The sequence below is a fragment of the Lutra lutra genome, chromosome 17, assembly GCF_902655055.1.
Source record: "Lutra lutra chromosome 17, mLutLut1.2, whole genome shotgun sequence".
Taxonomy (NCBI): Eukaryota; Metazoa; Chordata; class Mammalia; order Carnivora; family Mustelidae; genus Lutra; species Lutra lutra.
In genome coordinates, this window is record NC_062294.1 from 6,050,793 (window position 1) to 6,111,740 (window position 60,948).

Below are 60,948 nucleotides of genomic sequence, written 5' to 3' on the forward strand. Positions count from 1 at the left end.
GTAACATATAAAACTAAATTGTCTTTTTTTTTTTTTCCTGGCTATGCACAGGTCCGCTTTCCTACGCAGTATTATTCTTTTCTTCTGGACTTGGCAGCACACTGTCCCTCTGTCCATTGCCTCAGCATTCAGAACATTTCACAATACCCATTCCATTCACCTAGAGCCCCCCTTAATGCCGTTTTTAATGGCTCCATCCCTTACACCCCAGTGTAAGGGACAGACACCAAGGGACCTTCTCTACCTTGTGACCTTGCTAAGGCCCATTTTCATTTTTTCTTCAGACTCAAACTTCAGACAAAGTGATTACCTACAGAAAAAGTACATGGGGTGTGTTATCAACACAATTGTAGGTTTCTGAATGCCTGATTCTTTCTTGCCTATCCCCCATGCCCTATCCAGTCCTACTCATTTTGCTTGAAATGTTCTTCCTTGATTGCCTAACTCTGACTTGTCCTTCAGGTCTCAACTTAGAAGGAACTTTCTCCATAAAGATTTCCCAAACCTATCTCCCAGCTCCTAAGTCAGGTACAGCCTCTGTGTTCCCATGGTACCCTGTACCACGCATAGCACTTGCAACCCTTTTTTTTTTTTTTTTTTAATTGGCTCTACACCCCACCCCCTAATGGGTTGTAAGTCCCATGTGAGCAAGAGTAGGTCATATTGGCTCACCATTTATTCACCAGTGCCCGGTACAATGTTAGGCATATAGCAGTTGATCAATAAGGATTTCATGAATTTTGGATTTAGATTCTACTCTGGTATTTGTCCCCTATGAAAACCAATCTTCCATCTGAATCCCAAATATGGGATATGGATGCTGAGAACTGAAAAAAGCTACACCAGGTTTAGAAACTAATGAGCCTGGGGTGCCTAGGTGTCTCAGTCTGTTGGGCGCCTGCCTTAGGCTCAGGTCATGATCCTGGGACCCTGGGATTGAGGTCCACATTCTCCCTCCCCACCCCCCCCACCATGCTCTCTCTCACTGTCTCTCTCTCTCTCAAACAAATAAAATCTTTAAAAAGACCAAACAGGGACGCCTGGGTGGCTCAGTTGGTTAAGCAGCTGCCTTCGGCTCAGGTCATGATCCCAGCGTCCTGGGATCGAGTCCCACATCGGGCTCCTTGCTTGGCAGGGAGCCTGCTTCTCCCTCTGCCTCTGCCTGCCACTCTGCCTGTGCTCACTCTCGCTTCTCTCTCTATGACAAATAAATAAATAAAATCTTAAAAAAAAAAAATAAATAAAAAATAAAAAGACCAAACAACAACAACAACAAACAAAAACTAATGAGCATGATTGAAACAGACTGACCAGGAGAGAAGACCCTGGATGTGCTAGGCAGAACCTTCCTTCCAGGAGTAGAAGGAAATGAGCAGAGGAGAAATTACAGTTTCCTTTTTTAAAAAAATCTTTTATTTATTTATTTATTTGACAGAGATCACAAGTAGACAGAGAGGCAGGCAGAGAGAGGTTGGGGGGAGGCAGGCGCCCCGCTGAGTAGACAGCCCGATGTGGGGCTTGATCCCAGGACCCTGGGATCATGACCTGAGCCAAAGGCAGAGGCTTAACCCACTGAGCTACCCCAGCGCCCCAAAATTAGAGTTTTCAAGGCGAAGAACCAAGAAGAACTCTAGTGAACCACAAAGTTAATGCCAGGAATGCTTGAAGAATTTTAACTCGTTTACTCTCAAATTCTACAAGGTAAGTATCATCATTTTCTAAAAACAACTCCTATGTGGACAGGTAAACTGATCTGCCCATGGTCTTCCTGCTAGAGAAAGTGGAACAGCCAGGATTTGCTCCTGGTTGTACGGTTCCAGAGCCCTCACTCATAACTGCACACTCAAACAAGATAAAATGTGCACAGGAATATTGAACTGAAAGAAAATGATAGGAGGGTTAATCCCTCAATGCGCCATTGTGAAATATGCTTAACCCTTTCACCCACAAACTCAGATACACACCCACCCCTTACCAGCTACAAAGTAAAAAAGATGAACCTCAGAAACACACTTCACTGCTTGGGGCAGATGATACAACATTAACAAGCAACAAAGAGAAAGGCGTATATCACAACTTCTATTGTATTTCCATCTTCTATATCAAGGAGAATGATCTTTAGACTCAGGAGGGCTGAATAAATGTAGTTTAGAAGAAACGGAAGTATGAGATAAGTAAGGTGATAGCAGGAGACCATCTCGCTGTTTTAAATGAGTTCGAATCTCCAGGCCTAAACAAATTACATCCCGGAGTATGGAGAGACTTTGTAGATGTAATCTAAGAGCCCCTGTCAGTAATCTTTAAGGAATCAGAGAGAATAGAAAAGGTACTGGGGCAATGCAGCTAGAAAAACAGTATTCCAGTTTCCCAGCACGGGGGGAAACGTGCATCCCATGATCTACGGATGTGCAAGCTTGGTTTTGAAACACAGTAATACTCTAAAGTGGTGACACAGATGATTTGCGAGTCCTCAGAAAAGGACATGGTGAGCACTAGGAACCAGGACAGATGCATCAGAGGAAACATAAAGATCCTACCTGCCTCTTTTTCACAGGTCTAAGGACAGGTAAGGGTGGGGTGCCATGCCCACAGGAGGGGATGTGAGAGCAGATGGCTGGGGTTCCTAGCACCCTGTGCCTCACCAGCGTTAATGTAGAGGACTGGGCTGGCTAAGGGGTCCTTTTACTTTACACTCATGAAGGCACACATTTACTCAGAGAGAAACACCAGAGGGAGAAAGGCCTTCATATGGACAAGGAAATACAAATTCTGTGCCTCCCTGTACCCCAATGTTAACAGCAGCAATGTCCACAATAGCCAACTACAGAAAGAGCCCAAATGTCCACAGACAGTTGAATGGATAAAGATATGCTTTATATATAAAATGGAATACCTTTCAGCCACCAAAAAAATGAAATCTTGCCTATTTGCAATGATGTGGATGGAAGTAGAATTATTTAAGCAAAATAAGTCAATTAGAGGAAGACAATTATATGATTTCACTCATATGTGGAATTTAAGAAACAAAATAGAAGAGCATAGGGGAAGGTAGAGAAAAATAAAACAAGACAGAATCAGACAGGGAGACAAAGCATAAGAGACTCTTAATCATAGGAAACAAACTGAAGGTTATTGGAGGGGTGGGGGGTGGGGTAACTGGGTGATGCGATGAGCATTGGGTGTTTGGGTTTTCTTAAAGTTTGTGTTTATCTATTTGAGATATAGAAAGTGAGAGCTGTGGAGGCCGAGAAATATCAAGGCCATCCCACCTCAGGTTTAGCCTTAGCATAAGTACAGCCATCCCAGACCCCTGTGCCCAAGGGCTGAACTTTTCTTACTTAACTTTAGTTCCAGGAAGCCCCACCCTGCTTTAGTAACAGGAACCCAGAAATACCCCTGCCTTAACTAAGCCCGGGGTTCAAGTCCCTACTCCGCTGCGAAGGTTATACTTGGGTCCAAGCTTAAGCATGTCACCTCGGGGTCCAAGTCCCTACTCCGCTGTGCCGGGTATACTTGGGCCCAAGCTTAAGCTTGTCAAATAAACCCTCGTGTGATTGCATCGGTGCTTGGCTCCTTGGTGGTCTCTCAGACGCGAAAACTCAGGCACAACAAGAGCAAGCATGAGCAATGGGGGGGGTGGGGGATCAGAGGAGGAAGGGGGGGTTAGTGTCAAGGGAGAGGGGCAGAGGGAGAGAAAGAGGCAGCTCTTCACTGAGCAGGGAGCCTGGGCTTGATCCCAGACGTGAGCCAAAGGCAGATACTTAACCCCTGAGTGACCCAGGTGCCCCTGAGTACTGGGTGTTATATAAGACTGATAAATCACTGAACTCTACTTCTGAAACTAACAATACACCATATGTTAATTAATTGAATTTAAGTTTTTTAAAAATAGTAAAAAAAAAAAAAACCCCACTAAAAACAAAAAACAAAAAGACAAATTCCATGCCTCCGCAAATCCCCAAACAAGCTCACATCCATCTGTGGTTTATACTAATTGGGGCAAGCATATTTAGAAAGTCTTCATTTTCTTGGGACCTGATAGAGAAGACTACTTTTAAGGAAATAAATACCTCGTTGACCATTCATACCAAAAATGCTTGAATTTATGAATCAATGCCCCTCGAACTAGAACCTTTCCCTGCATGCATAGATCACTTCCTCCCTCCATCAGGACTCTCCCCAGTGTCGCTTCCTTAGAGAGGTTTTCTCCAACCTACCTGTTGTAAGATAATATTTGCCCCCTCTCACACTCTGAGTGTCTTGTTTTATCTTTCTGCATAGTCCTTGACATTAGGATATCATACGATATACTCTAGCTCTTACCACTATCTAATATTATATATACTATGATACGTGTGTATGTGTGTCTGCTGCTGTATGTATGTCTTGCAGAGCCAACAAATTCTATGTGAATGATGTCCCTATATTGTGTGGTAGCCTTGTCCTTTCGAATGTCAGGTCCATGAGGGTGTGGTGAAGCTCAGCCTGGGAGAGCACTGACTTAAGGGAAAGAGGGAGGCTGGACAAGGTAGCCCTGTGCATAACTGAAGTACCATCACAACAAAATAAGAGGACTTTCTCTGTTGCCCCTGATGAGTGAAGCTATAGGAAACAGGTCTGACAACAGATGCAAAGCTTAGTCATAATTAGATGCCCTCTGAGCTATGGGCTCCCAGTCTGCCAGCAGAGAGATTTAAGCAGAGGCTACAAGGCAACCTGGCCCAGATACTTTAGGCTCTACCGAAAGGGGTGAGAACCTAGGTTGATCTGAAGATTGTTTTTCAGTCCAACCTCATTCTACATACAGTGACCTTATTTTCTGAACCACAAACCAAGATCTGTGGTCCTATAAAAAGACTATGATGCTTCTGGACTTGAAAAACCATCTAGCAGATTTAGTGCTATTAGTCACCAAAGTATTGAGTTTCCAGGAGATGTCAATGATTGAAATAATGAGAAAACATTTGAAATTGGCACTTCCTGAAAAAGGGAAGATGTAAAATCACTCCAGGACAGGAATTTTCCTCTCTTTGGGTACTCCTGTTTTGTTTTGTTTTTTTTTTAATTTTATTTATTTATTTGACAGAGAGATCATAAGCAGGCAGAGAGGCAGGCAGAGAGAGAGGAGGAAGCAGGCTCCCTGCTGAGCAGAGAGCCCGATGTGGGGCTTGATCCCAGGACCCTGAGATCATGACCTGAGCCGAAGGCAGCGGCTTAACCCACTGAGCCACCCAGGCGCCCCTGGGTACTCCTGTTTTAACTAAATAGGCAGAAACTCTTGGTTGGAGTTCACTCTTTTTTTTTTTTTAAGATTTTATTTATTTATTTGACAGAGATCACAATTAGGCAGAGAGGCAGGCAGAGAGAGAGGAGGAAACAGGCTCCCTGCTGAGCAGAGAGCCCCATGTGGGGCTCGATCCCAGGACCCTGAGATCATGACCTGAGCCAAAGGCAGAGCCTTCAACCCACTAAGCCACCCAGGCACTCCTCTTTTTTTTTTTTTTTTTTAATAGCACAGGTTTTTATGTTTTGAAAGATTCTTAATTTTCTTAAGTAATCTCTACATCCAGCATGGAGCTCAAATTCACAACCCCAAGATCAAGAGTTGCATGCTCTAGGGACTAAGCTAGCAAGCTCCTCACCCCCCAGGGTTAAGTTTTCTTGAACCATGGTGTCTTCTTCCAAAAGCTCAGTACCAAAATGTAACTATTTATTTTTGTTCATTCAGATTTAGAAAATCAAGAAGCCCTTGGAAAAGCTTCTGGGAGCACAGTAAAATTCCAGGCCCTCCCAGAGAAGCTATGTAACCCTTCCCTCACAATGTCACTTCACCCCCTCTGGGGAAACTGCAGTCTGGAGTTTATCAAGGCCCCAGCTACCCTAGTTCCTACAGCAGAGCGCCTTCCCATCAACGCCCCATTTTAGGGTTCTTGCACCAAGAGGTGGGTGGGGTGAAAGACTCCCTCCCTGCCCTCACTTTTGCCACCCTTGGCCAAATCTGGACTCTCCTTTATCCACAGGAATCAATCAGACTGATTGAGCTCTTGCAATTCCAGATAGCAAACACCGGGCAGGTATCAGCTGTTCCGTTAGACACAACTAGACACAATGTTCTTTTCAATAGACTACTTTGTTTCACACTGACAGTCATTTTTCACCCTGCATGGCAGAATTTCAAAGCCAAGAATCCTGCATTACACGGTAAACAAACAAAATTAGGCTCAAAATTGCCTTTTTTGATTTTGATATATTAATCAACTCTTCAGGAAAGCTTCTAAACATTTTCAATTACATAAAAAACAGGCTGGCAACATTTTCCAACTTCAAAAAAAACCAGGCTGAGTTAAAGGTTTATTTTCTATGGCACTGGTACTCGGTATTAGATATTTGCAACTGTTTCTGTTTTAGGACAGATTGATTAATAGCATCAGTTCTAAAGAATCCCACATGTCCACAAGGGGGAGGGGATATTTCCATCTGTGATATTCATTAACCAAGGCAGATCCATCTATTTTGGTGTGTTTCCTTCTTGCTTCAGGGGCAGCCTTGGGTCTCTGTGCATCTCTGGAACTATGGGCCCCATGGTGGCCATGAAGTGCTGACTGTAGGTCAGCTGGGTACAATAGAGATAGAAGGCAACTAATGGGTCACATGAGTCAAGGGAAATCTTGATACCCCAGAGTCCCAACCTCCCCCATGTACTTAACATCTTACTTGATTAGACAGGAAAAGTAACAATGAAACTAACAAAGAAAAGATGCTGAAAAAGGAAACAACAAGGAGGATATGGTCAAAGGGAATGTATACCAAAAAAAAGTATACTGGACAATTACGTGCTTAACAGATTCGACATGAAAGTAGCCAAAGTATTTCATTATATCTACTGTTACTTTCTTTAAGAAGTAGAAATCAGGGGCGCCTGGGTGGCTCAGTGGGTTAAGCCTCTGCCTTCCGGCTCAGGTCATGATCTCAGGGTCCTGGGATATAGCCCTGCATCGGGCTCTCTGCTCAGCAGGGAGCCTGCTTCCTCCTCTCTCTCTGCCTGCCTCTTTGCCTACTTGTGATCTCTGTCAAATAAATAAATAAAAATCTTGAAATTAAAAAAAAAGGAAATAGAAATCATAGAAAGAATGCTACTGAGGGAACTAAAATGTTTACATGTCCTTCCCTAAATGTATTCTTCAGGAGCTTAAATGGTGACTAAAGTTCATACTGTATTACATATTTGAAACTGCTAAAAGAGTGAATCTTAAAAGTTCCCATAACCAAAAACAAAACTAAGCCAAACCAAAAAAACCATAACTACATATGGTGATAGATGTTAACTAGTCTTATGGTGATGGTCATTTTGCAATATATACAAATATCAAATCATTATGTTAAATGCCTAAAACTAATATAATGTTGTTTGTCTGTAATACCCCTATAAAATTTCTTCATTAAAATGGGAAAGAAAAAGCTTAAGACAACTCCTGCTGTTAATTGCTGAAGTTTTCTGCAACCTTTAAAGCACTACCTTATCTATTAGATAAAACCGGCAAGTTATCAGGATTTACTTAATCCCTGTACTTCTCAGTGGGTGTCACCTATAAGAACATAAAAGAATTGGAATACCGAAAATCTGGTCACGGAAAGGGCTTACAATATATGGTAGAAACTGGACAAAAATGCTTGCAAAACATGTTTAGAATACCTGACATGTGAAAACAAATGTGATCTTTATATAATTAGATAAGGCTGTGTGTATTTACTACAGGGGAATTTCACCACCCTTATTAAAATGAAACAGGACTTAAAAGCTTTCTGCACTTGAAGGAGCTGCTCCTGAAGGACTGGCAGGCTGAGCAAGTGATCGTAGCTCTGCCCTGTGATTTTACACACACACACACACACACACACACGTACATACACACAATTTTCTTGGTACTCCTTACTACAAATGAGACATATTAAAATCTTCAAGACTTTATTATTTCACTTTTCATAAGATGCATAAAAGCAATCAAGCTTATAGAGTCTGGCACAATAACTACATGACCCTCTTGGCCCCCACAAATATTCATTCTTATTCACGAAAGGAGCTAGTGATTCAACGCTAATCTGAGGCTGTGGGCCTCATGCATGCCATTAAAGACAGAATTTGTAGGTCTTGTCCTAGGATTCTCCAAAATTAGGGATGTCTGTCAGCTTCAACATAAACTGTACTTTAATTCTTTATATTATGATGGGCAGGAAATTTCAGGATGCCAGAAGATAAAGACTCCTAAAAGAATATTAAGCACTTGTTATCGCCTATCAAATGCAATGCCAACCAATATTTCAGTATAACTCACAATACTTCCAGAATTCTGCCTAAAGGAGAAAATTTTTATCAACCAAAGCTAGCACTGCTCAACTAGGGAGTGGAGAGTAGAAAGGAGTTTCACCCCCTACTGGTGAGTTTCTGTAGAAATGAGTTAGAGGAAGATTTCCCAGTAAGTAGATAGAATCCTGAGAAAGGTTTTACTTGTTTATGGGCAGAAATCAGAAATACATAGTACCATCAAGTTACATCTTTGTTCTGCCTTATATGGGACAGAAAAGAACAAGTTTCTTCCCAATCTCTCTCTGTAGACATACCCATTAAAAAGGCAGGCAGGTATTCTAAATTAATAGGCTTTAAACAGGTATTTTTAAAGTTTTCTGTAGATATTTCTTATTTTCCTCCTCACTATAGATGTACTGTAGCCTGTCTGCCAGAAAAGGGAATAGGACTTTGTTCTTTGATTAAGAACAATGATCACAGTCTATTAGTTTATTTACTACCAAGAGAAGAAGAAATCACTGTATGGGGATGCCAAAGGCTCAGGCCCCAGCTGGCGACTTTCCTAAGAGTCTCTCTGAACTCTCATTCACAGTTTGCTTTGCCTAGATAGGAATACTTGACTGCACAGTGTCACCCTTAACTGAGTCCCCACTCTCTGTTTTCATGGTTTGGTCCCCTGATGGGTCCATTGACAAATCTCCTGATGAAACCACAACATTCAAAGAAGAGTTACTCACATGCTAAAGGGAGATACTATAGTGTCAGTGACTACATGGTAAAGGCATGTCAAGGGATAATAGCAAAAATGGAGCAACTTATTAAAGAGTGAAATTAATTGAGGAAGATTTTCTAAAGGTGGTAAGACCTCCCTGTAGGCTTGATCATTATCCAAATGCATTCATTTTATAAGGTGACTATAAACCATAACCCTGGTGATTTATACGAATTAATTAACATCCATGTCTAGTAATCACCCAGCAGAAAAATTAAATATATCTGAAATACATATTAAATTAACTTTTTGTTTCATTTATCACAACACTAATCCCAATTCACATATGTTCGGTCTTCTAAAGTTCAGCTGCTATTACATGATTCGGTCAGACTCATGACTAAAAAAAAGGAGGAAACTTAATTTTCAAGACATCTAAATTAAGCATTTTTATTAGGAAAACAGTATGTCAGCTCAAAGGAGATGGCTATGCTAAAGTAACGAAAGGTCTACAGCACTCCTTGTGCTAACTGAGGTGGTTCCCCATTCGTGTTGGCCTCCTTCAGTGTACTGGGTCCCAGAATGAAGATAACCAAAGAACTTTAAGGAGGAAAAAGAAACTGCAACAAAAATGGAACCCTGTGAGATTAATAAACTGCATCATTTAATACTTATATGATTATACCTAAAACACTAATTTAAGGTATAAAGAAATTTTCCTGGTTAAGAGAAGTTTAAGTACTTACATTTATCAATAGAGTGGTCATTGGCAAGTGAAACCACGTGAGGAGGCCCATGTCTGGTCCTACTGAGCAGTTGTCAGACTTCAGCTTATTTTGGCAACTACAATCAAAGAATACAAAGAGACCAGCATTATAATTGCATGATTTTACATTGCATCAGCTAGCACATTTCTATTGAAAATATGAAAGCTAAATAAAATTAGTTTAAATAATGTCTTTTGTTCTATTACAAAATAAGAGGCCCAGAGGTAGAGTAGCTTCAGGGTGAGTCACCTGGTAATTCACAGACATCATGAAGGATGTCTTTTCCATCTGTCTACTCTGCAAATATAAGCATGTTGGCTTCTCCCCTGAGCCTAGCATCTCTTAAGGTGCTAAGACTGGCTTCTGCAATTCCAGGCAACATATAAAGATGACAACAGTCAGAGACAGAAGTGTTTCCTTACACATATAAATTTTACATGAAAGCACCTTCCTCCTCAAAAACTATCTCTCAGTTCTCATTGGCCAAAAATATGGCACCTACCCATGTCTAGAGCAATCACTGGAAGGGGAATAATTAGCATTAGAATGTTTGGACTACTCGAGATTCACTTCACCTCAAAGCTAAGTGAAACTCCAACTTCCCTTAAAGCACACCGGCCATGATTATGTGAGAAAAATTAGGGTTCTGCTAGCAAGAAACAAGGCTCGGGAGAATGGCAGGGGAGCAGGAAGCCCAGAGTGTCTGCCACATATACATAATAAGAATAGAAATAGAGCTCAACTCACTGCACACAACTCAATGCACAGAACTAGCACTAATGGCTGAACCAGTAGTATTATGCATATAAGATTAGCCATTGTTTCTATAACAGCATGTCTTCACAGAAAGCTGCAAAGACATGAATCTCTCTTTAAAAGGCACTAAGTGATTATAATCAAAGAACAAATCATTGCTAAATCCATATCATCTACATGAACCCAGAATAGATATTTCCTCTTTTATTGAAAAATCAAGGGTTCCCTTTACTGGAAATTTCAGTTCCGATGAGTTTCCAGTAACAGTTTCACATTCCAGATACGGATTTGTAATACATTTGTATCGGTTAGTTGGGCTCAATTTATCTAAAGAGCCACTAAAGGGGCCAATTGTTTATGCAAATTAGGAATCATGGCTGTATTAAAAAGTAATTTATTATATAATGTGCTACCTGAATATACTCAGACATACATCATTTTTCATTTCATTCCAAATTCTTCATTTATTACATGTTCATGTCTCACATGGAAAAAAATGGTTAAGATGATATTTGTTAAGTATGTGTTCATTTCTGAAAAGAAAAGAATACTTAATCAACTGAAATACTTTTTTATTAACATATAATGTACTATTTGCCCCAGGGATACAGGTCTGTGAATCACCGGGTTTACACACTTCACAGCACTCGCCATAGCACACACCCTCCCCAATGTCCATAACCCAACCACCCTCTCCCTACTCCCCTCCCCCAGGCAACCCTCAGTTTGTTTTGTGAGATTAAGAGTCTCTTATGGTTTATCTCCCTCCCAATCCCATCTTGTTTCATTTTTTCCTTCTCTACCTCCCAAACCCTCCATATTGCCTCTTAAATTCCTCATATCAGGGAGATCATATGATAGTTGTCTTCCTTTGATCGACTTATTTCACTCAGCATAATATCCTCTAGTTCCATCCATGTCGTTGCAAATGACAAGATTTCATTTCTTTTGATGGCTGCATAGTATTCCATTGTATAGATATACCACATCTTCTTTATCCATTCATCTGTTGATGGACATCTAGGTTCTTTCCATAGTTTGGCTATTGTGGACACTGCTGCTATAAACATTCGGGTGCATGTGCCCCTTCGGATCACTACATTTGTATCTTTAAGGTAAATACCCAGTAGTGCGATTGCTGGGTCATAGGGCAGCTCTATTTTCAATTTCTTGAGGAACCTCCATGCTGTTTTCCAGAGTGGCTGCACCAGCTTGCATTCCCACCAACAGTGCAGGAGGTTCCCCTTTCTCCACATCCTCACCAACACCAAAGTCGTTTCCTGACTTTTTAATTTTAGCCATTCTCACTGGTGTGAGGTAATTAGACTAAATACACTGTGGTTTTGATTTGTATTTCTCTGATGCCGAGTAAGGTTGAACTCTTTTTCATGTGTCTGTTGGCCATCTGGATGTCTTCTTTGCAGAAATGTCTGTTCATGTCCTCTGTCCATTTTTTGATTGGATTATTTGTTCTTTGGGTTCAACTGAAATACTTAATGAGAAATAACACTATTAAAATATTTTACTATCTTGGGGTGCCTGGGTGGCTCAGTGGTTAAGCCTCTGCCTTCAGCTCAGGTCATGATCTCAGGGTCCTGGGATCGAGTCCTGCATTGGGCTCTCTACCTGGCAGGGAGCCTGCTTCCTTCCTCCTCTCTTGCTCTGCCTGCCTTTCTGCCTTCTTGTGATCTCTGTCAAATAAATAAATAAAATCTTAAAAAAAAAAATTTACTATCTTTAAGGGATATCAGGAGAAGCAATGTGGTACAACTATAAAGCAATCAACTGAGAGGTAGGAGACGTGAGTTCTAAATCTAATAGCATTTATTCAGTACTCACTATATACCAGGCACTAAGCTATGTGTTGAATTCACGTTCATTTATTTAATCCTCATAGTAGCCCTATAAACTATGTATTATGATCATCCCATTTTCAGATGTGGAAACTGAGGCACAGAGAGGTGATATAAATTGCACAAGGTCACACAGCTCACAAGTGGCAGGAGGAGGATTCAAACCCAGACCTTGTGACATCAGAGCCAAAACACTTAACCGTAGTGCACTACAACCTCTCTAGTCCTAGAATTGTCATGATTGTTTCACCTTGCCAGAGCCAATTTCCTAATGAGTTAAACAGAAATTGGGTAGAAAATTTCCAAATCTAGCACTTAAAATGTCAAGAAAGTCTTGACCTTACAGACATCCTCCTTTGCCAAATTATCTATATTAAAGTTATATGTATCATACATGACCAAACACGTGTGTCTGGACCCTCTACTAACTGCAAGATGATCCAGAGGAAGAAATAACTAAAAAGCCAACAATGGTATATAAGTCACAGGAAAAATAAAACTCCTTGGAGGAATAAGATTGCAGTTTATTAGACTAAATTCATCAATTGCCCCAGACACTGGTGTAAGATCAATTTAGGAGGCCGCCTACGCAGTAGGGTTTCCTACAACATGACCTCTAAATTGACTAAAGGTCTCCCAAAGTATGCTACAATATTTCCGGACATTAGGCAGTAGAAATTTCTGCCCACTTCAGAGCAAAAAGTCTCTCCTCTGTCTAAGCCTTCTAAAAGAGTTAGAATTGAATTACTTTAAACCATCTCACCAAACATAATTATGAGTATTTTTGAGATTGCACAAATATCCTCTTTGGGGACTTGAGACACAGAGTAGAGCTATATATTTACAGAATATGCAATATTAAATTTATTTCTCTAAACAGTGTGAACTATCCATCAAAGTGACCTACCATTCAGCTTGTCTGAAGGGCAAAATTTTAAACCTAAGTGATTAAAAGCTGAAATCTTATTTTAATAATACAAGCAGCATTGGACAGTATCTTCTCATGGTCAGTGAAATTCCTACATGCTACACTGTTTCACTGTGAGTAAAGAGGGACATCAAGTGGTCTAAGTTCTGGAAGACTCCTGTCTTGTCAGTGGCATTTTCTCAACCCAGCCTGTGGAGCAACTATGATCCTTGATGGAATGGTAGAGCAAAGCAATGCAAAGGAGAGAAAACTTCAAACTACTCATCTTCTTAAATAATCACTTGAATAATTTCAGCAGAATTTTGTAAGGATCAAATTTCATTGTGTTAGAGACTTTGCTTTTGGGCACACAGTAATATCTCAATCATCTGCAACAGATAAGGGATATAATAACGTGAATACAAAAATAATTCATGTATCATGGTGTTTGTATGTATGGAGGTATTTGTTTTGTAGACAAATTTGCTTTCCTATTGCATTCTTTTTATGTTAAATAATGAATTTGTTATTACTAAGCAAAAAAAAAAAAAAAGACCAAAAACAATCCCAAAGCACTGTTGGTCAAATTGTGAAAAATAAATTTGCTACTATAGTATGCAAGAACTTATCCATAACTTTTTAAAAAGGATAGTTACAGCTTGTTTACATCTATCATTTGGAATATATCGCAAATAAAAGTGTTGGGCACTTCTATTCTTACACACTTCTAATCTCTTTGTCCTATGTTTATGGAATAGATAAGTTAAGAAGAGTTTTATGACATTTTTTCACTGAAAGCAAAGGTAGGCAGCTGGAGAACTGCATAGAAAGCCACTAGTGACAAGAACCATTTGCCTGCTATTTAAATGTTTCTTTACTCAGGAAAGCATGATGTTCCTTTCAAATCCTTTCCCCCCTTAGTCCTTCAGGCCAGTCAGAGTCTACAGATGAGAGGAGAAATGAGAGAATTACCCTTCTGTCTTGTCTGAGCCATTGAAGTCATAGTAAAATAGAGTAGTTGAGGCTGATACGGAAATTTCAAAATGAAAGAGTCAAACCAGTACACACTGAAATAACAAAATTCATTCTTAGAAGAGTGAGAACTTCAGAACCAAGGGAATTTTAATCACTGAAGTGATTCAAGTGTGGGCAAGGAGCCCCAGGACCTCAGTTCCAAGCCTGCTCAGCCTCTTCCAAACTTCTGGGTTATTTAACCACTCTACATTGTGTTTCCTTATCTGCGAAACAGAAAGACTCACCTCAAAGGGTTATGGTGAAAAATAAGTAATCAGACCAGAGGTGCCGGTCGACAGTGCCTGGCACAGAGCCAGGCACACTATACATGCATTATAACAACTCCTCTTATTAATCCAGGAGTAAGATTACTCCACTGAGAGTATCTGGACAGGACATCCTGACCTAAGAATGTCTCTCATTTTACATATTGGCATTATTTATTTTTAAATTCTTCCTTTCATAAATTCTTTTTTGAAAATTTAGTTCCAGAAGTAATATGCATTTTTTAAAAAAATAAAAACTACTGAACAGGTTAGAAGTGAGAGTCCTTTTCCCATCCCCAATGCTAACTCTGATTATTCTTACTTTAAAAAAGTAGCAACAGTTCTTGGCTTGAGGTATGTTTCTAATCCTTTTACAAGTTTAAACAAAAATATAGTTATCTATAATTTTTAAAGTACAAATTGAGCCATGTCACAAAAATTATTCTATGACTTGCTTTTTCACTTGGCAACATATCCTGGATATCTTTCATGATATGTTAATAGATTTAGATATATACTGTTGACATAAATTTAAAATTAAATTTTATGAAAAATAAGATAAATGATGAGAATTAGAATAAAGTGTTCTTTCATCGCTGTTTAACTTGTAAGTGTGATGATGGCACTGTGATTATGCTGTGGGTTTTTTTTGTTTTTTTTTTTTTTACCATTTAGGGATACCTACTGAAATTTTTACAGATAAATTATATGACACCTAGGATTTGCTTCAAAATAATTGGAAGAGGGATGGAGAGAAGGAAATCTGGGAAACATATTTAAAAGAAGATTGGGCAAGAGTTGATAATAAAGCTGGTTGGTGAGTTTATGAATGTTAGACTCCTTATTGTACTTTTGAGGATTTATGAAGTTTTCCATAACAAAAAAATTTTAATTATTTTTTATCCTTAAAATATATCTACTAAATTCCAAACAGCCATATATTCAATTTAAAGCAATTAATTTTGTTAAAGATTTATTTTGTTTTTTTAAAGATTATTTATTTACCTGACAAGTAGGCAGAGAGGCAGGCAGAGAGAGAGGGGGAAGCAGGCTCCCCACCAAGTAGACAGCCCGATGCAGGCCTCGATTCCAGGACCCTGAGATCATGACCTGAGCTGAAGGCAGAGGCTTAACCCACTGAGCCACCTAGGCACCCATTTTTAACGATTTTATTCATTTACTCCAGAGAGAGAGAGACAGAGATGGGGGAGAAGCAAAGGGAGGGACAGGCAGACTCCACGCTCAGCTCAGAGCCCAATGCTCAGCTCAGAGCCCAACATGGGGCCCAATCTCAGGAGCCTGAGATCATGACCCAATCAAAACCAAGAGTCAGTTGCTTAACTGACCTCGCCAACCAGGTGCCCGAATTCATTCATTCCTTCCTTCCTTCCTTCCTTTCTTTCTCTTTCTTCCTTTCCTTTCCCTCTTTCCTTTCCTTTCCTTCCTTCCATCCTTCCTTCCTTCCTTTCATTCTTTCTTTCTTTTTTAAGATTTATTCATTTATCTTAGAGAAAGAACAAGAGTGAGAGAGAGAGAGCATGGTGGAGAGGAATGGAGGGAAGTAGAGAATCTCAAGCAGACTCCCTGCTAAGTTCAGAGCCCCATGTGAGGCTTGATCTAATACCCTGAAATCATGACCCCAGCCAAAATCTAGAGTCAGAGGCTTAACTGACTGAGCCACCTGGGTGTCCCTATAGCAATTGATTTCTGATTAGATTAATCAATAAACTTAATCATTCCTAATGCCTATCCCATAAGCAGCACAAATGAAAGCAACTTGGCTTCCTTGTAGGTTGAATGTTACTATTAAAAAATCCAAATATGGGGGCACCTGCGTGGCTCAGTGGGTTAAAGCCTCTGCCTTCGGCTCAGGTAGTGATCCCAGGGTCCTGGGATCCAGCCCCACATCGGGCTCTCTGCCCAGCAGGGAGCCTGCTTCCCCCCACCCCGCCTGCCTCTCTGCCTACTTGTGATCTCTGTCTGTCAAATAAATAAAATATTTTTTAAAAATCCAAATATGATAACCAACCTAGAGAAGCATGCTCACTAATGATATGGGAGGTATTTATCAACAAGTGTAAATTATAAACTTTTAAAATTATTGCTTTTTAGAGTTAATGAGGAAGTGTTTTCCTTTTTCTGTTATACTGGTATTATTGCAGCTGGATGAAAAAAGGAAAACATTTCTCTAATCTACGTAGAATCAAGAAATCAAGAAGATAATGTGTGCTCTGTTCACCCAGACAGGACACATTCGATCAGGAATGCACTCACCAAAATTCTGCCCTGCTGAAGCCAAAAGAAAGCCTTTATTTTGCTAGAGGAGCCAAACAATTTTTTGAGTTTTTGGTTTCTATTTTGCTCTACACACACCTCAGTAGTTCCAAGAAGGCATCTAAGCCCTTACTATCTCATATGGCACAGAGCAGAAGTTGTGTGTTTTCTACAGCTCTTCCTGACTTTTGTCAAAGCCTACACTGACTGAAAAGGTATACCTATGTGCCCTATAGGCAGACTGGGTAGCCAGAGTACCTTCTAGGACAGCAATGGGAAGAGTTAAAAGTTTTCTCAATATTGGAATGAGGTCAGGATTCAGAAGGCCCAGTGAGATGCAGTATCTGGAAAGGCAAGGAAGGACCTGTGAGGTACACCCAAAGAGGTTGACACTTGACCCCCAGTCCTTTCAAAGATTCTTGAACACCGAGAATGGACTATATAAACAGTTGAGGAGCAGAATCTAAAATGACCAAGCTGGCTGAACAATGGCCATCTCCAAATTATCCAGTGAGATCTAATGATCAGTGACCAGAGGAAGTTTTACTTATGCTTCAGCGGATTTAAGACCCTGAACCTTTGCACGAAAGTTTGGGCCAGGAGAGCACTAATAAATATTTAGTTAATTCCTGCCAGCCCAGAAGTATGAGGCGATCTTAGATTCAGGTTTAAGTGAACTTTAAAGATGTGCAATATTTTTTATCAATTTGGGTTTGTGTTTGCTAATTCATAGAGTCTACTCCATTTAAAAAGCAACCATGCCAATAGAAGTGCTAGAAAAGCAACCTTCCTTCATGCTGTAATAACCATCTTTCACAACTACACAGATTTTTACATTTGGCAAGGTGTTTTGACACGTTATCTCATTTGATCCTCTCAGAGTTAAGAGGGTTCGGTGGCTATTGAGCTGTTGAGAGTAGATGTGCAGGAGCAAAAATGGCTTAATGGAATAGAGGGTTTTCTTCCAGACATCTGGTTACAAGATATTTTCTTAGCTTTGTTGTATTCTCTTGCTCTCTGTCTCACACACATCCTTGTCAGAAAGAAGAAGAAAATTTCACTCAACACTTCATTTAAAAATATCTGTGCAAAGTTGTCATTTGTAAGGTGAAATTCACAGAACCCAATGCCAAGGATGACTTCACTTCCTAAGGGGTTGCAATTTAGGCTGCCACCCAATGGTGGTAGTAGGTAATGGTCAAACCTTCTTGAGAACTGGAGAAAAACAAAACAAAGAAAGGGGCAGGCATTCCCACAAAGGAAAGAGATTATAACACTTTGTAATGCCTTCTTACTATCAAAAACACATATCTTTCCTAAAAACAATTCAAAAAATATAAAGTTTATTTAAGAAGGGTTGTTTTTTGTTTGTTTGTTTTTCCTAGCGCAAATGGTTTGGTTCAAATTCTCAACAGCCTTCTTTTCAACTACTGGCTTTGACTTCTATAACCTGAGCTCTCCTTTTTTATGAGTAAAAAGAACTTACCAGGGGTAAAAAAGAAGACTATTTAGTCTCTACAGCTCTCTGCTTTAAGACTTTTCTTTTGTTTCTCCTCATTATTAGCACACAATTTCCCCTTGGGGAAAATAAGCATCCATGCATCTCAGCTGTAGCTTGACTTCCACAATCATACATGTTCCCTTAATACTCGATTTCCGCATTCTTTTTCTTTCTAAGGACTTCCTCCATCCTTCAAAAGGGTCTTTCAGGTTTGGACAAAGTGGCTTCACTTGTATAAGCTGGTCATTTTTAAAATTTTTTTTCCTTTTCATAATCCCCATGGCAACTGGCTTCTTTGGAAACTTCCATGGAAAGTCCAAAGATATATCTTTTAACTAAATAGAGTATTTTGAATAGACTAAGTAGAGGAAAATAAACTGGTTTCATTACCACATCTTTGGCCTTTCATTATTGTTTTGTTTTGTAAAATGAAAAAAAAATTTAAATATCAATTCAGCTAGATAGAACTGATTAGGTGTTCTGGGGCTTACATGTTATTAAAGAATGTGAATAATTTTAAAGATGTTGTGTCACCCATTTTAAACAGCAGTTTTCACATATCCACTCAGTAAGAATTAAGTATTTAACTGCCTGAAGCTATGAAAGATTCAGATAACTATAAAACTCAGAACTGTCCTCCTGCACCTGCAGTCATGTTAGGTAACAATAAAAGGTAGTATAAAACTAAACCCTGAAACTATACAACAGCCCTATCAGCATTTGGAATGAAAACGGAAATGATCATTTTCAGTTGATGTAAGAGGAAGGCGAAATCAGAATTGGGTTCTGAGTGATGTTGAAAGACAACATTATTCTAGACATCGTTCCAGAAATAGAAGACAGTAGGAATGTTTACATGGGGGCACGGGTACATGTGGAATATTTGGAGGCACACCGTCTAGATCAGTTTAGCTAAAGGACAGTAAATTAAGGTATACAAGACAGGGTTGGGAAATAAGGCTAGAGGACAGGTATTGGAAGCCGTGACTATTAGCCTGGATTTTATCTCGTAATAGGATTAACTAGTTTTAAAAAAATTAATCTAAAAGAAGTAAGAGTATCTAAAAGAATTTTTGAGATGACTTTTGTTTTTCCTTTCTCCATTTCCCTACTCCACTTTCAACCAGAGTGACCTCAAAAATGACATAACTCTATTGTACAATTTTAAAGTGTCTTTCTCCTCTTTAAAACAATTCAGTAGCTTCAGTGTCTTTGGAAATCCTACTGACTTAACATGCGGCATTTAGAGATCTGGCCCTACCTTGCCTCTCCAGACTTGTCACTTATACCATAGGTATCTTTCAAACCGCTTTCTACCTCACTGAAACACTCCTTTGTCCTCTCAGTCCTTTCCCTTTCTGGTCTCAGCTTAAATGTCACTTCCCCAAGGAAGGCTCTCCAGGCTCCTCAAATCCAGATTAGGTTTCCTGCCATAACTCTTTATCTCTTAGTCTTTAGGGCCTGTATCTTGTCTGTGGCATATCTTCAGGGGAGGAGCAGTTCCCCTAGCACCTATCAAAGGGCCAAGAACAAAGCAGATGCTCAAAAATATTTGTTAAAGAATGAAAAAGACGGGGTGTAAAAAAAACAGGAGTCTATGGCTATCACACAATCATTAGTAAGACTCAGTCATTAAATTCAAGGATAGGCTTGCGACAATGGAAAAGAAAAGATGAGTAGGGGCACAATAAAAAAGCTAAATGGAGAGTTCACAGACCTGGAATTCTGAGTTGATGCAATTTGGTATACACAATTAGGAGATTGACCTAATTCAGCAGTGTCCAAACCCTGACTGATCTCACAATCATCCAGGAATAAGGATGATTTGGGGTTTTGATGTGTTTTAATTTTTCCTGATAATTCTGTCATAACCACATCTAACCAATGTTTAGGAACTATTTACCTAGATGTCCTGCAAGGCAACTTTCAGCACTAAGTTCTAATTTAACCAAGATAACCACAAACAAGTAAGTGGTAAGAGGACTTGGTAAGTAACTAAATCTAAGAGCAGAAAGGATGTATTATACTAACTAGATTTTTTAGGGAACTGACCTAGTCACAATTTGCATAGAAAAGGCAGCCAATAAACACTAGCTTATCAAATGAGCCAGGTGAGCAGTAAGAGGAAGGGTAGAGTTGATGCTGGACGTGAGCTTCCCAACTGAGGCTCTACCAGTTATATGTCCTTCAGGGCTATGTCAACTGAACTCCCTTCCTTCTTGCCACAAATGGGTATTTGTACTTGACACTGCTATTTTGGCCATTACAGACATTATCTCTTCTTTGGTTTACAGCACCCAGTTTCCTTTTAAAGAATTACCCTCCCCCATTTTGTTTAGTCCTACAAGAACCATAATTAGGTCTTGACTCGCTCTTAGACTTTGAAAATCTCAGTGTTCTTAGAGCAGAGAAATCAGTTGGTGTTTATCATTATTGCAGGGGCACTAAGTTAACTCCTGCTTCTGAGATCCTTGGGTTGCCCTGGTTTCTGACCTTTCAACTTGGCCTTGTTCTTAGACCATTACTTCTAGAAACTACCCAGTATCCTTCTAATAAATCCCCATTTAATAAACCATTACCAGTTTTTGATAGTTGCAAAAGAAAAACTAATAGAGAGGAAGAAATGTGAGCCATGTATGTAATTTTAAGTTTTACCACAGCCTCATTTAAGAAAGATAAAATTTTCATGCTAGATTTAAACTAATACATCTGAGCCATTATTTCACCATGTCTTCGATATGAAAAAACATTGAGATATTTTGCTTTCTGTTGTTCCAAGTCTTTGAAATGTACCATGTATTTTTTAAAACTTTTTAAAGATTTTATTTATTTGACAGACAGAGATCACAAGGAGGCAGAGAGGCAGGCAGAGAGAAAGGAAAGGAAGCAGGCTCACTGCCAAGCAGAGAGCCCAATGCGGGGCTCGATCCCAGGACCCAGGGATCATGACCTGAGCTGAAGGCAGAGGCTTTAACCCACTGAGCCACCCAGGTGCCCCCGTACCATGTATTTTACACATATAGCTCACTTCACCTTGGACTCTAAATTTTCAAAGGTTAAAGTGAAATGCAGTCCTTCCAAAACTAAAATGTGTATGAGAAAATATTTTACACTGCTCGTTCTTAAATTTAACTAAAATTAAATATTCAGTCACAATAGCCATATTTCGAGTGCTCAGCAGCTATATGTAACTAGGATTACTGTATTGGGCTGCACAGCCTTAGATAAGATCTGCTTCAAGAGTGAAGGGACTCAGGGGACCTTTTCTTGATGTAACTGGAAGAACTGAAAAGTTTTTCACACTTCCAACAAATTCCATTATGAACAGATCCAGAATTGTGTGGAGACCTACAGAAGTATTTCTTCCCCCAAAATGCCATTTCCTTGACTTTGTAAATAAAACAGGTCAACACATTGAGTGTGAGACTTATTCTCTGTATTCTATAATCTAGTAGCATAGAGCATTCAAGTTTTCCAGTCAGGTGGTTTAATCCAAAGTTAAAATTACATTATTACTCTTAAGTCACTTCTCATTTATTACATTTTGATGGGTGGGAAGAGTCTTTGGTGACCAGTTTTAATTACAAGTAATTTCATTGTCAAATAAAAATGTATAAGTTTGAGGGTCAGGTTGAAGAAATTTGACCTTTATCTCTCGGACAGTAAGTTAATATAAATTTTGGAGTTGGAGAGTGACATGAGGAAGGCAATGTCTCAAAAAATGAATCCAAATCCAGTCTGTGAGTAGACTGGTAACGAGGGGACCATGGGGCGCATCCTTAGCTGATGTACGGATGCTCTTATTTCTGCCAGGAACTGTTTTCCTCTTAAGTTGACAAGACATGTGCTCACCCTTCAAGATCTAGTTCATAGTCAGGCACTGTTTCCTAGACGCAGAGAGCAGACTGGATCACGTCTTCACATCTGCTCCCACAGAACATCTTTCAAAATTCTAAACAGAAGTCAAATTCAGAGATAAAAAACAGAATGGTAGTTACAGAGGAGGAGGAAATGGGGAATTATTGTTTAGTAGGTACAAAATTTCAGTTTTGTAGGTTGAAATGTTAGAAGGTGGAGCAGAGACAATAAAGTATCCCCCACCTTGAGAAGGCACTTTGAGACTGGAAAATGAAGCAGGTCACTCCACACAGTTTACAAAGTTTTATTCAGGGTAACTTACTGACAACGGGGATTGGGCAGAGAACAATTCACAGCAGCTGCACAGTTACTCTCTGAAAAACCCAGACCTTAATGTACAGATTTTATAAAGGTAAGAAACATGCAAAAGGGCACTGTACTGAGATCAAAGGGTTCAAACACACCTCAAAGGGGTCACACACACCTGACAGCTAAACTTCAGTTATCTTATGGCAGCACCTGTGTCAAGAAGGGGAAACTACATTATCTCTAACAAAGTCATGGGAGGACAAAACAAGCCTCTCCTCATCCCAGCTTTTGTGGGCATTTCCAAGGCACGTATATTCATCTCCAGGGGTCCTGGAACATATAACCCCAAGAGAGGCCACTAAGGAAACATGGACAAGATGGAGTCAGAATTGTCAGAACTCCTACAAATGCATCCCATGTATGTATGGGAGTGATGGTAGCACAAAACGAAGATTGATTGGAAGGCTATTCCCCAGGCTAAATCGTCCCCTTTCAGATCTCAACTACAATGTCAACACTTTTAAGAGTCCTTCCATTTTCCAAGCCAGAAAGGTTTGGGTGCCTTTGCTATATCCTCTCATGAACCCCATACTTTTCTTACAGGATTCTTATCACTATAATTGCTATCCATCACTAATGACGTGGTATGCTAGCTCGCTCAGGCTACCATAACCAGACAGTACAGACTGGGTGGCTTAAACAAAACTTTATTTGCACAGTTCTGGAGGCGGTAAGTTCAAGCTCAGGGTGTCAGCAGAACTGATTTCTTCTGAGGCCACTCTTGTTGTGTGCAGATGGCCACCTTCTATGTCCTCGCAGTGTTCCCTCTGGATGCAGGCAATCCTGGGGTCTCTCTGTGTGTCCAATTTCTTCTTCTTATAGAGACACCAGCAGACTGGAAAAGGACCTACACTAAGGGCCTTGTTTTAACTTAATTCCTTCTTTAAGGGCCCTACCTGCAAATACGGTCACATTCCACAACAAAACTCTGCTGAATTTTGGGAGGGACACGATTCAACCCAAACATGATTACCTCTATTGTCCCCACTTGGAAAATGATGACAACTCTTGTCTTGCTCTCATTCCAGGACCTTGCGGTCGCTATCCCTTCTTCTCAGAACAGCCTGTCTCGAGCTCTTCGTGGAAGAGGTTTTTCTCAACTTTAAGCATTAGCGAGCACTATCGTGGGGACAGGAGCCAGCCTGGACCACCTTACCCGAAGTAACCCTACGAGTCACTCTATCACATCATCTTTTCTTCTTCCCTGGCACTGGGCAGTAAGGTCAGCAGCAGGAAAGCGAGGTCGCGCGTCTTTGGGCTCGGCCGCAGCCCACGGCCTCACACTCAGCTGTGAAGGAGCTTCTCCAACCACTTACCGTATCACAATGACTTTATGGACTCCACTGGGAAAACCTGCCAGGCCAGGGCCATGGTCTGGTTTGGTTTTGTGTGTGTGTGTTTTTCCACCAAGTTTCCTGACTCTGGGCTCTCACACTTACAGCTGTGCAAACGCTGGTTCAGTGCCTTAACCTCCCTCCCAAGGCCTCAGGGTCCCTAAGGACACGATGACAACACCACGGTGTCCCGAGCTGTAAGGAGGTGTAGGTAAAACCACGCAGGCGAGGCAGCCGGCGCCAAGAACACGCGTGGGGCGTCCGGCCCGGGGCTTTCCTGCGAACCGTGGGGACCCCGTCTTCGGGTGGGCCGCGCAGCACGGAGGCTCCTGTCCTCCTGGTCCTTCGGGACGCGGGGCCGCCCGTTCTCCGCCTGTGAGTCCGTCCCGCGCAGTTCCACCGAGCGCTCACGCACAGAGGCGAGGGTGACTCCAGCAGCGTCTTCCGTCGCATTTCCGGAGCCCGGACTGCCTGGGTCCGCCCCCGCCCCCCCCTCCGACTCCCCGGCCAGCGCAGCAGCCTTCCCCAGCGTCAGTGTCCTCGGCGTGAGAGGAAGAGTTACGCGGGCCGTGGTGCGGGGCCCGGGAAGCCCGCCGTCCGCGATGGAACACGTGACAGTCGCAGTCCAGTCAAGACAGTGGGGTGAGCATCTCAGAGGTCTCAGCGGCTCGACCCGGCCGGCGACGCGCGACGACACTCGCCACCGGCCGCTCCCAGGGGCCAGAACTCGGGCCTCCTCCCACTGAGGCGTCTTTAGACGTTTCCCTCCCCACGTCAAGTCGCTCTCACCCCTGCGTGGGCGGCCGTGTCCTTACCCCGAGCTCCTCCGTGAGGCGAGCGCTGCGGCGACGCGCGAACATCCGGGGACGCGCGTAAGCGTGTGAGACGGAGGCGGAGGGGGGGAGGTTGGGGGGGGGCACGGGGCGGGGCGACGTGAGTTGCGTGAGACGACGCCATGGCGCACGCAGCAGTACGCGTGCGCAGCGGGGGCTGGTAGCGGTGCGCGGCTCGGAGCGGGAGCCAATATGGCGGCAGAGCGCAAGACGAAATTGTCCAAGAACCTGCTGCGCATGAAGGTGCGGGGAGTCAGGGAGGCGGGCCGGGCAGCAAGGGTACCTGGGCTTCAGGACCTGGCCGGGGCCTTGGCGGCAGACGCGCGGGGGTACCAGGGAAGACACGGAGGGCCTCCAGCTCGAACATTCATTCATTCACTTAGCGCTAGCTCTGCCTCGGGCACTGGGAACTGGGTTATAAATCCGGCAGATTCCCTCATAAACCCTGCGGTGGGATAGGAAAGAGAGACACGAAAGCAAGCAGGATGCCGTGGCACCGAGTGCGGTGGTGCTCGGAGCGCCGTAGCCCCGGGAACTTACTTGGCTCCTGCGGGAAGTAGAGATTGAAGGATAGGTGGGAGAATGGGCGCAGCCCAGTCTTGAGACCAAAACTCAAGAAACCCTTGGGATTTCCAAGAACTAAAGGTAATTCAGTATGTCTGGAAGGCAGGTAGCAAAAGTGGAAAAGTAGCCAGTGGCCATAACATGTGAGGGATTTTAAGCTAGATTAAGGATTTTTTTTTTTCTTGTGAACACGGGAAGCGATTGAGCACGGGTAACAGCGTCTTAGCCGTTCTTCTTAATTTTCGAAGTTACTTTAACTGCCCTGGAGAATACATTGGTGAAAGAAAGACCCGACAAAGGACGAAATCGCAGTCAGAAAGACCAAACTAGAAGTTCTGATGATCTGATCGCAAGGTCGGTAGGAATAGAATTAGAACAGTTATGGTGAATGTCCTCGACTTCAAGCAAAATTGATTTTTAGATTCGAAATTGAATCAATTTAACAAATAATTTTAAAGTGGGGGAAACAAACAAACAAAAAAGACAAGGGTGGATTAAAAAAAGAACACAGGATTTAAAACAGGGGAGACAACCAGGCCTTAAAAACCTGAAGAAGAAGAAGAAGAAGAATAGCAAACATGTACAGTTTCTGCTCTATGCCAGACAGCTGTTCTAAGTGCTTTGCATATAGCAGCCCTGATATCTGCCTGATAACTGTGAGGCAGATAAGTTATTACACCACTCTTGCAGCCGAAGCACTGAAACAGGCAACAAGGTAACTTGCCCAAAGTTGCACAATCTAACCAGTAGTGTAGACAGAACCAAACTCAGGCAGTCTGGCTCCAGAGCCCTAGCCCTTAACTGCTGTTCTGTACTGCTTGTCACTAATCACTACAGCACAGTGTTAGATACCATGTTTAGAGGGGAATTTCCAGAAAAAAAGGAAGCAAGGCATAATGTTTGGAAAGATTGGAGAGCAAATGTTGCACGTGCCAGATTTGGAGTTGAGCCAGGGTGTAACTAGGGATGAACAGGGTGAGTGAGGGAGGATAAGTCATATAACTTGAAGTTTCTAAAGTACTTCTTTCATACATATTAGCAAAATTTGAATTTTTACCCAACAGAGTCTTCTTTTGACTCACGGTTTGTAATCAGAGAAGTAGAGTGGGTTGGTGAAGCAGGCACATCAGATGAAGATGTGCTGAGTGATTAGCTAGGACTCAGACCAAAGATCTGACTCAAGAGTTAAGAAAGAAGTTACCTTCAAAAAAAGTATCAGCCCCTACCCCAGTGAGGGGAAGACTCAACAGGATTTTGAAAGCAAAGGAGTGGGGGGAAAATTACACAGTTTTTCTAGTTGGGTTAGCAGCTTCAGTCATGGATGAGAAAGAACTTATTGGTGGGATAGCAGGAGTTAGTATATGTACAGACAGAGGGAAGTGTCCTGTGAGAATGAATGGAGCGGCTACATTAGGTTGCCGTATCCCCTGTAGCTGTTCAGCCAAAGCTCAGTATAGAGCAAGAGTGAAAGAGCTGACGATTTAATACTGATAACATTTGTTTTCAAGTGTACCCGAAATCCTCTGACTTGGTCACCTGTTGGGGTCTGGACGGTGATCCTGCTGGGAAGCAGAAAGTGAAGGATGTAGGAAGCATTTCTGCCGGTGTGATGAAATGATTGCAGAGAGGTCGTATTTGTGCTTATAGCTCTTTGGGGGTCTTAAGACAGGAGTTGGTAAACTTTCTCTGTAAGGGGGACAGATAGCAAATACTTCAGGCTGGTAGGCCAAACAACCACCATTGCACCTCCTCACCTCTGCCATTGTACCTCAGAACCAAATGAGCATATCTTTGTTCCAGTAAAACTTTATTGGCAATAATTGATGTTCAGCCTAAGGACTGTAATTTGTGAAACCTGCTGTAGGCCCTCACTTGTGAGTAAAGCCAAATCACTGAGCTTTAAGAGAGAGTTCTTAAATGCTGTAGAGTCAGGAGAATTGGATTGCTACCTAAGTTTGGAGTCGTTTGATTCATATTCACAGGGTGTTCTAGCCTTTCTGTCTGTAAAGAATACACACGCATGTGTGCACACATACACACATATATAGCTATTTGACTAAATCTTGACTAAATATAGGAGATAATATCTACTTGACTAAAAATAGGAGATAAAAAGGCAGGTGGGTAGGATTGGTGAGTTGTGTCTCCAAGAATATAAGTTACGAAATGAGGCATCTGGGTTTAAAGAGAACCATCCAAGAATGAGAGTCTAGGAGAATAAGACCATAGATCTGGATTTACATTCAGAGAACCTTTTTTTTTTTTCCTTAAGATTTTTTATTTATTTATTATTTGACAGAGAAAGAGAGAGAACGCATAAGCAGGGGGAGCAGCAGAGAGAGAGGGAGAAGCAGGCTCTCCCCTAAGCAGGGAGCCTGACGCTGGCTGACCTGAGCTAAAGGCAGATGCTTAACTGCCTGAGCCACCTGGGTGCCCCTCAGAGAACCTTTATTGAACTCTCGTATACCGCCTGCAGCCTGACTGCTAGTAATAAAAGATGGGCAAGAGACATGACTTGCTATTTCAGAATCTCTGTCTTTTGGGAGACACAGAAGCAGCATACTGAATAATAAGCCAGTGCTTATAAGACTCTTAGATGCAGGGAAAGATGTTCTTTTATGGGAACGGGTCTGTGAAGAGCTTGACCAGACAACAGTCAGGGAAGGCCCAAAGGACATGTGCTCTGGGCCTTTACAAGTAGATATTTTGCCAGGTAGAAAACGGAAACATGATGTTGAGTAGTAGAGGCAGAAGGATTGGGAAGTACAGGATGTGCATTCCAGAAATTCCCAGTTCTTTCCTGGGTGAGGATAGAGACACAGGTAAAAGGGTGAAGACTACAAAAGACTTTAGGTAGAGTGCAAACATTTCCTTTACATTTATTTAAAATAATGATGGATTTATAGGAAGTTGCAAAAAATGTACAGGGTGATCCTATGTACCCTTTACTCCCTCTCTTTTATCACTAGAGTACGGTGCAAAGCCAGGAAATCCACAGAGCCACCATTTTATGTCACCATTTTACGTGTACGTGTGTGTGTGTGTGTGTGTGTGTGTGTGATCTTTCCATACAGCTTATCATGTACAGATTTATGTAACTACCACCACATTCAGGATATAAAACTGTTCCATCACCATGGGGTTCCCTCAGCCTCCATTTGTAGCCACACCAAGTCTTTTCTGCTGTCCTTAAGCTCTGGGAAATCTGTTCTCCATTCCTGTAATTTTGTTATTTTAAAGATGTTCTGTAAATGGAATTGTACAATATGTAACCTTTTGAGACTGGCTTTTTTTTTTCATTCAGCATAATTCACTTGAGCTCCATCTAAGTTGTTGAGTATCAATACCTCTTTCCTTGTTTTTTGTGTTTTTTTTTGCTGACTAGTATTCCATGCTCTGGAACTATCATAGGACTTAACCATCCCCCTGCTGAAGAGTATTTTGTTTGTTTTCTGTGCTTGGCTATTAACAAATAGAGCTGCTGTGAATATTCCTGTATGAGTTTTTGGGTGAACATAAGTTTTCATTTCTCGGAGATAGATGCCCAAGAGGATAATTGCTGGGTTGTATGGTAAGAGCATATTTAGTTGAATAAGAAACTGTCAAGCTGTTTTCTACAGAGGTCGTACCATTTTATATTCCCACCAGCAATATATGAGTGATCCAATCTCACCAGTTCCTCATCAGAACTGGATATTATCACTGTATTTTGTTTACAAATTTTTTCAAGTTTCGTCATTCCGTTTCATCCTCGTTGGTAAAGCCCTTGTGCTGAAAAATGCTTGTTTTTGGAAGGGTTGGAATGGAGGGAAAAGTAGTATAGAGCTTGGACAAGGGAAAGAAAGAGGGATAAATGGAAACTAGTGGAATTCTAGACTTAACTTCCATAGGCTCCTAGATGTTTTCTGAATTTATTTTTTTCCCTTATTAATACTTTATCATTTTGCTGTGTTCACTGGTCCCCTGAGGAAATACTGTTTCTGGAGGGAAGCGGCTAGCAGCTGGACTGCCCATTTTCTACTGGCCTATTTCGAATTGAGCTTCTGCACATTTTAGAATAAAGAGCAGCCATAGAGGTGGTCGGCCTTTCAGGGGACAAATATTCACGAGGAGCAGGCTTATGGATACAGCTTTGCTTCGGTCTGTGTTTACAGACCCCTTACTACATATCATTCATCATGCTGAAACTGAGGAAGCAGATCATCTAGACAAAGTCCTTGCCCTCAAGGTCTTCAGAAGAGACGGATGCTCAAAACATTAAGGTGCGGTGAGACTGCTTGAAGATGTCATAGGAAGGATCTAGGAGAGAAATGCCAATTTGGCTTGCAGGTGTCAGAGATGGAGTAGCTTTTCCCGTGTATCAGAAGAGCTAGGAGTTGTCCAGGTGGAGGAGCATGAGAAAAGGCATTCCGGACCAAGATCAGCAGGTGCAGAGACCAGCGGGCCCCGGCGGGTCATCCAGGGATTCGGAAAGTATTGAGTCTGCCCTCACTTTCTCCTCCTCTCACTTTCCAGCTCTACCTGCCTGGCCTGATCTGTGTCTTTTGTCTTAGCCCTTCCCCACAGATTACTGTGTAAAACTGAAATATTGATGAGCTATTAACTGAATGCAGTTTTTTACTGTTTGTTTTTATTAAAATAGACGAGCTAAAGTACGGGAAAGATCTTTCCAAAGTCTTCTGAAGGCAGTCCACGTTACTTCTTTGTGTGCTCTAGGGGGCTTCCCTGCTAGTCTGGTGTGACATTGTCAAGGGCAGAGCTAAGCAGCCTTGGTCCTGGGGGCTCCACCCTCCCCCCTGAGATGATGGAGAAATGAGGGAAAGCATGTGGAGGAATAAAGTTATTTGAGTTTTTCTCAACTCTACTTCGAGAAAACTAGCTGCTGACACTGGTTTGGTTTGGTTTCGACAGTTCATGCAAAGGGGCCTGGACTCAGAGACCAAGAAACAACTAGAAGAGGAAGAAAAGAAAATAATTAGTGAAGAGCACTGGTATTTGGATTTGCCAGAGCTTAAAGAAAAAGAGTAAGTTAATTGGAAATTATATTAATGATGCTTTGGGTCTTCAGAGGGAAATCCCTGTAAATGGGATTCATTCCAGCGGCGCAAATCTTGTAAAATGGTATCTGTTCGGTTTCTTGAATTAGCTTTGCAAATAGTTTTCTAAAAATACTAATCTGTATAAGTTCTACTTGGATTGATACATTTTTACTGGCCACCATTTACAGCACTGTTCTTTTTTTTTTATATTGAGTAAAGGTAGCCAGCCGCTCATCTCTGGTAATAACTGGGGAGCGTTTTATGAGAATCTGGGTGTGCTCCCTGTCACATTAAGTTTGAGGATTAAGTTGGAAGGTGTGTACTTTAGGCCTCTCCAGTTTTGTTTGAATAATAAAGTTCTTCGTTAGGCTGAGCTTCTTAAAAGCAAGTAAAGAGTTTGGGGTGTGTTTCTTTTTCTTTTTCTTTTTTTTTTTTTTTTTTTAATTTTTACTGCTTTTAATACCAATCATCTTAGCTGACATTTATTGAGTCTATAGCATGTGCCAAGTACTGAGCTCAGCAGTTTAAATCTCTTAATTATTTAATCCTCAGAGCAAACTTAGGAACTGGCTACTGTCATTCCAACCATCTTATACCTGAGGAATCTGAAGCTTGAGAGAGTAACTTGCCCAGAGTCAGCCACCTGGTCGTGCCTAATGCTGGGATACCATACTAGACCATTCCTCTTCCACCTTTAAGCAGGGTCGGCGCTCCAGAATAATTTTACATAAAGAAGTGGTAGATTCATATCACCCATTGATTTTTTATCTAAATTCTTCTTAAAGCTCCCCTTTCTCTTTGGTACTTTTCTCACCTTAGTGAGCTCTGTGGTATTTAAACTTTGTGGTATTATTTAAACTTTCTCACATGATGGAAGATATTGTTTATTCAGGCACATTTATGTTTTTTCTTTCTGTACCTAATTTTTTTTGTTTGTTTGTTTTTAACATGTTGTATTCCCTTGTTCATTTGGCCGACCTTCTCTGGGTCTTTTCTGGAAGGAAAGTACTTTGTTTCTCTGCTTGCTTCTCTGTTTGCTTTCCTCTGCTGCTTCTCAGAGGAAGCAAGATGGCCATGAGGAAGGGGAAGACAATGCCAGAGATGGTGTGGATTTGGGGGCAGGTGGTATAGGAAGGGACCATTACTGGTAAAGACCTATCATTTTATTTTATCCCTTGACTGAACTTGCACAAAGTATTCCAGACTTTTTTTTTTTTCTTTTTTTTTTACTTATTGAGAGGCAGGATAGTTTCTATCTTATTTTCAGTATTTTTCCCCAAACATAACATATTCCCAGAAAGATGACCTTTAGATTCCTTTCCTAGGAGACAAATGTCTCCATCCTTTTGGGCTGCTAAAACAAAATACCACAGACTTGGTAGCTTGTAAAGAACAGAGGGACAGCTGGGTGGCTCAGTTGCTTAAACCTCTACCTTTGGTTCAGGTTATCATCCCGGGATCCTGGATTCGAATCCCACATCAGGCTCCTTGCTCCATGGGTAGACTGCTTCTCTCTCTGCCTGCCACTCCCCCTCCTTGTGCGTGCGCTCTCTTTCTTTCTCTCTGACAAATAAAAATAAAAAAAAAAAAAAAAAAAAAAACAGAAATTTATTTCTCATAGTTCTGGAGGTTGGAAATCTGAAATCAAGGGACTACCATACTAGTGCTTTTGTGATGGCTGTCTCCCTGGTTCATAACTGTGTCTTCACCCAGTGAAAGGGGCTAAGGGTTTCTTTTCTTTTTCTTTTTTATTCAAATAAGTTTATTTATTTATTATTATTTATTAAATAATAATTATTATCTTTTTCTTTTTTATTCAAATAAGTTTATTTATTTATTATTTGAGAGAGGGTGGGGGGCGTGTTAGGGGCAGAGGGGGAGAGAGTCTGAGCAGAGTCCATGCTAAGCATGGAGCTGACCCAGGGCTTGATCTCCGTGATGCCAAGATCACAGCCTGAGGCAAAACCAGGAGTCAGAGACTTAACCGGCCGTGCCACCCAGATGCCCGAGATCTAGGGGATTCTGTGGCGTCTCCTTTGCAAGGTGCTACGCCCATTTAGGAGGGCCCCACCCTCATGACTTCAGCCACTTCCCAAAGGCCTCATCTCCTGATACGATCATCTCTGGGGGTAATACTTCAACATACATATCTTGTGGGGGATACAAGCAGTCAGCCCCTAGCAGTGAATAATAAACCTTTGCCATCATTCAGTGCCTGTTTGTGTATAGATGTGTATATTAGGTAAGTCGTTGGCAGGAGAAGATGACACTGCCAGATTGGGTGATTTGAGAGTATGACAGAGTAGGGCGCAGGGAAGCCACCCGGCATGGTGCATACCCCGTAGCTTGTGTGGTGGGAGTAGTTTCCTCTCCAGGCCCAGACGATCGAGGGGAGGAGGGGGTGACTGAAACAGAAGACATCTTACAAGAGCTGCTACCTTCATAAGAGGGCACAGCCAGCCTGAGGTAATCCCACAGGAAGGAAACCTGGTTCTAGACCGCAAAGGACCCCTTCCATGTGTAACATCCAAATCAGCCCCACATTGTGCTCCCTACTCAGTGGGGAGCCTTTCTTCCTCTCTGTCTGCTGCTCCCCCTGCTTGTGCTTGCTCTCTCCCTCCCTCTCTCTCTCGTTCTGTTTCAAATAAATAAAATCTTTAAAAAAAAAAAAAAGGAAAGATAACTGTTTCTCAAGACCAAAAAATGTTATTGAGAAGAATGGCTTTATCTTACATTTCTGTGCATCTTAACAGAAGTTGGGTTCATTCCTGACTAGGTTCCCTCAAGTTCTGCACTCAGCCTGTTGTATCTGTTGTTGAGGCAAGTACAGAAAATCCACCCTGGGGCGCCTGGGTGGCTCAGCGGGTTAAAGCCTCTGCCTTCGGCTCGGGTCTTGATCTCAGGGTCCTGGAATCGAGCCCCACATTGGGCTCTCTGTTCAGCGGGGGCCTGCTTCTCCCTCTCTCTCTGCCTACCTCTCTGCCTGCTTGTGATCTCTCTCTCTGTCAAATAAATAAATAAAATTTTTTTTTAAAAATCCACCCTTACACAGGAGATGTAATTGAAAGGGGATGAGTATTATAATAACCTTTTCAGATAATTGTTTTTACACTACTCCAAAACCCAGTAACTAGTAGTTTCTTTAATGGCAGTGTGGAATCTCATAGTGTCAGTACATTTTTCATAATCGTCAGTCTACCTTGCATTTGGAATAAATCTTTTATCCATGCATCATTTCATAACATCATGCATTTCTCATTTGGAAAATATTAGTTCAGTGAGTTGTATAGATTTTCTAAATGTTAACTCATTTCCTTATAGGATATCAGAAGCCACATTCATTAATATTACCGTGGGTTTCATCAGAAAAATCTCCCCTAAGTATTGAGAAGCTCTCAAGTCCAAGATGACATACACACGCTATTCAGAATTCTCATTTTTGCTCGAAAGCTTGAATTCTGTAACTGGCAACAAGTACTGTCAGTTGTTCCTTTGAAGTGACAAGTTCATTTGATTCATTTTCAGAAAAACGTCTGCCAAGTACCCAAGTCTGAATAACCGTAGTTACAGTGTTCCATGAAAAAAGTGGCTAGTTCAACTCAGAACTCAATCACACAAGTGCATTTCCTCAAGATGGTCATCATGCCTCACTGTGCAGAAGCACTTACCATTTTGCATGCGGAATATTCTTGAGAAGTGTAATCACGGGCCGAGATTAATGAAAATTAGTAGTTTTTTTCCTGCTTCATCAAAAGCATTCTTACTGGCTTCTTTCCCTTTTTTTTAGACTTTGAAAACCAGCAGTGACTACTAGCATAGTACGGTGTCCCTACTGTCATTCATGCCGAGATGAGCTCTTACTGACAATTGCTTTTGCACCTGCCCTGTAACTGTCAGCGCAGTGAAGAAGACATCACCTTAGTGGCACCATGAAATTACCTTTGACTTCCTACCAGTGTTCCCTTTTGCCACTCCTATCTGGTCGTGGAGGCCTCCTCACTCTTTCTCAGATGGGCCCCTTCCACTCCCTTCTGAGGGTTTTTAACTGGTCCCACAGCTCTTCTTCCCCAGGCCTCATGTTGTGTTCCTCGTTGCCTTCTGATCTGGGCTGATCAGATGTCATCTATCCAAGAAGCCCGTCCAGACCACTTTTCATACAGCAACCAAAGACAAATTCTTTAGATAAAAAGAATTTGTATGACTTGGATAGATCCTGTTTTCATTTTGTAGCAGAACTAACTTGAGCTCACTCCTTTGCCGAGTTACAGGTAAGGACTACAGACCCGTAGAGTGGTCACACAAAGGAAACTTTTTGCAGCAAATAAAGAGATCATGGAGAATAACTTTCAAAGCCATGATTCTCCCAAGTGAGGGTGAGTGGGTTTCTTTTATTTAGGGTTAGAATGAATATTCAGAAAGGGGGGCTTTGTCATCACGTGTAAAGGCAGACATGAGGTCCTGTGGGCATACTTAAAAAAGAGGCCTGCCATGGGAAAAAAAAAAAAAAAACAAACACGTTAACGTCACAGGATACATTTATCCTTAACGAAGCTTGTGCTCCTCTGAGGGTGGAGGCTAACTTTACTCTGAAGCCTCCCAGCCACCATAAGGGTCCCTCCAGGGGAAGGAGCTAATGGGAGTGCTCTGAGAGCTAGTATAATGTGGGCTCCTGATGCAAGGTGTTGCTTGTTTTTTTTGTTTGTTTGTTTTAAGATTTTGCTTATTTATTTGACAGAGAGAGGGAACACAAACAGGGGGAGTAGGAGTGGGAGAAGCAGGCTCCCGCTGAACAGGGAGCTCCATGTGGGACGGATCCCAGCACCCCAGGACCATGACCCGAGCTGAAGGTAGATGCCTAACGACTGAGCCACCCAGGTGCCCCTTGCTTACTTTTGAAATCGCACAGGGAATCTTAGCAGGGATTAATGGTCTCTGATTTGATTAGGCTCTTTCCTGGCCGGGTAGAGTGTTAGTTTTTGCTTTCTCTTTGTTCCTTTAAAATCTTTAACCACTGAAGTTTTTGCATTTCTTTGTGATTCTGATCTCCTAGGAAGGGGTGCTGGAAGTGTGCTTGAGCAAGTAAAGGCGGAGAGAGTTCCCTGAAAATAGCCTAAAATGACTTCTCTGGTGTCATGTTATGTTTTGTCCTTCTTTTGGGGGGGGGACCCCTAACTCTTTCCACTTATAGTTTCTCTTCGGTAAAAGTGGAATTGCTGGGTCATAAGGTTGGCATAGAGTTAACTTTATGAGAAACTTTTTATGTGAAACTTTCAGACTGGTTTCCACAGTGATTGCACTGTCTTATTACAGATTCACTAAGGAAATAGAATAATTCTAATTTTTCCATGTCCTTCTAGCGTTTGATGTTACCTTCTCAATTTTATCTATTCTGTCATTCTAGGGGTGTCTCATTATGATTTTTTTTAAAAAGACTTTATTTACTTATTTGACAGGGAAGAGCCTCTCAAAGAGCCAGAGAGGGAACACAAGGAGGGGCAGTGGGAGAGGGAGAAGCAGGCTTCCCGTAGAGCAGGGAGCTTGATGTGGGACTTGATCCCAGGACCCTGGGATCATGACCTGAGCCGAAGGAAGACACTTAAGGACTGAGCTACCCAGGCGCCCCTCATTATGATTTTTAATTTGCATTTTCCTGATGACTAATAATGTTAAAGAACTCTTATGTGCTTATTGGCATTTCCGTATCTCCCTTTGTGAAGTCCCTATTCAAATCTGTTGCCTGTTTTTAAAAATGAAATGCTTCCTTTTTTTTCTAGAGTCTTATATTGCATAATTATCCATCCCTCTATACATCTGTCAATCCATTTTATTTTTAGTGTATTTCAGAGTAAGTTGCAGATATGCATATCATTAACTAGAATTCAGTGTTTGTAGGGTTTTGTTTCTTGCGATAAAATTTACATACTTCTATACAGATAAGAGTTCTTTATATTCTGAACACAGGTCCTTTAACAGATATACGTATTATGAATATGTTCTCCGAGTTTGTGGCCTGCCTATTTCTTTCTTTCTTTCTTTCTTTTTTTTTAATATTTTATTTGTCAGAGAGGGAGAGAGAGACAGATTGCACAAGCACGGGGAGAAGCAGGCTCCCCACTGAGCAAGGAGCCCAATGCTGTGATCCTAGGATGCTGGCATCATGACCTGAGCCAAAGGCAGACTCTTCTTTTATTTTTTTTTTAAGATTTTATTTATTAGAGGGTCCCTGGCTGGCTTAGTCAGTTAAGGTCTGCCTTCAGCTCAGGTCATGATCCCAGCATCCAGTGATCTAGCCCTGTGTTGAGCCCTGCTCAGCGGGGAGCCAGCTTCTCTCTCTTTTCCCCACTCAGGCTCTCTCTTGCTATCTCTTTTGCTATCTCTGTTTCTCTCTCTCAAAAGAAATAAATAATTCTTTTTCTTTTTTTTTTTTTAATTCACCAGTAGGGAGCCTGGGTGGCTCAGTCATTAAGTGGCTGCTTTCGGCTCGGGTCATGATCCTGGGATCCTGGGATGGAGCCCTGAATCTGGCTCCCTGCTCAGTAGGAAGCCTGCTACTCCCTCTCCCACTGCCGCTGCTTACGTTCTCTCTCTCGGGATGTCTCTCTCTGTGTCAAATAAATAAATAAAGTCCTTAAATAAATAAATAGATATAGAGCTATATTTTAAAAACTTCACCAGTGAAGCTATCTGGGTCTAGAGTTTTCTCTGTAGAAAGATTCTTAATAATGAATTCACTTTCTTTAATAGATAAAAGGACTGTTCTGATTTTTCTCTTCAGATATTGTTTTTTCTGTTGTTAACATTTCTATTTGGTGAGTTTTCATAGTTTCCATATTTTAATTCAGGTTCTCTATTTGTATCTTCATTACATCCCTGTGTTTCTTTAAGTCCTTGAACGTATTTATAATAACTGTTTTTGTTTTTAGGGGCCCCTGGCTGGCTCAGTTAAGCATCCAGCTCTTGATTTCAACTCAGGTCATGATCTTAGGCTTGGGAAATCAAGCCCCACTGGGTTTGGAGCCTGCTTAAGTTTCTCTCTCTTTCCCTCTCCCCCTCTCTGCCTCTGTCCCACCCCACCCCATCTAAAAAAATAATAAGTGTTTTGAAGTCCTTTTCTATTAATGCCATCATCTTTTTTTTCTATTGATTTGTTTTTCCTCTGTGTATGGATCACATTTTCCTGCTACCTTACATGACCAGCAGCTTTTTACTGTGTGTTTCACATTACGTATTACCTTGTTCAGTGCCCGGATTTTGTTGTCTTCCTTAATGGAGTGTTGAATTTTCCCTTAGGCAGGTCATTAACATGCCAGTCAGCTTGGTCACTATTTTGTGTAGGTTTGACAGCCTGGACTTCTGTGAGATCCCCCCCTCCTCCTGAGGTGTGAGCTTTCTGCTCCGTGTCACAGGGTTCAGCATGGTTGCTCCATTCTGGATAAACACAACTCAGACATTCCCCTCCTTTGTGCAAGGCCTTGTATTTGTTCAACATACAGTTTTAGAGTAAATTTTCTTTCTCAGGTATGGTATGCTGGAAAATGGTCCCCCAATAATATCTAGGTCCTTGTGGACCTGTGTTAGTTTATATGGCAAAATCGACTTTGCTGCAGTAATTAAGTTAAAGATCTTTAGATGGGGAGATTATTCTGGATTGTCTGGGTGGACCCTAAATACCATCACATAGATCTTTCTAAAAGGGAGATAGAAGAGAAGGCAGTGTGACCATGGAGGCAGAGGTTGGGGTAATGCAGTCACAAGCCCAGGACTCCTAGCTGTCTACGGAAGCAAAGAGTGAATTCTCTCCTTCAGCCTCTGGAGGGAGCGCGGCCCTGCCAACACCTTGATTTTGGTCCAGTGAAACTGACTGTAGACTTCCAGAATTGAGAGCATAAATTTTTTTTACTTTACCCACCAATTTTGTGGTAATTTCTTAAAGCAGCCCTAGGAAACTAATGCACCAGGTAACTGTCCTCTGGAAATTGTTTTCCCCTAACACTGTTGGACTTGCCCTGCACACAGACAACCTAGTACTCAGCCAGATATTCAAGGGGACCATGTGTGCAGGCCCCAGCATGTCTTTTAAGTATCTCCTTCTCTCTGGTATCTTGACCCATGTACTTCTGCCCCCTGGGCAGCCCCGAACTTCAGTGTGTTTGTCTCTTCAGCTCAGTGAGACTGGGCTCGGTTTGGGCCCCCACTCCCTGCTCCACGGTCTAAAAGTCGCTTCCAGGCAGAAGGCGGGCATTCATTGCCTTCAGTCAGAAAGCTTACTTTGGTTCTTTTCTTTCAGGCACCACAGCTCTGTGCTTTGACACGTTCATTGTTTCCTTCTGAGTCCTACTTTAACGTAGGTAGGAGGCCAGTTGGGTTCCAGCTGCTTTCTTACGGCCACAAGTGAAATAAATGCTTCCTTCTTTTTCACTGTACAGTACAAATCATTCATGTATCCTTCGGCCCCGCTCTAGAATGGGACGTCTGTGAGAGCAGAGACTCTTACCCGTGGCTGGCCCTCCAGCTTCTAGAACACTGCCTGGCACACAGTTTGGTTGAAAAAGTGTTGACTGAGTGAGTGAATCTTGACACAAGAAGTAGTGCCTGCTTTCTGCCACGAAGCCTTGAAGACCAGCTCTTTACTTCCCTCGTGTGCCCTAGGGCCGCTAGCTCTACGGTCTCGGGCTGTAGTCACATATGCTCACCCACGACTGGGATAATAAACTGGTGACTCGGAGTAGGCTTCCTTTTAGAGACCAAAATGTCACACCTGCATTCCTTTTCGGGGGCACCACTGGCCTCCCAGTGCCGTCTGCTGTCCAGAGCTTAGCCCCCCTCAGTGCAATGTCAATTTTACTGGGGTAGATTTTTTTTCACGGTTTTGGTTTTGGGTCAGCGACCTAGCGACCCTTATTTCTGCCTGTTTTCCGTTCCTGCTCATCCAGCCTGCCCGGTGACTCTGTGCCATCCTGGTGTCCTTTCAGTAAACTCCCACTCGTCCACAGCTAAGAGCTCCAGCTAATACACTCTCTTAAAGCTGCCTGGGACTCCAGTTTCAGAGTATTTAATAAGAAAGGTGGCGGGCGGGCTGGGACATGTAATCATCAAGGAAATTGCTTCAGATTAGAAAAATCCAGATTTATTATAAATAGCCTAGGTCTCTGCCTTGTGTAGGCATTTATGCAGATTAAATGTGTAATTTGGACAAGGCTGTGCCTGCAGGCTCCTGCTCTCGTCAGTCATCTAATGCCTTTGCTGGCCAAGATAATCAATTTTTATTTTGACCCCTGCGTTCAAAGTCTTACCTTACTTTTACTCAGTTCCACTAAAAACCGTAAGTAAGATCGATTTTTCATTTGAAATGTTGACTTTTATTCGTGGTGCCTTGCTATATGTAGACACGCTATTAATACAGGTTTATTTTCCCACTTAGGTGTTTCATAATAGAAGAGCAGAGTTTCTTGTTATGTGAAGATCTTCTCTATGGAAGAATGTCATTCAGAGGATTTAATCCTGAGGTTGAGGTATTAAATATAATTGCTTCAAATTTTAAAATTTTCCAATTGAATTCTTTCTGCTAATAATTGGGTTTCGGTTTTTTTCCCACCAGGTACCGTTTCTTCTCATTATATACAAAATAACAAGTCTTCAAATACCGGTGGAGCGATTTAAAGAAATTGCAGCCCTTTGCAGCCTGGTTTTGTGGGAGAGTTAGGAGGTGATTTCATGGAGCAGCACATGCTCCCAGACAGCGCCCTGCGAGTGCTAGAGTTTCAGCTCCGCTCTTTCACAGAGACGTCCGGCTTTTGTGCATGTGAAGCTATTATGAAAAATTATTTTGTGGCACCTGTAAATGTATCTTTCCTAATGGAAAAATGTTACTTAAAAATGGAGCAATTTGACTTTTTAATGGGCAGGTTTTAATCCAGGTTTGTAAATAGATTTTTAAATGAACCTCTTAGAAAGTTTGTTTGAAAAGTAAATATTCACCTTCTAAGCTATTGATTTGAATTCTCCCGGTTCAGGTTTGTAGAGAAGCACAGACCTTCGTTTAATATTTATTAGAATTCTGGCGTGTGTACTAGAAGCTATCCTATCAGGTACTCCACCAGTGAAATGGAGCCTTATGATATAAAGCTTAGTTTTTTTTTGTTTTGTTTTGTTTTTTTTAAGATTTTATTTATTTATTTGACAGAGAGAGATCACAAGCAGGCAGAGAGGCAGGCAGAGAGACAGGAGGAAGCAGGCTCCCTGCTGAGCAGAGAGCCCGATGCGGGACTCGATTCCAGGACTCCGAGATCATGACCCGAGCCGAAGGCAGCGGCTTAACCCACTGAGCCACCCAGGCGCCCTAAAGCTTAGTTTGATCACTGACACTTGAAGCCAGGGTTTCTGAGCCCTGGCACCACTGACTTCTGGAGCCAGATAATTCTTTGAGGCTGCCCCGTGCATTTTTAGATGTTCAGCAGCATCCCTGGCCTCTGCCCACTGCATACCAGTAGCGTGCACATGCACACACACGCGCATGCCCACACACACACACACACCCCAGTTGTGACAACCAGAAATGTATCCAGACATTGCCAAAGGTCCCTTGGTGAGCAAAACTACCCCTGGTTGAAAACCACTTCTCTGAGGATGCCTGTAGAGAATCACAGTTTGTTTTGGGTTGTTTTTTTTTTTTTTTTTTTTTTAATAATTTTTTAGTTTTTTTTAATGACATATAATGTATTATTAGCCCCAGGGGTACAGGTCTGTGCATCGCCAGATTTACACACTTCACAGCACTCACCATAGCACATACCCTCCCCAATGTCCATAACCCCACCACCCTGTCCGTACCTCCCTCCCCCCGGCAACCCTCAGTTTGTTTTGTGAGATTAAGATTCTCTTATGGTTTGTCTCCCTGTGGATCCCATCTTGTTTCCTTTATTCTTTTCCTATCCCCCAAGCCCCCCACGTAGCATCTCCACTTCCTCATATCAGGGAGATCATAAGATAATTGTCTTTCTCTGGTTGACTTGTTTCACTCAGCATAATACCGTCTGGTTCCATCCACGTCATCACAAATGGCAAGATTTCATTTCTCTTGATGGCTGCATAGTATTTCATTGTATATATATACCACCTCTTCTTTATCCATTCATCTGTTGATGGACATCTAGGTTCTTTCCATAGTTTGGCTATTGTGGATGTTGCTGCTATAAACATTCGGGTGCACATGCCCCTTTGGATCACTGTGTTTGTATCTTTATGGCAAATACCCTGTAGTGTGATTGCTGGGTCATAGGGTAGCTCTATTTTCAACTTTGGTTTTTTTTTTTTAAGATTTTATTTATTTGAGAGAGAGAGCATGAGAAGGGGAGGGTCAGAGGTAGAAGCAGACTCCCGCCGAGCAGGGAGCCCGACTTGGGGCTCGATCTGGGTACTCCAGGATCATGACCTGAGCTGACGGCAGTCTCCTAACCAACTGAGCCACCAGGTGTCCCTATTTTCAAATTTTTGAGGAACCTCCATGCTGTTTTCTAGAGTGGTTGCACCAGCTTGCATTCCCACCAACAGTGTAGGAGGTTCCCCTTTTTCTGTATCCTCGCCAGTATCTGTCATTTCCTGACTTGTTAATTTTAGCCATTCTGACTGGTGTGAGGTGGGATCTCATTGTGGTTTTGATTTGTGTTTCCCTGATGCCGAGTGATGGTGAGCACTTTTTCATGTGTCTGTTGGCCATCTAGATGTCTTCTTTGCAGAAATGTCTGTTTGTGTCTTCTGCCCATCTCTTGATTGGATTATTTGTTCTTTGGGTGTTGAGTTTGATAAGCTCTTTATAGATTTTGGATACTAGCCCTTTATCTGATACGTCGTTTGCAAATATCTTCTCCCAGAGAATCACAGTTTTAACCAAGTTAATTGCCAGAGTTTATTTAAAGATTATAGGTTTTCTCCCCCCCCCCACCTTTTTTGAGAGTATATGATAATTAAGGTGTTCTATTTACACAAGTCAGCACTAAAAGTGTTTGTTTATAATAGGTATTTTCCTTGGCTTAGCCTGTTTAAAGCTTTGGATTAGGAAGAGAAAGAAGGCAGTGGGCTGAAGGGAGAGTCAGGGGGAAGCAAAGATGATGAGTGTGTGATGCCCAGAGACTAGGGTTGGGGTAGGCAGGCACTCCAGGGTCTGTCTCCTATGAGGGGAAAAGGATTCTGATGTGGGAGGCTATTAGAAGATGGCTTCCGTGACTGCTCTTCTGTAACGCTGAATACGTTCTCTCTGGGGAAAGATTTTGAACTGTTTGACTTTCAAATCTGAGCTGTCACAAAACAGGAGAAGGGTTAGGTATATATACACTTGGTTTGAAAAGATACCAACTTGAGGGGCACCTGGGTGTCTCAGTGGGTTAAGCCTCTGCCTTCAGCTCAGGTCATGATCTCAGGGTCCTGGGATCAAGCCCCGCACCGAGACGGGCTGTCTGCTCAGCGGGGAGCCTGCTCCCCCACCCCCCGCCTGCCTCTCTGCCTACCTGTGATCTTTCTCTCTGTGTCAAATAAACAAAAATCTTTTTAAAAAATAATAAAAATTTATAAAAGAAAGATACCAGGTTGAGAGCACTTACTTCATTATAAGGAGGATGTACTTAGAACACATTTTTATAAAAGTCTTCCTTTTTTAAAGATTTACTTATTTGAGAGAGAGAGAGGAGGGGGCAGAGGGAAAGAATCTGGAGCAGGCTCCCCACTGAGCACAGAGCCCAACACGGGGCTCTGTCCCAGCACCCTGAGACGATGACCTGAGCCAAAATCAAGAGTCAGATACTTCACTGCCTGAGACACCCAGGAGCCCCGAGAACATGTTTTTAATATTGTATGTATCTCTAGTGACTCCCAGTGTGGAGTTTATTTGCTCAGTAAAGACATACTCTGTTCCTGAGGTTCACCAGCCTCTGGAGCACTGGAAATCAGCAGGAATCCGAATTCTGTGCCCTCACAAAGCTTGTATTCCCAGAATTTTTTTCTCTTCAGTCCTTTAAATGTTGGAAAAGCTAATGGAAACTGGTTCCTCCGCGGCTGTCCCTACCTCGTCCTGCCTTTGCTAAAAAAAGAAGGCATTGTACATTTAAAAAAAAAAAGATATTTGTCAGGGGGTAACGATCAAGAAAAGGTTAATAATGTAAAAAAAAGAAATGAAGGTGAGACTGTGGCACGTGGACATCATGTAGAATGCTTTATCCGCCCTCGTGTTCTGGAATGAGGCTGGTCCTCCCCATGATGTCAGAGCCAACCTCACAGTCCTTCTGTCCAATAATTTGCCACGGCCCCACGGCTACTACCAGAAACTGCAGTTAGTATCATCTTGAGTGTAGTTTTCTTCCAGTTGGCTCAAAGGTGGGAAGTTTGGAGGAAATCTGAAAGTTTGCTTTTTTCTTTCTTCCACTCACCAGAGTGTGTTAGGAGTGTGCCTGCTTTAGTTGTAAGTACCCAGTGAGATTTATGATCTCAAATGCAATTTAAATTCATTAATAGGTCCAATCTTGTGGGGCTTTATCTTACTATTTTTTCCATTCACAGCTGACTTCAGTTGGCACATTGTGGAGGAATGTATTACAGAGAACCCCTTGATGGGCGCCTGGGTGGCCCAGTGGGTTAAGCATCTGCCTTCGGCTCAGGTCATGATCTCAGGGTCCTGGGATCGAGCCCCACATCAGCCTCTCTGCTTGGCAGGGAGCCTGCTTCCTCCTCTCTCTCTCTCTGCCTGCCTCTCTGCCTACTTGTGATCTCTCTCTGTCAAATAAATTAATAAAATCTTTAAAAAAAAATTTTTTTAAAAAGAACCCCTTCATAAATGTTGGTTACTCCTGTACATTGTGACTTCTGTTTCTCTACCTTCAAATACATACAATATCAGTTTCTTTCATAAGCCTGTTCCAGCCCTGAAAGCGTTGTTACATTTTTCAGAAATTAATGCTCCAGATGAACGCTAAGAACAAGGTGGAAGAAGTTGAAGATGAAGCAGTGGAGCTCGATGTGTCAGATGAAGAAATGGCCAGAAGGTAACAGTCACCTCAGAACCGCATTATAATCTGGGCCCAGCGTTCACTGGCTCTGCCATGGGCACTTCCACAGTCTTCCATGGAGTGGCCCACTGGGAAGATGGCTTTCTGCTTCCTGTACATTTGGCTGGGGTGGAGGGGTTCATACCTTTCAGAGGCAGGCAGTTGAGGGCTCTTGTCCGATGCTGCTTTTCAATATTTTAAGATATCTCACTTTATTTAGGATAGTGCAAAAACAAAACGGTGAAGAATTTAATCATTCATGGAAAAGTTCTTAAGTTTTCAATCAGTTACTTTTAATCATCATTTTGATTTTTCTTATTCGATGTTGTTTGGTTTGATATTCTCGACAAGACTTGACTCCTCCCTTGTTTTTTGTTTGTTTAATTAAACTTGTGCCGTTTACCATCTTAACAGATATGAGACCTTGGTGGGGACAATTGGAAAAAAGTTTGCCAAAAAAAGAGACCGTGCCAGTTATGAAGAAGATGAAAATGGACACATAAAACCAACAGTTAAAGTAAAGAAGATGTTTCTAAAGCCCCAGGATTAAAGTAGATGCTTTGAGACAGAGCTCAGGGAAGCTTCATGAGAGTTAGCATGTTTTGGAACTCATTCTGATGGCTTCTCTCGAATTATTAATACTATAATGTTTATTTGTAAAGAAGTAGACAATTTTGGAAAGATGCCATTTTTGAAACATGTGTGGTGGATGTTATACATCCTTTGCTTAATGGTGTTCCTCAGGACGGGATTTTTAGCCCTCGATCTTCAAATGTACAGAGGTATGTGGTTGCTTCCTAATTAAAGATCTTTTTGACCACAGATTTTTTTTTTTAATAGAGCTTTCTAGTCACTGACCTTGAATTGACATACATAAATTAATCCAGTGTTTAAGTTGCCCTTATGTTTATATTTTACTTTAAATTATTAATCATGCCAAGCCAATGTATTCATATATTTTGGAATCAGATGTCATGAGGACTTATCATATGTAAATTCATCAAGAGCAAACGTACCACTCCAGCCCAAAGTACTGGCATGCTGCCAGGTCACTGTTAGTTTGTGGAATTGTGGGGTTTTGTTTAAGGCTTTTATTAATAAAAATTGTTCTGTAATAAATAAGCTTTCGTGTACTTTTTCTCTTCACTTACGCTTTCAAATAATAGTTTTAGTCTAATTCGGTATTGGAACTTTTTTTTTTTTTTAAAGATTTTATTTATTTATTTGACAGAGAGAAATCACAAGTAGGCAGAGAGGCAGGCAGAGAGAGAGGAGGAAGCAGGCTCCCTGCTGAGCAGAAAGCCCGATGTGGGGCTCGAACCCAGGATCTGGGATCATGACCTGAGCCGAAGGCAGCGGCTTAACCCACTGAGCCACCCAGGCGCCCCGGTATTGGAACTTTTATCCAAATGCTAACTTTAAAAAGCCAGTCATTAATTGAGAATATGATAATGTGTTAAATTGAACCATAAGATACTGGTTTTTATGGGTTAAAAACAATCATCAGTTTCTTTAATCACTGTGAAAGTCATTAACCCATATAAATGTACCCTGTTTAATTCTGTTTGGACAAAGAAATCATTTGCACAGAGAAGTCACCACTTTCCGAACCAGCAGCTCGCTTGTATAACCTAGAGTTTCTTTCCATATTTTGCTGCTTTTCCTTGGAGCCCTGTGTTTTTACCAGCCCCAGGAAAGAAAATGCACTGGGTTTTAGGATACTCATTCTGAAGTAGGAGTGCCCAGATTTGCTGGTACAAAGTCATACTGTTTTCCCCAAGGCATATTAAATCTGAATATTTCCTGCTAGTGTCTCTTCCATCAGCATTGTATGGATGAGGAAAAACCTCTGCCTGCCCATGAGTAGCAGGGGTAGCTCTGTATTGTTGCAAAAGTGCGCCAGGATCGAACAAGACCATTTAGGTAATAGGGTAATCTGCAAATACTGGCAGACTGTGACTTACCATGACTTCTCTCCCACTCACAGCAGGCTCTCACACCCACATCCGCCTCTGACCTCTACCCTAATCATTGTTCCCGATGATCAGTCACTTCTTTGCGTGTAACGTCTGTGTCAAGTGGATTCTGTCCTCAAACCTGACACCTCTCTGCTCCTGCCTCTCATTCTTTTAACCTCATGGGGATGGTCACAAGTAAAAATGGAGAACAATATGGGAACTAGTCTGCAGTTCAGCCCACAGACCTGGAATCCACGGTATCTGGATTCTAGATTCAGTGATATCAGAAGACCTGACCTCCATCAAGAGCAGAAAACACAAACCCGTACCTGACCACGCGAGACCCTATCTGGCACTTAATGTAGAAGAGAGCAGACAATGGTTGGACCAAGATGTTACCTAGAGGAAAATAAAGCAATGCAGAAGCAGATCTGGTAAATATTCTCCAAATGAATCTCCACTGTGACAGCCCTGCAGAGGGGATCTGCCCTTCAGTGTTAGCCAAGGGCCAGCGGCAGTTCTGACACTTGTTTGTTTAACAAACATGGAGTTCTTAGACTTGGCCAGTCACTGTGTTATGGGCAGGGGTTGTAGAGTATCATCTCTGCTTTACGCATGAGGAAACTGAGCTATAGAGACCTTCAGTAGGTCACCCGATGCCACACAGCTTTTAAGTGCTAGACCCAGGGTTCAAATCCAGATCTACTGACAAAGCCCATGCTCTCTCTCTGATGTCGCCCGTAGAGGAAAGCAGAAGAATAGAATTGGGAAACAGGCAGAACATAGCCTGGCCCCAAAATAAGACCATCCTTTTTTTAAACAATCTTTCAGAATCCTACAGTACTACCTATACACAGTATTGTTGTAGTACATTTCAAATTATTTCCTTTTTTATAATCTTTTTATAGATGGTATGAGTTTAAATTCACATTAGCCATCAGTGTTCGACACAAAAGATTAATTTTTTAAATAAGGTATTCTCAATATTAGCCATCCAATATTAAGGAAGAATGTACAAACGAATCTATGGTAGCAAGAAAAAATTGAAAAAGCAATTATTGAATGAGTGCTCACTTGAGATTCAACCATATATAATCACATACTCATTTAGATCCTTCTATAAAATATTACGTAATTTGAAAGCAGGAACCATGCCTCACTCTGTCTGGTTCCAACCCCACATTCCTCATGCAGAGATTTATTAAAAATAGGTGTTTTCATAGATAATAGTGAATTGAATAAAAATGTTCTCCTATTTACCCAACCTCACATAAACATTTTTAGTGACTCTTCTGAGAATCCACCTAACATATTAGACTCCTCAAAGATTTTGCAGGATGATTCTATCTGCAGGCAAATATTCACAAACTCAAAAATCTTCAAGCCTCAAGAGCAATGAAGTAGAATACACTGTTTTCCGCAGGAGATCTTAAATATAAAACCCTTAGTCTGTGATGAACTACTTGTTTCTTCCTTTAATCCAGGTACCAAGTTCTACTCACTTCTGTCAAACATTAAGATACAAAGCATCCAAGGCCAGTTCTTCCCAGAAATGAATTCCAGGAGTCGTCCCATCTGGTAAAATCTGGCTGGGGAACTTGGCAGGCAGCACCTTAAAAGGGACAAAGGCTGCTTCTGGATGCCTCTGGTAAAATACAAGACAGAGATAAATGACAGAAGGAACCGTTTCATTATGTAGCACAGTTTAGAGAAATGTTGAGAGCCAGGCTGGTCTTCCCTAGCAACCAAAGGATTCTCAAAATTAGGAACTGTTAAGAGATCAAATCTGAAGTGTTCCCAATAAAATTGAGCCTTGGGTTAAATTTTGAAGTAAGCCCTCAAAGTCAAGATACAGCTGTAAAACCATTTTCTGGTTTTGAGATGTCCGGAGATATCAGGACGTTGTGTCTCCTAGACCTTCTTTGTTACAAGAGAGATTCCAAGAATCTTAAGTTCAATTAAGAAGTCACTAAGTTTTGGGGGTAGTTTGTCTTGTAGCAATGTATAACAAATACCAGTTTTAAAACGTTCGCCCCTCTTAGGTGCACCAGTGCAGCATCTCAGCGTTTATGTGCGCTTCTCTGGCTGCTAGAGAGTTCGAGAAGCTTTTCTTGAATACCTGTGATTCGCCTCACTGTCCCACCCCACCCCTGCCCTTGTAAATTGGATGACCAAATTTGAAAGGAGGAAAAAAGTTTCTCCGAGTTAGCCAGGAGAAATCCATCAAATGGGATAAGTTACAATGTAGATGTTGCTGGAGAGAAATGTCAAGGGAAGAAAATCATGCCATAATGTTAGGTTGCTGGCTGGCCCATCCCTACTCAGGACTGTGGTGACATTAGAGCTGCCTTCAGAAGAATTTCTTAAGAGGTTATGGCCTGGATCCCCTTGATTCTGGAAAGTCGACATCTGGGTTTTTAGAAATGACAGTGCAAATGGTCAAGTGTACAGTTCTGAGGTTGCTCCTGTTTTCTCTACCAAAAGTGGCAGAAGCACCTGAAGGCCTCCAGCAGGAATCGAGCAGGTCCCACCGGGTGAGGAGCCTCACTGGAAAAAGAAAGGTTGGAACACGTATCCCCATGTTGAGGCAGAAACAGGTGGGTGAGAGCAGAGGGCTTCAAAACACCCTCCAGCACTCATGAATTGTTGGCAATTTTCAAATGAGAAATTAAGGATTTCCAAACTTTATACCTGAGAGCAGAAGAGCAAAACTAAGAAATGCCTGAAGTGTCCCTGAGCTTGCTTCTCACAAATGAAGAGATCACAGAAAACGAGGTCATTAAGTAGACATCAGTGATTTCAGAGGTGGGAAGAAGTACTAATTAGGAAGCTACAAAGAGCTTTCTCATGAAGATGAATCATGCAAACCAGAAGCTTATTGGCTTTAGATACTTAAGAGTCTTAGAATTAGGGGTGCTTGGCTGACTCAGCCAGCAGAGCATGCAACTCCTGATTTTGGGGTTGTGAGTTCGAGCGCAGCGTCAAGTTTGGTGATTACCTAAAAAATACACAGATAGATAAGCAGATAAATAAATCAGAATTAGTATTGTCTTACTCCAGAAACTCCAATTCATATTAAACCAAGTCTGAGTATAAAAATTCTAATATAAACTCACTCTTCATTTCCTCAATGAAGGATAAATGTTCTTTCGTTCTTAAGAAAGGAAGGGAGGAGGGGCACCTGGGTGGCTCAGTGGGTTAAGCCTCTGCATTCGGCTCAGGTCATGATCCCAGGGTCCTGGGATGGAGCCCCACATTGGGTTCTCTGCTCAGCGGGGAGCCTGCTTCCTCCTCTCTCTCTCTGCCTGCCTCTCTGCCTACTTGTGATCTCTGTCAAATAAATAAATAAAGTCTTTTTTTTTATTTTATTTTTTATAAACATATATTTTTATCCTCAGGGGTACAGGTCTGTGAATCACCAAATTTACACACTTCAAAGCACTCACCATAGCACATACCCTCCCCAATGTCCATAACCCCACCCCCCAAACCCCCTTCCCCCCATCAACCGTCAGTTGTTTTGTGAGATTAAGAGTCACTTATGGTTTATCTCCCTCCCAATCCCATCTTGTTTCATTTACTCTTCTCCTACCCCCTTAACCCTCCATGTTGCATCTCCTCTCCCTCATATGAGGGAGATCATATGATAGTTGTCTTTCTCCGATTGACTTATTTCGCTAAGCATGATACCCTCTAGTTCCATCCACGTCGTCGCAAATGGCAAGATTTCATTTCTTTTGATGGCTGCATAGTATTCCATTGTGTATATATACCACATCTTCTTTATCCATTCGTCTGTTGATGGACATCTAGGATCATTTCCTTACACCACACACGAAAATAGACTCAAAATGGATGAAGGACCTCAATGTGAGAAAGGAATCCATCAAAATCCTTGAGGAGAACACAGGCAGCAACCTCTTCGACCTCAGCCGCAGCAACATCTTCCTAGGAACATCGCCAAAGGCAAGGGAAGCAAGGGCAAAAATGAACTATTGGGATTTCATCAAGATCAAAAGCTTTTGCACAGCAAAGGAAACAGTGAACAAAACCAAAAGACAACTGACAGAATGGGAGAAGATATTTGCAAATGACATATCAGATAAAGGGCTAGTGTCCAAAATCTATAAAGAACTTAGCAAACTCAACACCCAAAGGACAAATAATCCAATCAAGAAATGGGCAGAGGACATGAACAGACATTTCTGCAAAGAAGACATCCAGATGGCCAACAGACACATGAAAAAGTGCTCCATATCACTCGGCATCAGGGAAATACAAATCAAAACCACAATGAGCTATCACCTCACACCAGTCAGAATGGCTAAAATTAACAAGTCAGGAAATGACAGATGCTGGCGAGGATGCGGAGAAAGGGGAACCTCCTACACTGTTGGTGGGAATGCAAGCTGGTGCAACCACTCTGGAAAACAGCATGGAGGTTCCTCAAAATGTTGAAAATAGAACTACCCTATGACCCAACAATTGCACTGCTGGGTATTTACCCTAAAGATACAAACGTAGTGATCCGAAGGGGCACATGCACCCGAGTGTTTATAGCAGCAATGTCTACAATAAATAAAGTCTTTAAAAAAAAAAAAAAAAAAAAAAAGCAAGGAAGGAAGGGAGGAGGAAAACTGGAAAGCCCTTTCTTTGCTGAACTTCCCCGAGAAGGGACCTAGGAAGAGATGAGCTTGAAGCTGAGAAATCTGAAAGTAACTCCTTTCCAAGCTGGGAGCACCGCATCTTCCCTGATCTTTTGTTTTGACACTCCGTCAATTGCTAAAACAAATCCTTTTAAGTGAGCCTAGAGGCCCAGGAGCTCCCCCGTCTTCAGTCTCCTGTAGTCAGCCGCAGTGCAGAAGCAGATGACCCTCCTCGTGGGGAGCCCAACGCTACACTACAGGTGCCTCTCTTCACTCCATCTCATCGTGTAGGCGTGTCGTCTCGCACCATCACAAGGAGGGTAAGTATAGCCCAAGGCCAGAAGGCAAAGGAAAGAGTCACTACCAGCAGGAGTGACTCTCCTGGACTAGCCCACAAGATTCTAAGGTTGCTGCTGAAGACTGGGGAAGGACAGGAGTATGAATGGTACTCCAGGAATTCACAGGACTCCCCCCGGTGCCTCCACATCCAAGGAGAACGATAAATGGACTGGACACACCATTACCTCTCAAGGCCATGGCAAGCAAAGGTTGGCAGTCTTCAGAGCTGTAGCTCTGAGTTACCTCACTGGAGAAGCAAGCTAGACCACCCCAAGCAGATGAGCAAGAGGGACCTCTAGAACCAGTGGTAGAAGATGGAAATAATGCAGCAGGGACTGTAATTTGTCTCACTAATCCTCCGACTGTGAGTTTTTCTTTATCACACTGGGCAATCATGTGGAGCACAAGCAGGTCTGGATGGTGTATGGCACAGCGCGCACTGGAGAAGATCTGCTTGGCGAATGGCCCGTCTCCCTTATATCCCCACTTCCCTGTGCTCCAGCCAACGGGATCCACTTCTCTGTGGAGCTTCTCCAGATTTGTGGGAAAATGCTCTTCCGGCTTCTGCCTAGACACAGCACGCCGCAAGTGCCAGAGACTGCTGCTTCTGGGACAAGCCTCACCCAGTCACTGGTCAGACTTGGTATCAAAACACCCCGCCACCGCTCAGGAGCGAGCAGCTGGAGGTATGTGTTCAGCACCAGTTTGGAGATTTTTCCCAGTGGTTGAGCCCCAGTTGCCCTCAGGGCTGACCTGTTTGATCAGACAGCTTAATGGCCGTTCTTCTTTCTCTTCGCTCCCTGCAAGGGTTTCCTGTACCTCCCAAATAAACTGCTTATCCTTGAATCTTCATCCAAGGGTCTGCTTCTGGCGGCTCTGAACCAGGCATGTAAACAAGGCAGGCAGGCAGATGGGTGATCGATAGACGGCTGTAGATATGTCTATATATTGTGACTGGCTGATATTTCTTTAAGTTTCCTTTATTTATTTATTTATTTGTTTATTTATTTATTTATTTATTTTTTACGATTTTACTTACTTATTTGGGAGAGAGTGAGAGAGAGCACAGGAGCACGGTGAGGGGCAGTGGGAGAAGCAGACTCCCCACTGAGCAAGGGAGCCCGATGCAGGCTTGATCCCAAGTCCCTGGGATCACGACCTGAGCCAAAGGCAGATGCTCAATGGACTGAGCCACCCAGGCGCCCTTCCAAAAGTTTCTTTTAATCTGTATTATCCCTACTCCATCTCCCCCTCTTTTTGTTGCAATACATTTGTGGAATAATTACTTGACAAATTTTAATTTAACAAAACTTGGTCAAATCTAATGCAAATTACCCTTTTTTGCTTCCTGTGAGTCATGCAATTTATAACCCAGGGAAAAGCCAGTGCTTTGACATGATTCCTTCTTTTTTTTTTTGCAGACTAATGCTGGGAACTTTTATTTATATTGTGAAAGACGTTCTCAAAATGTAAATGCTTGGAGGCTGTGGAGGCAGACATATGTATATGAAATTAAAATGGAGGGCTCGGAGAAGCTGGATAAGTAAAGTGAAGGAGAAAGCCAGCAGTAAAGGCCAAATTAATATTTAATTCTGGGAATTGATCGTGTTTGAATTGAAAATGTTTCTATGGCTTCCCATTACACTGAAAATAAACACCCGTCCTGCATAATTTGGACCTGCCTTTGGATCTCACCTCGTGAGTTTCCTTCCTTACACCAAGGCAGGTTTATGCACATGCTGTTTTCTCTGCCTGGGTGGTGCCTGTTCCCAAATGTAAACCAGCTACTCCCCAAGTTTAAAAACACAAATCAAACCTAGAAACAAGAGGTGAAATACTCCAGAGGCCAGCAGGGGAACTCAGCCTCAGTAATAAGCGGAAATGAAAACTGCAGGGGCGCCTGGGTGGCTCAGTGAGTTAAAGCCTCCGCCTTCAGCTCAGATTATAATCCCAGGGTCCTGGAATCGAGCCCCACATTGGGCTCTCTGCTCCGCGGGCAGCCTGTTTCCCTTCCTCTCTCTCTGCCTGTCTCTCTGCCTACTTGTGATCTCGGTCAAATAAATAAATAAAATCTTAAAAAAAAAAGAAAAGAAAAGAAATCAAAACTGTGTGGCCCAAGTGCAAAATGGTATAGCCACCTTGGAAAACAGTTTGGCACCTTCTTACAAAATTAAACTTATTGGGGCACCTGGGTGGCTCAGTGGGTTGAGCTGCTGCCTTCGGCTCAGGTCATGATCTCAGGGTCCTGGGATCGAGTCCCGCATCGGGCTCTCTGCTCAGCGAGAAGCCTGCTTCCCTCTCTCTCTCTCTCTGACTGCCTCTCCATCTACTTGTGATCTCTCTCTGTCAAATAAATAAATAAAATCTTTAAAAAAAAAATTAAACTTACTCTGTATTGTATTAGCATCATATGGTGACAGATGGTAGGTATGCTGGTGGTGGGCACAGCATAACATAGATGTTGAATCAATACGTTATACACCTGAAATTGATGTAACACTGTGTCAATATACTACAAAAAATTTTTTAATATTTTATTTATTTATTTGAGAGAGAGACCGAGATAGTGACAGAGATAGCCAGAGAGAGCGCGAGCAGGGAGGAACTTGAGAAGTAGGCGCCCAGCTGAGCAAGGAGCGTGATGCGGAGTTCAGTCCCAGGAGCCTGAAATCATGACCTGAGCCGAAGGCAGAAGCTCAACCGACTGAGCCCCCTCAGGCGCCCTGAAAAAAATTTTTTAAAGAAAAAAAAATTTTTTTTTTAATTTTTAAATTTTTTTTTAAGATTTTATTTATTTACTTGACAGACAGAGATCACAAGTAGACAGAGAGGCAGGCAGAGAGAGAGGGGGAAGCAGGCTCCCCACCAAGTAGAGAGCCCGATGCAGGGCTATATCCCAGGACCCTGAGATCATGACCTGAGCCGAAGGCAGAGGCTTAACCCACTGAGCTACCCAGGCACCCTGAGGGATGGTTTTTATTTAGGTCTTTCTTCGTGGCTAAGCCAGAGAGGTTTTACTGGTTCTCTGGTTCTCCACTGGCCCTCTCATTAATGAATTAAGTAAAACTTTGGTGAGTGTTCACTGGGTTCTTATATGAAATTTTTAATATCTTCTGAAAATATTCTTTGCCACTGTGGAAGGAGGAGTGCGGGTGTCACGAAAGTCCTGAGTCCTGCCTTCCTGGCCTGGAGTCAGGGGAGGAGAGGAATTTGAGGTAGGTACCTATACAGGCTTGCATTTTCCAGATTATCCTGGGCTCTCCATCTGCAGGGAAGCCCACTCTGCAGGTAGAGAGGAACATACGTATTGTCAGTATCCTGCTCAGGCTACCTGGTTACCTAGTGATAAGAGATACCCTGTTGGTATCTTTCAACATCAGATTTTAGTGACCCAATGAAACCCCACCAGTGTTATGTCAGGAAGCATTATATCACCCCAAGCCCAAGCCCACTCTGCAAATCATTATCCTTTCATTCCTTCACACAATGCTCATGTTCTAGCTCCCCACCCATCATTACTATAGCACCCTATAATTAGCAATATGGAGTAATAGTAACTAATACTCATGGTGGACTTACTCTTTCCCAGGTAGATTCTAAATACTTAATAGGGTTTAAATTATTTAATACTATAGCCACTCTGTGAGAGAGGTACCATTGATAATCACCCTCTCCATGTACACATCAAGGTATGGAAGCACTAGAAAAATCAATAACTTCTCCAAGATCTCATAGCTCATCAAGGCAGAACTGAGATTGGAACCCCAGAGGAATTTGTGCTCTTAATCACTGCACAGTTCCTTTCACAAATTAGAAGTTGAGCAAACTTGGCTTTAAAAGCTCAACCCTTGGGATGATGAAAAATTCTGGAAATGGATAGAGGTATTGGTTGTACAATATTATGAATATATTGAATACCACTGAATTATACATTTAAAAATTGTTAAAATGACAAATTTTATATTGTGTACATATATTTATAAAGATTTTATTTATTTATATTAGAGAGAGAATGCACTCGAGCAGTGGGGAGGTAGAGAAGGGAAGGTGAGGTAGAAGGAAAGAACCTCAAGCAGATTCCCTGCTGAGCACGGAGCCTGACACAGAGCTTGATTTTCGGACCTCGAGGTTATGACCTGAGCTGAAACCAAGACTCAGACACACAACAGACTGAGCCACCCAGGTGCCCCTATATTGTGTATATTTTACCACAATTAAAAAAAAAATTCTGGGGTGCCTGGGTGGTTCAGCGGGTTAAAGCCTCTGCCTTTGGCTCAGGTCATGATCTCAGGGTTCTGGGATCGAGCCCCGCATTGGGCTCTCTCTGCTCAGCAGGGAGCCTGCTTCCTCCTCTCTCTCTCTGCCTGCCTCTCTGACTACTTGTGATCTCTCTCTGTCAGATAAATAAATAAATAAAATCTTTAAAAAAAATAATAATTCTACTACATAATAGCTTTGGAGAATGACTTTTTTTTTAAGATCTTATTTATTTATTTGACAGAGAGATCACAAGTAGGCAGAGAGGCAGGCAGAGAAAGAGAAGAGAGGGAGAAGCAGGCTCCCCACTGAGCAGAGAGCCCGATGCAGGACTCGATCCCAGGACCCTGAGATCATGACCCAAGCTAAAGGCAAAGGCTTAACCCATTGAGCCACCCAGGCACCCCTGAAGTGTGACTTTAGGCAAGGTCCCCCTTAAGCCTAGTTTCTTATCTAAAAACTGGAGATGATATCAGTACAGATGTCATAGGGTTATTATAAGGATTAAATGGTTCCTGGCACATAGCAAGTCATGAATGACTGTTATCTTAAAAAAAAGAGAAGACAGTAGGTATTCTTATCAGGAAGAGAAAAGGGTGTGACTTCATTGTTTTTCCATGAAAGATGCCCTTGTGCTTTTGTGGGAAGAGCATTAGCCAATTGGCACTGAAAATCCCCATTTGGATCAGAATGTTCCTAAAGTCCTGGCTGTAAACGCACAGCATGATACTGGCCTTCCAGGCGTCTGGCCTCTACCTAGAAAGAACCCACCAGTGTGACCTGAGTCTCCAGTAAAAGCATTCCCAGGGAAAGGGGAGCTAAACAACTACCATTATGGGGCCCGCGTTAGATGCCAGGCACTGGCTAAATCCCTTGCATCATTATTCTATTTAATCATCACAACAACTGCATGAGATTAACATTACCACTGCCCCTACATTTGGAGTAAAAAGAGAAAAATAACCTAAGAATCAGAGAAGTTCAACAGCTTGCTGAAGGCCATCCGGTTATGGAAGAGCGGACGCAAGCCTTGAACCCAAGCCCACGTGTTCTAGTCAGCTCAGGCTGCTCTAACAAACACCACAGACTGAGTGACTTCAATGACACACATTTATTTCTCATAGTTCTGGAGCCTGAGATGGACACAACCAAGGTGCTGGCAGATCCGGTGACTGGAGAAAGTCTGCTTGCTGGCTTGGAGATGGCTATCTTCTCGTTGTATCCTCACACGGTGAGAGAGAAAGGCAAGCTCTCTCCTTTCTCTTCCTCTAAAGGGCTCGGATCCCATCCCAAGGGCTCAACCCTGATGATATAATTACCTCCCAAAGCTCTACCTAACACTGTCACACTGGGAGTTAGGGTTTCAACACCGGAATTTTGAGGGGACACATACTGCCCATAACCCCATACAGCTCCAAAATGCCACAGCATTCCGCCTGGCCACTCAGACACCAAGAATGTGACCTATTTGAAGCAATATTAACTAGTATTCCAAACATGGAACAAAAACAAATCATGGTGCAGGAGGAGGAGAGAGTGGTCCTTTGACCTCAAAGCACAGAGAGACTAGTAGAGCCATCAGCCCTTTGTATAAGCCTCCCTGGAAAAGGGCTTCCTCCAAAATCCTCTTCCTTTCGTCTCTCCCAACCTGCCCCTTACAACACAGCCCAAAGACTTCTGTCTGGGGGTTATAAAGACATTTCTCGGTAGAAACCAAAAAGAAGAGATGGGAATCCAGGACCTGCCTGGAGCCCCTTCCCACTGCAATTGTGCCAGTGGGAGAGAGCCCTAGACAGAGCAGGAGAGGAGGAGGGGGCTACTGGCATGGTATACAGGGAAAATACACATGTCATCCCTTCTTGGTGCCATTCACCCTGAGGACCCATGAAAATGTGGAGCTGTGTATTGGGAGTGAGTCTTCGAAACACTGTGTTAGTGAGGAGGAGACAGAGGAGGACATAAATTAGAATGCTCATGGTTACAAGCAACAGAATCCCAGTTCAGTCTTCTAACAAAATTTATTTATTTATTTATTTATTTATTTATTTTGCATCATCAAGGGAAGGTTGAAGGATCAAACTTGAAAAATTGATTAACAGGACCAAATGTCTCCAAAGGGCTAAGCAAGAGGAAACACAACTATCATTGTGGGAGACTGCCACCGTCACTCTTCATATGCCTCAATTGACATTCCGTGTCCTAGGAAGGTCAAAACATTCGTTCATTATACCCAAATCCTCGAGGCTGAGATGTGGGTAAAGGCAGCATTTAGATCTTCAGGCTGCTGTAGTTTGAGGAAAAGCATTGCTTTCCACCAAGATCTTACACATGGGGAATGGTTTCCAAATAGGAAAGCAAATAGATGCTGGACAGCGTCTTTCCTCCCACAACCCCCGCAGAAAAAAGTCCAGCATTACAATGGCAGTGACATGCATTGGCCTAGACCTCTTATGATTTTTCAGACCAGTTTTGTTATTTACCATGGGTATTCAAGAGGAAAGTGTGAAATTTTGAGTTTATCAATGAAATCGTTTTGTGCAAATATGTGAGTCTTACCTAGAAATCGTACCCAGACCAAAGACAAGTATGTTTCAAGTCAGGACCTACTCTCTATGGAATTATTCTTAAATAGTCAGGAGAGAGAAGACAAGACAATGCCAAAGAGAGAGGTTACATTCTATCTATCAGTGGATCATTGCCTAGTATGAAAATAGAAGGAAGCCCAGAAAGTAGATCTAAATAGGTAAAATTTGCGGGTGATTACCAGGTCACCGGAACACCCTGAACATGAATGGAATATCCTGAAAGTAAAATAATTTAGGACAAAAACCTTGAGTTTGCTTATGAATCTTCCTGTTTCCCATGGTAAACTGGAATTCTCACTTTAGTCATCTTTACATTTACATCTTTACATTACATTTCATAACATGGTAAATAAGTTTTATGATAAACCGAGACAGAATGTCTTGTCACCCTAGCCACAATGTACTGTTATCCTAGGCAAACATCATTCCTGTAGTTTGAGACTACCAGTGATCCGCTGAAATATCTGGTTTGTACCATGAGGCTCGGCCAGTATTTTGTTTCACCTTACTCCAGAGGGACTGTGCTCACAGACTGTGTGGATAAAACCTCAAAAGAAATTTTAATAGAAAAATTGCTTTTCTGTGGGAGAGGGCCACTGAGTAATACCCACTCTAACTCCTGTCTTATTTTCTTTGGTTTCATCCATTTCTTCCTCCCTTAGAACACTGTAGCCATGCTTATTTTCTTTGTCAAACATTATTTTCCTTGTTCCTCACTGAGCTCTTCCCTAGAGTTTTTGTATTTGTATTTGTATGTATTTGTCAGGAATTAATTCTGTTGCAAAAGACAGAAAGCCAACCTGAAATAGTTAAAAGGAAATGTTTTGGCTCATCCAATTTGGAAATCAATCTGAATGGTGGATCTGTAGGTGTAGCTAAATCAAGGAGTTCAAGCTATGTTATCAGACCCTGGTTTTCATCATGATTTTGCTCCATTTTCCTCTATCCTGGCTTCATTGTTGGTGGGCTTTTGGTTGGCTCTAGAAGGTTCCCCTTTTTCCCATAGCCTTAGCAATTCTTCCACCATTGGGAGCCATGACTGGCTCTTCTTGGGTCAGGAGGCTACCCTTGAACCAACCTCTGGAGCCAAGCTTATAAGTGGATTGGCCAGCCTCAGTCACATGACTACCCTCCGGTGGGGAGGTAGGATCTCTTGAATGACAAAATCCCCTAAAAAGGAATATTGGTAGCAGGCAGAAGAATATGCAAATTCAGACTACAAACATATTGAGATCTCTCTATTTTTAGCCTTCAAATTACTTTCTAATCTTTCCATCCTTCCTTTTGATTTTTATTTCTTTTTTTAAATTTTTTATTAACATATAATGTATTATTAGCCCCAGGGGTTCAGGTCTGTGAATTGTTAGGCTTACACACTTCACAGCACTCACCATAGCACACACCCTCCCCAATGTCCATAACCCAACCACCCTCTCCCTACACTGCTCCCCCCGGCCACCCTCAGTTTGTTTTGTGAGATTGAGAGTCTCTTATGCTTTGTCTCCCTCCTGATCCCACCTTGTTTCATTTTTTTCCTTACCTCCCCCCAAAACCCCCAATGTTGCCTCTCAAATTCCTCATTTCAGGGAGTTCATATGAAAATTGTCTTTCTCTGATGGACTTATTTCGCTCAGCATAATACCCTCTAGTTCCATCCACATTGTTGCAAATGGCAAGATTTCATTTCTTTTGATGGCTGCATAGTATTCTATTGTATATATATACCACATCTTCTTTATCCATTCATCTGTTGATGGACATCTAGGTTCTTTCCATAGTTTGGTTATTGTGAACATTGTTGCTATAAACATGCCCCTTCGGATCCCTACATTTGTATCTTTAGGGTAAATACCCAGTAATGCAATTGCTGGGTCATAGGGTAGCTCTATTTTCAACTTTTTGAGGAACCTCCATGCTGTTTTCCAGAATGCTTGCATCAGCTTGCATTCCTACCAACAGTGTAGGAGGGTCCCCCTTTCTCTGCATCCTTGCCAGCATCTGTCATTTCCTGACTGTTAATTTTAACCATTCTGACTGGTGTGAGGTGGTATCTCATTGATTTGTATTTCCCTGATACCAAGTGATGTGGAGCACTTTTTCATGTGTCTGTTGGCCATCTGGATGTCTTCTTTGCAGAAATGTCTGTTCATGTCCTCTGCCCATCTCTTGATTGGATTGTTTGTTCTTTGGGTATTGAGTTTGCTAAGTTCTTTATAGATTTTGGATACTAGCCCTTTATCTGATATGTCATTTGCAAACATCTTCTCCCATTCTTTCAGTTGTCTTTTGGTTTTGTTGACTGTTTTCTTTGCTGTGCTAAAGCTTTTGATCTTGATAAAGTCCCAATAGGGTTCTTTTTTCCCTTGCTTCCCTTGCCTTTGGCGATGTTTCTAGAAAAAAGTTGCTGCAACTGAGGTCAAAGAGGTTGCTGCCAGTCTTCTCCTCAAGGATTTTGATGGATTCCTTTCTCACATTGAGGTCTTTCATCCATTTTGAGTCTATTTTTGTGAGTGATGTAAGGAAATGGTCCAGTTTCGTTCTTCTGCATGTGGCTGTCCAATTTTCCCAACACCATTTGTTGAAGATAGTATGTTTTTTCCATTGGACATTCTTTCCTGCTTTGTCAAAGATTAGTTGACCATGACCCCTATTTCTGGGCTCTTCATTCATTCCATTGATCTATGTGTCTGTTTTTGTGCCAGTACCATACTGTCTTAATGATTACAGCTTTGTAATTGAGCTTGAAGTCTGGAATTGTGATGCCACCAACTTTGGCTT

At 42.1% G+C, this 60,948-nt stretch overlaps 1 protein-coding gene across 2 annotated transcripts; it reads left to right on the forward strand.

Moving 5' to 3' along the window:
• Positions 1-24,865: 24,865 nt before the first annotated feature.
• Positions 24,866-45,504, forward strand: MPHOSPH6 (M-phase phosphoprotein 6). Of its 2 annotated transcripts, XM_047710936.1 has the most exons (6): positions 24,936-24,992; positions 29,468-29,575; positions 30,225-30,337; positions 39,774-39,864; positions 44,288-44,382; positions 44,800-45,504. In XM_047710936.1, the coding sequence occupies exons 3-6, from the start codon at positions 30,228-30,230 to the stop codon at positions 44,933-44,935; spliced, it is 432 nt and encodes a 143-aa protein (XP_047566892.1). In that variant the 5' UTR covers positions 24,936-24,992; positions 29,468-29,575; positions 30,225-30,227; the 3' UTR covers positions 44,936-45,504. The 2 variants fall into 2 exon arrangements, with proteins under 2 accessions (XP_047566891.1, XP_047566892.1); XM_047710935.1 differs by lacking the exon at positions 29,468-29,575 and having other exon boundaries at positions 24,866-24,992.
• Positions 45,505-60,948: the final 15,444 nt, after the last annotated feature.

What these genes read in the sequence shown, in the direction of transcription:
- MPHOSPH6 (XM_047710935.1), top strand. Translation starts at nt 24,942, where the DNA reads ATGGCGGCAGAGCGCAAGACGAAATTGTCCAAGAACCTGCTGCGCATG. An exon ending in CCAGAGCTTAAAGAAAAAGA is followed by an intron (nt 30,338 to 39,773) that starts GTAAGTTAATTG and finishes TTTCCCACTTAG; the next exon opens with GTGTTTCATAATAGAAGAGC. An exon ending in GATTTAATCCTGAGGTTGAG is followed by an intron (nt 39,865 to 44,287) that starts GTATTAAATATA and finishes TACATTTTTCAG; the next exon opens with AAATTAATGCTCCAGATGAA.